This window comes from Euphorbia lathyris, chromosome 7, assembly GCF_963576675.1.
Source record: "Euphorbia lathyris chromosome 7, ddEupLath1.1, whole genome shotgun sequence".
NCBI classification, from domain to species: Eukaryota; Viridiplantae; Streptophyta; class Magnoliopsida; order Malpighiales; family Euphorbiaceae; genus Euphorbia; species Euphorbia lathyris.
The window spans coordinates 359004-424232 of NC_088916.1; the positions used below are offsets into that span (position 1 = coordinate 359004).

The following is a 65229-nucleotide window of genomic DNA, read 5'->3' on the forward strand; positions in this document are numbered from 1 at the left end:
AATCTTGGCACGGATGAAAATCCTAAACTTATACATATTGCTCAAGAATTAACTATTGAAGAGAGGAAAGAATTTGAGAGAATAATTAAAAAATACGAAATAGTGTTTGCTTGGACGTACGAAGACATGCCAGGAATTGATCAATCAATCGTAACTCACCGTATTCCAACATACCCCGATGCTAAGCCCGTGAAGCAGAAACTCCGACGCATGAGACCGGAATGGGCAGATAAGATCAGAGAAGAAGTGAAGAAGCAGTTAGAAGCAGGGTTCATCGAAGTAATCGACTATCCCCCTTGGGTCGCAAATGTAGTGCCCATCGCGAAGAAGGACGGCAAAGTAAGAATGTGCGTCGATTATAGAGATCTTAACAAGGCGTGCCCCAAAAATGAATTCGCGTTGCCTCATATTGACGCGTTGATCGACAGTGCAGCATCAAGTGTCTTACACACGAACGTAGATGGTTTCATGGGCTACATGCAAGTTCAGATGGCCGAGAAGCACAAAGCAAAAACCTCGTTCACAACTGAGTGGGGAACATACTGCTATCGGGTGATGCCGTTCGGTTTGAAAAATGTCGGGGCAACTTACCAGCGAATGGCTACAGCACTGTTTCATGATATGATACACAAGGAGGTAGAAGTTTATGTGGATGACATGATGGTCAAGTCGGAGACGAGAGAGGGGCATTTCGCTGCACTTGAGAAGTTTTTGGCCCGAATTGCAGAATTCAAGCTAAGGTTGAACCCGAAGAAGTGCTTCTTTGGCGTTTCATCGGGGAAAATCTTAGGTTATGTGATCAGTAACAAGGGAATTGAGGTAGACCCCAACAAAGTGAATGCCATATAGGAAATGCCGGCACCAAAGAATGAGAAAGAGGTGAGAGGATTTCTGGGACAGGTTCAGTATATCAGTCGGTTCATAGCACGACTCACGGCGATCTGCGAGCCGATCTTTAAGCTACTATGGAAAGATCAACCCACGATTTGGAATGACAAGTGCCAACAAGCATTAGAGAGTGTTCGGAACTATTTGTCTAATCCGCCAGTTCTGAGACCGCCTAAACTGGGAAAACCGCATCTCCTCTATGTGGTGATCGAGGAGCGATCTATTGGGGCAATGTTAGCCCAAGAAGGAGACACCGGTGTGGAGCACGCGGTGTATTATCTGAGTAAGAAGTTCCTGGAATACGAGCCTAATCATAACATGATCGAAAAGATGTGCGTGGCAGTAGTATGGTTGACAAAGAAACTACGGCACTATTTCCAATCGTATAAAGTGATCATTATTTCCCGGATGGACCCCGTGAAGTATCTGTACCGAACTCCGTCTTTAACTGGGAAGCTGGCCCGATGGTCGTTGCTTTTGTCCGAATTTGATACTGAATATGTAACGAAGAAGGTTATCAAGGGGAGGGCCGTAGCAGAGTTCCTGGCCAACCAACCTCTAAACGTAGAAGAGGAAGAGATAAACTATGACTTTCCCGATGAGCACTTGAACGCAATAGAAATTATACCGTGGAAAATGTTCTTCGATGGAGCGGTTAATTCGAAGGGAGCCAGAGTAGCGGTGCTACTTATCTCACCAGAAGGAGAAAGAATCATGATGGCAAAGAAGCTATCCTTCCCTCTCACTAATAATATGGCTGAATATGAAGCGTGCATCTATGGGTTGGAGTCATTAGCAGCCCTGGGAGCATCACATGTTGAAATCTGGGGTGACTCAAAGCTGATCATCGAACAGGCACAAGGAAACTGGGAAGTGAGGGAAGAAAGGTTGCGTCCATACCTAGACCAGCTAGAAGGGTTGGGACAAAGATTCAAGGAATGTCGTTTTTATCATATCCCTCGAGCACAGAACCAGGCTGCGGACGCTTTGGCCACTTTGGTGTCAGTTTGGGACAACCCTCGGAACCTCGCCTCGAAGCCGTTGGTATTGAAGAGATCTCACAAACCATGCTACGAAGATGTAATGCTGTTAGGGGCAGATGAAAAGCCGTGGTATTTCGATATCATGAACTTTATGAAAAGCGGAACATACCCGGCAGAGTCAGAACTTAGGGATCAAGCTGTGATTAGAAGGTTAGCTCAGCAGTTCGTTATCCACAATGACTTGCTTTACAAAAGGCACCTCGATGGGTTACAACTGAGGTGCTTGGATGCGGGAGAAGCCCGCGAGGCAATGGAATCAGTACACTCGGGAATTTGTGGGGCCCATATAGGAGGAGCGGTGTTAGCAAAGAAAATCATAAGGCAAGGTTTCTACTGGCTCACCATGGAAAGAGATTGTAACGAATATGCGAAGAAATGTCACGATTGTCAAATCCACGGGGATTATAGTCATCTACCAGCCATGGAATTGCATGCGTTGGCACCTATTTGGCCATTTGCGGCTTGGGGCATTGATATCATCGGGGAGGTGAGGCCTAATGCTTCGAATGGGCACAAATTTATTGCGGTCGCCATTGATTACTTCACCAAGTGGGTAGAGGCAGAGTCGTTTGGCAAGTTGGGGTCTAAACAGATGAGGAAGTTCATCGAAAAACACTTAATCACCAGATTCGGAGTACCTCATCACATAATCACAGATAATGGGGTCCAGTTTCAAGGAGAAGTGAGAGGTCTCTTCCGAGAATATGGTATTGAACATCACAGGTCTTCTCCGTATCGTCCATAAGCTAATGGCGCAGTAGAAGCAGCTAATAAGAACCTTAAAAGGATTCTCGTAAAAACAGTAGAATCCCATCGGAATTGGCACGAGCAGCTCCCACTCGCGTTGTGGGCTTATCGCACGACGGTTAGGACGTCAACTGGGGCAACACCGTTCTCCTTAGTATATGGGACAGAAGCAGTCCTGCCGATTGAAATTGAAAAGCGATCGTTGAGAATCGCAGTGGAAGCCGAGATTCCCGAGACGGAATGGGTGAAGAAGCGATGTGAACAGTTAGCGTTAGTAGACGAGAAAAGGATGGAAGCCCTTTACCATGTGCAGTTATATCAAAGAAGGATGGCCCGAGCCTTCAACAAAAAGGTCAAGGCCAGCCCTATCAAAGAAGGGGATATGGTGCTAAAACAGATCCGTGTGACACACACCGACCCGAGGGGCAAGTTTAGGCCAAACTGGGAAGGGCCATTCTTCGTGAAGAAGATACTAAGCAAAGGAGCGGTGAAGTTAACTACTATGGACGGCATGGAGTTCTCCGAACCTACCAATTTGGATAGGCTTAAGAAATACTTTTCGTAAAAAAAAAAAAAAAAAAAAAGAAAGAAAAATTCCCGATAGGTTGAAAACCCGCAAAGGGCGATCTATGCAACAATCAAGGACATCCCAATGGGTGAAAACCCGAAAGGGCACTCATTTGAAAATTCCGGGATAGTAAAAGGAGAGGTGAAAAAATCGCTGGGATCCGAAAACCTAAAGGCGGATCCTGGTAACAATAGTTATATCTTGAGCAATTACAAAACTAATGTATAAGCGGCTAAGTATTTCTGTTGTTTGTAAATAAATAAAGGCATGAATATATTTGAAGAGAATGATTGGAATCGTTATAATCGACTGAATGCATGGTAATACGAATCATGAGTTATACATTTCTTACCTTTCTTTTCACAATAAAAAGCCTACATACTATCCTCCCCACTTCCTATACACAAGCTACACATCGGGGTAATTCTAAGCTACAAAACTATACATGACAAGCCTAATAAGGAGGGAAATTCCAGTGGGCCTCAAAGTCCCTCAGATGCAACGCCCGCTCCGCAGATAGGGTCTCCTCGGCGACTCGAAGTCTCTCCTCGGCAACTCGCGCTCTCTCCTCAGCGGCAAGGCGTCCGGTAGCCTCCTCCCGCACCCTCTCCTCAACAGCGAGACGTCCCGCGGTCTCTATCCGCATCACCCCTGACCAGTAGTCATTCCTCTCCCGGTAGACCTGGCCAACCCTGGCATTGGCCTCCTGCACCGACTCGCTCCGTCTCCGCTCGTGTGTATGAAGATCACTCCGAAAAAAAAAACAAAAAAAGATATAAAAAAAAGAGAAGAAATGCTGGCAAGAATAGAAATCATACATACATATATGCATGCATTCCACTACACTAAAATAAAATGAGGATACTTACCAGGTGGTCAGCACAACGCAGGCTGAGTCGATCTCTGAGGTAACCGGACAGCCCCACATAATCAGTGCAAGTCTCCCTCGAGGTCTGGAGAGCGTCTGAGGGATCAAACGGTATCCTCGACGTAAAGACCGGAGGAGCCATCTCGACGCCGGCGTAAGCCACCCCAGACTCGTCGTAGCAAACAGTCGCAAAATCCCTCCCAAAGTCAGGGATGGGTACGCCTAAGGGGGACCTCTCCGATCGGGCAGCGCTGGATGACTCGTCGACATGATATGGCGGCTCGCTCGTAGATGTCTGAGCTTGGGTACCATCGAAGAAGTCTGACAGGTGAGCACTCCTCCAGGAACCCTCCTGCAATCAGAGACACAATAAATACCACTAACTATCTCGTAAACAAAGGTAAATAGGTCGAACCACTCACCGGAACCTCCTCCCGACCAAAGACTGTAGCGACCGCCTCCTGCGAAAATACATCCGCCACAGGGTCCACCTCCATCGCCGCCACTGGGGCATCCCTCGCACTCAACAATGTCGATAAGTAGAGAGCACGGCCCTCGGCATGAACCCACACATCTCTACTAACAAAGCGGCGGGTCAAATCCTGACGAATGACCGACAAAGGCATGGTCCGCACCGCGAACATAGAAACGGGGATCTCGCCTGGTGTCCAGTGCGAGGCCCTGACCCCAGTGATGGCCCGATCGCCCAAGTACCAAGCCCGCACGCAAGGGCCGGTAAGCACACTCTGCTGCTCTTGGATCAGGGTAACGTACGCATAATCGGGACCGAAGTCCAGGTCGTCCCACCTGAATTTAATCTAAAAACACAAAGAGAAAGTCAGGTCCTATCAAACAATAATCTAGCACGACTAGAAGATATTCACCTGTCCTAAGGTCCGCGAGTCAATCCAATCTAGAAGCTGAGCCACCATCGGCCTCTCCTCGGTACCTAGATCGAACTCCCTCCATCGAGCCATGAGTAGGGGCTTCGGCACCCGTGGCCTACGCCGATGCTCGCTGGGAAGAATCCGCCTCTCGTAGGCCCAAACCTGCTTGTAAAAACGAAGGTTACAAACGGAAAGCGCGAAGAAGATAAGAAGGGCGAGTCAAGGATGCACCACGTACCAGAAGAGCAAAAGTGTAGCCGCCGAAATCCTTGCGCTTCCGGCAAGTCAAATCCAAAAACTTGTATAGGAAAGCTAGACCCGCTCATGCCCAATCGTAGGACGCCACCGCATCCAAATCACTGAAGGCCTGAATAAGTCCAGCATGAATCGTCCCGCTCTTGGTGCGGAAGATCGTCTCGCTCAAAGCATATATCAGGAAGCTACGGACGGCCAGATCGGTGTCGTCGGTCCCGCAAAAGTCCCTACGACTCAAAAGCCCCGATGTGGTGATAAACTTCACCGGGGTAGACTTGGCACCTGGATAAACTCCCGGCCCAATCAAAGCAGCCAGTCTAGCGCGATCAACCCGTGGGCGCATCATGTCAAAGGAGAAGGGAACCAGAGTGCTACTCCCCCGCAGCCCGGTCAGCAAAGAAAAGTCTCGAGGCGAGATGGTCATCTCCCCGAAGGAAAGGTGAAAGGGGTGGGTCGAGTCAACCCATCTCTCGCATAAGGCCCGTAGGCCAAAACGGTCACACACCCCGTTGGCACGGGGCAGCGCCAAAAGGAAGGGCTCAAAACCCAACTCTCGCACGCGGGCTCTCGCCACGACGCCTAGCATAGAGTACCACGTGTGAATATCCGCGGTAGTCCCAGAGATGCCGATAAACTGGAAAGAACGGAACAGGTAAGTTTAAAGGTTATTCCTAGGCTTGCATCGGATGAAAACACATTAACCTAGCTATCCTTTCGATCAAATCTACCCTAGAGACATCTTGTTAAGATAGACCGTCATTTTGTGAAATCTCTCCCTTAGGGTTATCTGTATAGGACTTGATTTATTGATCTATTCGCATGCATTGTTCAAATTTTTACTATTCACGTGCACTATTCACATTTTTACTATTCACGTACGTTAGTCAAGTTTTTACTATTCACGTGCATTAGTCAAGTTTTTATTATTCACGTGCATTAGTCAAGTTTTTATTATTCACGTGCATTAGTCAAGTTTTACTATTCACGTACGTCATTCACGTTTTTACTATTCACGTGCACTATTCATGTTTTTACTATTCACATGCATTGGTCAAGTTTTTACTATTCACGTACATCATTCAAGTTTTTGCTATTCACGTGCACTATTCACGTTTGTTCTTACTGTTGGCATGCATTGTTCATAGTTTTACTATTCACATGCACATAGTTCGCATTCTCACAAAAAGATAAATAAAGTGTTACTTGCAAACAAAGAAATTCATGTTTTCTAACTAAAGTCCTCTAAGGCAATCTAGATGTTAGCATGCAAATCATGTCCAAGTAGGGATATTAAAGCCTAGAATTCTAGTCAAAAGACGAGGAAGTAAGAAAGTACTTACCTGGTTACATTGGGTCCGGCTCAGATGTGTTGCCGGGTTCTGAAAAGGGTCCACTGTGGTAAGGTTCACAAAACCCGCCTCCATCCCCTTCGTGCCATCATTTTGGTCCAAATCCATCCCGAGAACAATCCAAACCAGAAGTTAGAGAGAGGGAGAAGAGAGAGAAGGTGTGGGGTTGAAATGAAGCCCCACCACCTTATATATAAAGGGAGAATGGCATTCCCATAGATATTGAAAAAGGTACGATGTGACATAAAGGTAAAAAGTAAATAATTATTTACCAGACGCACAGACCTCCGATTTGCAGTCCGTTTCAGCCTGCGTTTCTGCCAAACAGTGACCGATAATATCAAGATGGAACTCCAGACGACAGCTGATTTTTATAGAACAGCGGCACCAGTCAAAATACAGACGACAGTCAACAGAAAAATAATTGTTAGTTTGAATCATTCCGGACTAAAAAGATGTTCCTATCGAACCATTCAAACCTCCAAGACACTAGCTCCAGTGAGAAAATACAGACAACGGTGTTTTAAAAGAATTCAGAATTGTTAGAAAGAACCTTTTTGCCCTTGAGCCATCTTACCTACGGTTCACGACCGAGATAGCTTTTTAGCCATCTTACCTACGGTTCACGACCGAGGTAGCTTTTTAGCCATCTTACCTACGGTTCACGACCGAGGTAGCTTTTTAGCCATCTTATCTACGGTCCACGACCGAGGTTGCTTTCGAGCCAATTTTACCCACAGTCAGCTTAGGCTAGGGTCCGTAAGAGGAACATCCACCGACAGTCGATTCAAAGGCAAGGACGGAAAGAATCGAGAATGACGCCCGAACACGCAGTGCAAAGGTCAGGTATTCTTCCTCCTACTCTTTACGTGTCTTTTACTTTTGTATGTTTTACATTGCATGTGTTGCGTTAGCAAAAAACGTTTTCAAAACACACACATCACTGTCAAAATAGAAAAGTAGGGGCAACTGTAGACACCGAGTCGGAGGACCTGTGACGAAAACCTGTAAACAAGACAGTTGAAGCGGTTGATTCCGGAAGTTCTAAAACGCACAAAATATGTAATAAGAAGGGAAGAGTTAATGGAGCTGCGGTCGTCAAGAGGACGGCTCGCGAGTGCTCAACGACGTCGTGCGAGCGCCTAGCGGCAGCCGATGCGTGTTCAACGTCAGTTGGACGCACGTCCGGCAGCGCAAGGCGCACGCTCGAGGGCCGTTGGGCGCGCAAGCCTAGCATCACGGAACACGCGCCAGACGGCGTAGGGCGCACGCCCGATGGCTGCCGGGCGTGCGCGCGCGGCGGCCGCCGGACGAGCGCCCAACAGCGTCGGGCGGACGCCCGACGATCGTTGGGCGCACGCCCAACGACGTTGGGCGGAAGCCCGACGTTCATTGGGCGAACGCCCAACGGTCGTTGGGCGTACGCCCAACGGTCGTTGGGCGTTCGCCCAACAGAAGTTGGGCGCCCAACATGGGTTGGGCGTTCGCCCAACCCCCTTTGGGCGACGCCCAATTTTACTTGGGCGTCGCCCAATTTTACTTGGGCGTCGCCCAAAGTTGACATGATCCTTTGCCTATTTAAGGCACGGATCCCAAGGTGAAAGGAGGAGGATTTTTTTGGAGCCTTTCTCACTCTAGACATTTTTAGAGAGAGAAAAGGATTTTTTTTGAGAAAAATATTTTTTTTCTCAAAAATTCCGAATTTCCCAAAAGTTAAAATTTTTACTAAAAAACACAAAAAACCGGAAAATCACGACTCGTGGAATCGATCGGCTTCGACTGTCAGATACCGAACTTGAGGTATTATCCGAGGACTAGACTCGTTTTTATTTTATTTTATTTATTTCTTTTCCTTCATTTGTTTTTATGTTATAATTTTATTTAGTTACTTATTTAGTTATTTATTTATTTATCACGTTTTATTTAATTCCTCGTATTTATTTAATTCCTGTCTCGTGTTAGATAAACGTTCGGTTTTGTTTTGAAGTAAAAACCTCGTTTTGATATCCCAATATGAACCGTGATCCGATTAAAAGGTAGTTCGGGTATTAAAAACGTTGTAATTATAAGTTTTAAAAAAAAAAGATATTTCCAAATAACGTTTTAAAATAAAAACATCGTTTTAGAAATTTCCGTTATAGACTATGATCCATCTTTGGTAGTTCGGAAATCCAAAACGATTGAATTAGACTTAATTTAAAGCTTTTGAATAAATCTGGAAACAGTTGGAGTAGTTCTGTAATTTTCCGTTTCTGTCACTAATTGCTGTTTACCGACGGATTTTCCGTCGGTAAGTCTGCTGAAATGTAAAAAAATGCTGTTTTGGTCCCTCTTTCTTAACTTTTAAGCTTTTGATCCTTTGTATATGCATGTATATTTATGTAATATATATTTTCAAACTATTTTTAGATATTTGATACATATAGTTATTTAGAATGTTTATAAATTATTTTCCATTAATTTGATCTAATATAAGTATATGTATATATATTTTTTCTTTTTCATTCATTTAAATTATATTGAGTTTTGTTTTAGAATGTTATTTACTTGGGAATTTTGAGGTAATTAATTAGTAGATATTTTGAGGATAAATAGGTATTATTTTGATATTTAATGTATATTGGGGAAGGTTATTTTCTATATATTACAATAGTCAATTTTGGGATATAAAGCTTATTTTCTTATCAACAATGAATTTTGTCTATTATTTTACATTTTTTTAGTAAGGTAAAAGTATATTTAGTATCTTTTATTTTCATTATCATGTGTATATTTAACTATTGAGTGGCATCCTTTATTTGGTTTTCTAAAATCATATGTATATCATTATTTTCAAGTATATGTGTATATATATGTATATGCTTTTCCCTTATTCTTTTTGGCATTTGGGGACATGGTTTTAAATTGAGTTTCGATTGGGTAAAGTTTGGTTTAGTTGGTTTATTATTGGGATTATGATAATGTCAAAAGTTAATTGAGTGAAAAGGAAAAAATGAAACACAAAAAGAGAGTTTAATTTGCTTGATTAAATTTAGAGTTTTCTAAATATTCTTAAAGTGTAAATAATGTTTTCTTGACCTCTTTAAACCATTTCTTAAAATCATCACGTTTTAAAACCTTAATCCGTTCCAACGACGGATTAGGCGAACCTTATAATTAAAATCGTTTTCATTGTGAATAATAGATTTTTGAATTGTTTTCTTAAATGATTTGTACAAAATAAATTGACTTGTATGCCTAACCACGTTTTCGGGTTAAAATTCTATATTCCACGTCTTCAAACGCTCGAGTCGTTCCAACGGCGATTCGAGTAGATGCCATATAAATTAACGGGGTTTTGAAACGTACCTAAATCGTTCCAACGGCGATTAAGGTACGAACCATGTAAATAAACTCGTTTTTGGGAAGTGAGTTTAGCTTAGAGTTAGTGTATAGTCTAAAGCATAAATCACACTGTGAATAAATCGATTCTTTCTTCTTCCCCCCTCTCTCTCCTATATATTTTGAACTGATGTAAATGGGTGATTCTTTACCAAAATGGCTTTCAATAATATATGCTCAAAACGGTTTTCAAAGCGAGAAAGAAAAGGTTTCAAATGAATTTTAAACTTAAAGAAATATGCGATTAGTCCGTTATCGCCTAACATGCTGAGTAGGAGGCCGGTGGTTCATAACCGGGCGATATCGGGGTGCCTAGTAGCCTTTCTCCGGAAATGAGCTAGCCTTCTTGACTCGTACCTAAGTTTCCCGAACCCTCACCGGTCTCCCGCAAGGGATCGGTGTTCATTTTCCCATTCGTGGGTGGCGACTCTTCCATATCTCCGAGCTCCGGTCCTGCCGAGCAGCTTGGTTCCATGATTGGTTGCTTTCGGCGCCAATCACCGCTTACGTCGCCATGAGGTGTCCACCCCCCGGTCCGCCCGGGAGATTAGGCCGCGGCACCTCGTCTAACAACTATATAATTATTTCTAAAAACATAGGGACTAAGTAGTGTATTGGTAAAAACACAGGGGCCTTATAATTATTTACCCTTTATTTTATCCTAAAAACATAACTCAAGTAAAGGTGGAAAAATTTAGTTCATTTGATCGGTTAGTGATTGGGTAATGTGAGTTTGACCATTTTGAACTAAACATTGAGACTCACCATACATTCAATGAACATAAAATTACAATATTTTATGTTAATTTAGTGTATGATGGATCTCAATTCTTAATTTAAAATTGTCAAACTCGTGTTGAATGATCATTGATCAGTTAAATGTATTAAAACATTGAATCAACTTTATTTGAGGTGTATATTTTGGACAAAATGAAATCTAGGTACGAAAGTGTGAATTAGAATAAAGTTCAGGTACCATCATTGTAATTTACTCATCAAACTCGCACTTACCGGCCATTGACCGGTAAAATATACTAAATTGTTCGGTCATCATTACTTCAGGTATATTTTTGGAACAAAATGTAATCTAGGTACCAAAGTATGAACTAAGGTAAAATTCATAGTGTAATTTACTCGTGAATTAGATGGAAAATTGACCAGAAATGATAAACGTTATTTTATAACATTTATTAATGACAACTCTGATTTTACTTTTGTATATTTGATGAAATAAAAGTGAAGTTCTTTAAATGTTTAAATTATTTATCATTGAAATAGAAAATCAATGCAATAGGAAATTAATTGAGAGACTCCATAGTGATAGAGACAAAATATGTTAATAACTTTTATAAATCATATGGATTTATACATGAAACCACTACACCATATTCATAGGAATGAATGGAAAGTCTGAAAGATAGAATAAGACATTAATATAGTCTGTAGTAGTTATAATGCTTAGTTCAGGTACTGCCTGTCACGGGACCTACCGTCGGGGCCCGTGCGGCGCTTATTGTCTCCCCCGAAGTAAGCCAGCCAAGGAAACTAGATCACTCTAGCTGCAAGAATCACACACAAGGGTTAGATAGGAACCACATATAGTGAATATAATAGCATACACACGATACCAACATAAGGGCAACCATCTCAATCATACACACACATGGATAACATATAGGACACTCAAGAAGGAACAATACACGGATGATGTTATTCATAGATAAGCAGCAGTGTTACACTAAGGGTCCCATCTCATAGTAGTAGGGGGGCAACTACTAGAGATGGTAGACTACCGACAACCGAGTGACTGTCCAGTATGACAGGTCACTCCCCCTATAGTGTTTCTTATACAAAATCCAGTCCTACCGGCAATGGCTATTACAAAGCTCCCCATCACACAATAGAGTAAGTCTCTCCTTATTATTACATAGTCTGATTACAAAGATAATCCCCCCTTACACTGCCCCCCATTGGTAGGGAGAAATTCTATTAACTGTTTGCTATGTGCTTAATAAAGTCCTTAAGTCAAAAAGTAAAATCTCTTCTTATAAAATTTTGAAAAATAGAACGTCAAAATTGATATATTTTAGAACTTGTCATGTTAGTGAACTTAGAGTCTAAATTTCTATTTTTTTTACATGTTAGACCTCTTTAAATTTAAATTATTAAATTTTTTTACATGTTAGACCTCTTTAAATTTAAATTATTAAATTTTTTTTTTGGTTTAGTAGGCTCTCTCAATTCAATTTTTTTTTTTTTACTTTTTCGGTCCTCCCCAGATCTAAATTTTTTTTACATGTTAGAACTCTTAAACGAAATCTAGCTTAATTTTGAGAAATGGTACATTAATACTTAAAAAATGGTTCTTGACCATTCAAACTATAACACGACGTATATAAAAAAAATTGAGAAAGTTCGATTTAGCAAATTTTGTTTTTTTTTTTTTTTTTACGAACGCATGTGTAAAATCGCTCCTCCAACTGAGTAATTATGTATTCGCCACTGAATTAGACTTGAGTTGACTCTTTTTAACACAAATTTGAAATGACACGACACAAACGCGATATATTCAATATTTCATATAAAGCCTAATAAATAAATAACCCTCCTGAACTTGTCCAAATGTTGCAACTGTCGCCTCCAACTTTCGATTGTAACAATTTACCATTTAAACTGGTCTAATTGTAAAACATAACCTCAAATTGAGAATTATTTTATCCCGTACTTGAAGCAACCGTAAAAACGTTTCCCCGGATTCGTATCACGCCAAAGATCTGATTATCACACTCCACGAGCGTTGCAGCTTTTACATTTCACGTGTTTTTTCAACTGCAGCCCATGTCAGCAATTTAAGGTTATGTTTTAAAATTGGACAAATTTGAAAGGTTATGTTTTATAATTGGACAAGTTTAAGAGATAGGTTGTTACAATTGAAAGTTCGGGAGCCCGTTGCAACATTTGTACAAGTTAAGAGGATTATTTATGTATTAGACCTTCGTATAATTATATTTTAATTTAATGTCTAGAACTTTAAAAAGAGAGAAATAAAGGCGGCTCATTTTTTCTCGGACAACCAGGAAAGTTCTCGACGAGGCCAGAGAAGAAAAAGATAACCTACCATCTCAATTTCTTCTTCATTATTGATTTTTCTAGTAATCATAGATCCATTTTCCGGTGATTTTTTGTATCCAAATCCGAGATCTAGCAACGGAAGAGGCAGAGAGAATGGAGGAGAACGGAATAACAATGTCGGAGGAGGAGGAGAAGAGGAAACAGCAACCTGAAGGATCATCTTACACTTATTGGGTTAGGGAAGTAACTACAGATGCGGCGCCTCTTCCTCTTCCAAAGAAATTAGATCCTAATGATGTTCTTTCAACCCAATCTCAGCCCCCCGCACTTGGCTCTGTCTGGAATCGGGTATCTCTCGAAGATTTTTACATTTGATGCTTATAAGTTGTATATGATTTGTTCATTCATTGTGATTTCGTATGCAGGCTGGAACTTGGGAGGAGAAGAACCTTAATAAATGGGCAAGTGATAGGATTAAGGTCTGTACCTCCATATACCTGTAAGCCATTTTTCCTTTTCTTGTCAAGTATCATTCACAATTAGGGTTAAATGCATCCTTCTTCACTGAACTTTTATGACTGAACTTTTAATTGTTGTCACTCAATTTCAATTTGTCTCGATAAAATCTTTGACACCGGAAAAGAGACACCGGAGACTAAATGACATTGAGCTTCCACCTAGCTGACTTAGCTGGTTTTGGTCAGCTGATGGAAGCCGGGTGTCTCGGAAACTAAATGACATTCAGCTGCCACCTAGCTGACATGTGTGGTTTCGGTCAGCTGATGGAAGCCGTGTACCATCTGGGTGCATAAAGACACCTGAAATATGACACGGCTTTCACTTAGTCAAATTTTACAGCTGACCGAAACAAGTGGCTGCCACCTAGCTTACATGTGTTGTTTTGGTGAGCTAGATGGTAGCACCTTGCCATCTAGGTGGTAGACACCAGTCGTTTCGATCAGGGGTGAAAGTTGGCTGCCACCTAACTTACATCTGTTGTTTCGGTCAGCTAGATGTTAGCCGGATGCCATCTAGGTGGTAGCCACCTGTTGTTTAGATAGGGGTGAAAGTTGGCTGATGTGGCAGTTGCCGGAGTGACTCATATTGTGACAATGTTCAAAGTTAATTATTTTATTGAGATAAAATTGAAGTTGAGTGATAATTTTAAGACAGCCGTAAAAGTTCATTGAACAACAGTGAATTTAGCCCCATTCACAACTAGGTAACTTGTTTTTGTGCCATAGCTAATGTTTGTTTTTCAATGTTTAATTTGAGTTATTCTATTTCTTTGTAACAGGAGCTTCTTGTATCAGTAGGCTCCTTGGAGTTCTCTTGTGGTAAAGCAGAAATAACAGATGTGTCAAAATGTTCTGGTGATGTGAGTTCTTGTACATTATTCCTTTTGCTTATGATCTACACTATGTTTTTCGTTCTTAATTTTCTATATCCGGTTTGCGCCTATTTTTATGTTTCAATTATCACTTTTCTTGTGCATTTTGCGCAAAAAAAGTCTGTTTATTTGCCTACATGAACGTTATTGTGATGCTTGTAGTAACTTTTTTCCATATGGTCTAAAGGGGAGAATAACTTGGGACCATTTGTGAATCGTGACCCGTGAATCAAAGATTCGGTTCAAACTCTAAATATTTATAAAAGAAACCAAAATGTTTACCATGTTTGAACTTAAAATGTTATCAAACATTAGTCTAGAAGATGAGAAGAGTCAGTCTTCAATTCACGTAGTTTAGAACGAGAAGAGTCAGTATTCAATTCACGGAGTTTCGGATGATTAAATACCATGAAATCATGAACAGCTATTTTTGGTTTTGAAATTTTGAGGAAAGTTATGTGACGATGGAAAGAAAAGAAGAAAGTTTGGATGGTGGTATGGAATTAATCTGTTGATTTATTCTACAAAGGGTCGTTGTATGTAATTTGGGAAGTCACAACTCACAAGTTTTATTGTAATCTGTCTCGATTCTTTTATTGATTTTTTATTTTTGTAGCTTAAAGTCCAAAAAAACCGTTTGTGCTTTCACTCTTTTTGATTTTTCCAGACGAGGGCTGTGATTTTCAAGTATCAGTTTGACAAAAAGTGAAAGCACATAAGTTTTGTTTAGACTTTACCCCTGTATTCCTTTAGTTTAATTTTATGGGACAATTACAAAACTAGCTCTATTTTAAAACTCATTTACGTTTTTAGCCTAGTTCTCCAACTTTTTACAAATCTAGGCAGTTTCATTGTATTTGGACAAAAATACCCTTGTCTTTCTTATTCCCCCTTCTTCCTCATCAAACACATTCACCATTACTCATTCATCATACTTGCTCCACACTTTCCTTCTTTTCTTCTTTTTTTCTTTCCATTTTTTACAACACTTCATACAACAATCAAGTGAACAATCCAAGAGCTAAAACTTTGTTTATTCATGTATGTATGGTGTTGGGTTTGACCTAGATTTCAATTTTAATCTCAATACAATATCATATGTGTTTAATATGATGTATATAAGATATATATGTCAAATTTAAACAAAAATAGTCTAGGGTTATGCATTTCGGATCCATTCAACCCATTGAAACTCTGTATTTTTTTCAGATTTGTCGTCAACGTTTTTCTGAGATTTTCGACTTTGTCGTATCTGTCGCACCACGAAATAGTGCGACAATGGCCTGGCGGTTTAATGCTGTCACATTTGTCGTATTTTTTCACGGTGCGACAGAATCCAGAAATATGAGTTTGTCGTACATTTTTAAGGTACAACACTCTCTCTTTAGTATAACAGGGAATGGCAAAGACAAGGGCAAATTTGTCCAAATACACTAAAACTGCTTAAATTTGTAAAAGGTTGGAGAACTAGGCTAAAAACGTAAATGGGTTTTAAAATAGGGCTAGTTTTATAATTGTCCCTTAATTTTATTGGTTGTTTGCACACAAAAAGTCATTCCTTCCTTTAATTGAACTCTACAGACTTCAAGATAATCAAAATTCTTTATTGCTGCAGCTTTTTCCCCCCTTAATTGATGAATGAGTGAAATCGGAGGACTCGGCCAATTCTGCTGATTCACCACCGAGTCGTCTGATTCTTAATGATTTTCAAATCTGCCTATAGAGTCAGCTCGAAATAGAGCCTACTCGACTCGAATTGTACAACTCTAACAACAGTTCTCGGGTGAAACACACTTATAGCCACAAAAACAAGACAAAAGCAAATAAAAACATAATATTAAGTACTTAGGTTAAGTATATGTCTCTAATGCTAATAAACTAATAAGCATTCATTGTTGTCATGAAACCAATTGAACTAAAGCCTTAACTGATAGTTAAAGGCACAATTCATATTAATATCTGTTGCACGCAAATGCCAATTGGACTTGAAGCGTGCACAACACAGGCTCAAGATTCGAACCCTTGACCACTTGGTCAAAGAGGCTCTGATACCTGTAATGTAACCAATTGAACTAAAAGTTTAAACTTATAGTTAAAGGTCCAATTCATATTAATATCTGACAATTGTCAATCAAAAAGAACTCCAAAAAACTAATAATCATCATCAAGATCTCCCTCAAAAGTAATAGCGTCCTCTTCATTGTCTCCACTATATTTTCATCTCCAATTTCCTCTTCATATTCTTGTTTTGTTTTGTTCGAGTCTTAGGAGCGGCCTCTTGCTAAAAGAAAAAAATTGGCATGGCGCGCGCCATAGCGAGACTAGGCGCATTTAAAAAAATAAAAAATATAAAAATATAAAACTAACATAAAACTAAATCATGAAAATATCTTAAGCATAAATAAATTTTAAAATTCAAAATAAACTCCATATTAGAAAACTTTAAAGTTGAATACTAATTCCTAAGTTCTACTCCTAATCAAAACTCTCCAAATCCATCACTCCTCATCATCACTATCACACTCCTCATCTAAGGCATCATCAAACTATTGATCATCAAACTGTTGAAGTTGAATTCCCTTTGGCTTCTTTGTTTCTGTTGTTTGAATCCGTTTGATGTGTTTTCTTTCTACTAAACTTCTTCCTCTTTTAGTGACTCTGTCTCTTACTCTTCAAATGACTCTGTCTCTTCCTCTTCAAAGAGTCTCTTCGTCTTCTACTTAGTTTAAAACCTATAATCTCTCTCCTTTTTAATACTTTTTGTTAATACAACATGTGTTCCATTCCAGATATATAAAGTAACTACCAAAAAGCTGCCCATAACTGCCAAGGCGCAAAATGGTGCACCAGGCGCGCGCCATGGCGATTGCGCCTCGCCATGGGGCTGCCATGGCGCTAAGGCCTGCGCCATAGGCGCGCCTTTAATAACTATGGTTTATGCTATTGGAATATATATTCAGCTTGAGCGCTTATTGATGGGTATTTTCTGAAAGCAGGCGTATTTGGTGACCGTGAGGAACAAGAAACGTGTTGGTTATACTTATGAGTTAACATTGAAAATTAAAGGTAATTTGGTGCATTCTAACTTTTATTCTCTTTTATTAATAATCTATTTATTTAAGTGAAAAGTACAAAAATAATCTTGTAGTTTGGCCGATTTGCAAAGACAGTCATGTGGTTTGAAAGTTTGCAAACAGGGATTTTATGCTTTGTGAAATTTGTAAAGTCAGACCTTGTATTTTGAGTAATTTGCGAAGTCAGCCTTTTTATTGGGTCAAATACATGAATATCATAGTTAAGTACAAAATTACAACAAAGTCATTTCACCAAACTTAATTCTTAATATGTCATTATTCTCTATATATTATGATTTTACACCATAGTTTAAAAAATTTAGACTCCAATTCATAAATCATAAACCCTAAAAAATATATTCTAGACTTCTAATTTATAAATTCTAATCCTTAAAATATATTAAAAGTACTGATTTTACTAATTTGACATAATCCAAAATTATGACTTGACATAGTTGTAAATAATTGTTAAAAAATGATTTTGTGTAATTTCCCCCTTTTTTTATTGCTCCAAATTGGCCCATTTTGTGGTAAATAGTCATGACAATAATTTTTGATAGAATGACCGAGTTTGTAAACTGCACAAAACACATAACCCCTGTTTGCAAACTTTTAAGCCAGGAGTATTGTCTTTACAAATCGGTCAAACCACAAAATTTATTTTTGTAATTTTCCCTTTATTTAATGTACACTTATTGCATTTGGATCTCCTGGAAATAGGTGAATGGATTATCAAAGAGGAGAGCAAGAACGTGAAGGCCCATATAGATATACCAGAGTTTTCCTTTGGGGAGCTAGATGACTTGCAGGTGCGTTCTCGATTACCATTTAATTCTCGATTAGGAAGAATTAACATCTATATGGGGCTACATGAATCCATTTCTCTAGTAGGAGGTTAACCAACTCCTATAAGCATGTCTAACATTAAATCAGACTTTCAGTTAAAATTTAATCTTGTTAGGTTATATCCCACTTTCAAGCTACATCTATGTTGCCCGGACACGGACACAGGAGACGTCATTTCTATAAAACATAGGACACGGAAACGTGTAAATATTAAAAATGTTGGGGCACATTTATAAAAATTAAATATATAATTTTTATTTGAATTTTTGAAATATAACCCTTTACCTATATACCTATAAAAGAAATAAAAAGCGCAGAGAAAGAGATTAGAAGTAATTATTTATCTCTAGTGAACGATTAACACAGAGAAAGGATTTGAGTTTGCAAAAGACACTTTTTTAGAGAAAGAGATTTTAGTTTGTGATTCGTGAAAGAGAAGTACTGGAGATTACAGCATATTTATAGAGATTGAAGAGTTTTAGAGTCAAGTTCCTATTAGGAGTCGCATCGCATTCTTTCGTCTCTCTGCAACTGCTCTCTGTCCTTTCGTCTCTCTGCAACTGCTCTCTGTTTTTGTCTCGGTAAAGCGTTTCCCAGGCAAAATCGCATATCCAAGTTCCCAATATTACAGGAACGGCCAGAAACATATAGCACCCGCTATTGCTATTTCCGTATCAGAAACGTTTCAACATGAAACGCCTGTAAGTTCATGTCCGTGCTTCGTAGAGCTACATTAATAACTAGAAAGGAGTGAGATAAAGTCATAAGAATAAAAGAAAACTACATAATTTGGAGAGGCTTATCTAATAGAAAGCTGAACAAGTTTCATTTCATAAACCAAAAAGAAATAGCTGAAAGTGTCGAGCATTAAACCCTTGGTCTAGTTTAATATCCTAAAGTCGATTGTTAATTGAGCAAAATGCATTTTTCGGTTACTTAAGGTCTCTCTCTCTCTTTCTTCTTGTTTGATTGTTGGGCCTAATACATTCCCAGCCCCCCAAGTTGTCCAATGACTGCAACTGACCCCTGAACACCACAACGTTAATTGGAACAAATAACCCGTCAAATAGGGGTTAATTTTGAGAGGGTGATTTGTAACATTTTGAAGTTTTAAGGGTTTAGTTGCAGTTTTTGCAATTTGGGGAGCTGGGATGTATGTATTAGGCCTTGATTGTTGTGAATCAAACTCCTGAATTTATTTTTTGCTAAACAAAACTCTCTAACTATTATAAATTGTTGTCGAGCACCTTATGCTCTATTGTGTTAAATTTGGCTCTCTTAACTATTTTGAATGCTTACATTGAGCATTTGTTTATAAGTGCTCAGTATAAAAAAAATGCCAAGTTTGAGTGGCAAAATACATTACAGTTTAGAAGTTCAATATTAATATTTATAATATTTTGAGAATTTAGTGGCTACGAAACTTCTTAAAGGCGTAGCTTTAAATTAAAAGGATCCATATGGTTGATCTGGGTTGAGTTGTTTAGATGCTCAGTGACGGATGTAGGATTCACTGAGTCCTGTTAACAGTTTTCATAGAATTTTCGGCATTTTCCGGTGACCAGTAAGTGCTATCTTGTCTTCAATTGTGCAGCTGGAGTTTGTCGTCATGGATACTGTGTCTTTGATTGCTATTGTAATGTTAAAAAAGGCATTGGACCAAGCACAACTGCACATATGTTGTAGTTGGGGTTAAATGCACCATTGGTCACTGAACTTACATGGTTCAAAATGGTCACTGAACTTTAATTTTTCTCATTAAAATCACTCCGTTTTTTAGTTGTTTCAATTAGGTCACTCTGGTGATTTCAGTGATTAAAAGTCATCGGAATGATGACATGGTATACATGTCAAGCATGAGTTGACCGAAATGACATGCGGCAGTCACGTGTTGGTTATTTTAATAAAAAACAACAAAATTTTGCCCTTTTTGTTAATGTATCGACATATATTTTGGACATCTTCTATTTTTGCGGGTTAGTTGTAATGATTTGAAGTTAACTTGGGGGGTGGGAATGTATTAGGACAATATACAAATTTGGAGGAGATTTCACCAAAGTGATGACATGACATGTTTCATATTTCATTAACATGTCATCTATGTTGCACGGAAACTCGTCAATAGTGTTTCCACATTCTTTGAAATGAAAAAAAGAATAGTAAACACAGAAAAATAGCACCTAACGAGCAGGTCCTCTGTGCTATCACCTAGCGAGGGAGGTATGATCCGAGGTAGCCCAATTCTTGTGAGGGAAATGGGAACAGAGAGAACTCCTTAGGTCGGACAGTGCTTTCACACTTACGGGAGATGATAGAGTCTCCCTCTAGCCAATATGCGCCTTTAAAAAAGTATTTCTATATATAGTTAAAAGTGTCATTTACTGCAGTGTCTTTATCTTCTTTGATTTTCGTCCGTCCTTCATCACTAGTCAAATTAGCCCCCTCCCCCATAAGTCCTGCCTCCGCCACTGGAAGGCCCATTTAATTAACCCTCTTTTTTTGTTTTTCCTTTAAAGTTGGGTAATTTTATTGAGACAAATTGAAGTGAGTGACCATCAGTGACCAATGGTGAATTAACTCGTTGTAGTTGATTTTGTATTTTGGACACACTAACTTTGGTTTCGAATTGCGTTTTACAACAAAAACATTGGTTTCTAAGAACTAACAGCAACCTCTTGAACTATGCAAAGTAGGGATTAAGAATATCTCATGCTGTTAGTGTAGAAATCTAGCAATTGAGTTCATTCTTGAGTGATCTGTTTGCAAGTAATCGAAGATGCATGTCCGAATGTCTTTCTGCGGTTAACCATACAGACAGTCACTAAACTTTGAAAGATGTTTCACTTACAGTTATTCATGCCCAAAAAAAAAAAAAAATTGCAGTACCGAAGAAAGTCAAATATACAATTTTGGAGGAGGTTTCACCAAAATGATGACATGACATGTTTCATATTTCGTTAACATGTCATCATCTATGTTGCACGGAAACTCTTTGTCAATAGCGTTTCCACATTCTTTGAAATAAAAAAAGAATAATAAACGCAGAAAAGTAGCACCTAACGAGCAGGTCCTCTGTGCTATCACCTTGCGAGGGAAATAGGAACAGAGGGAACTCGTTAGGTCGGACAGTGCTTTCACACTTACGAGATGAGAGAGTCTCCCTCTAGCCAATATGCGCCTTTAAAAAAGCATTTCTTAACATTCTTCAATAAAATTTAAAGGCAAAAACATAATTAAGCCCCTGAACTTGTTTTGAGGATCGAGCCTTTGATCAATTATTTTTCCACATTGAGCCTTTGATCATTTATTCTGTTAGATTCGACCCTTATTTAACTTTTTCGTCGAGTTTGGGTGACACGCATCGTTTGGGCGATTCGACTTATTGACTTGGACAAATAAAACTAAGAGTTTGTTGACTAGGATAAATAGAGACTAAAAAGCAACAAGAAATTACATAAATTAATTTTTAGTAGATTCATCCAAACTCGATCTTTTCTCTCCAATTTTGTGATTTTCAGCATTAGAATCGCCAAATCGATCTTCTCCTCTCTCAAACTCGACGGAAGAGTTAAACAAGGGCCAAATCCATAACAAAATCAATGAACAAGGGCTCAATGTAGAAAAATAATTGATCAGAGTCTTGATCCTTAAAACAGGTAAAGTTCAGAGGCCTAATTATGCTTTTTGCCAAATTTAAATTTTACATTGCTTCATTTTTATACATGCATGACCTCTCTCTCTCTCTCTATATTGTTAAAAGTGTCGTTTACTGTATTGACGTTATCTTCTTCCATTTTCGTCCATCCTTCATCACTAGTCAAATTAGCCCCCTCCCCCCGTAAGTCCTGCCTCCCTCTTTTTTGGTTTTTCCTTTACGTTCAAAATACGCAATCAATTTCCGGATGTAATTCGTAGAACAAACATCTTTACTCTTTGCTATATAAATCACATTCACCTCCACAAAAGGAAGGTTATTGACAAACAAAGAAGTAGGATGAACTTCATCTGAGTTCCTTACAACCGAAGTCGGATGAAGTTCATCCTACTTCCACCTGGGGTAGTGTAACTCAAGTTTAAAAGCTTGAGTTACACATTTTGTAAAGAAGTCGGACAAACTTCATCAGAATACTTTACATTTTTGAAGTCGGACAAACTTCAGCCGACTTTGCTCTAGATAACCGAGCATTAGGCTTAGGGCTGCAAATGAGCCGAGCCGCTAGCGGCTCGGTGGTCGGCTCGATTTGTAAACGAGCCGCTCATGAGCACGATTTATTGGCTCGGTTCGTAAACAAGCTGAGCTTGAGCAGGCCGAAGCTCGGCTCGAAAGCTGGCGAGCAGGCTTTAGAACATTTATGAACAAATTTTAGTTTCGTAGAAAACTACATAGTTTTATGTCCGTTCACAAATATCTAAACTTAATATTATTTTATTTGTTATTAGATGAGTTCGTTTACAAACATAATAAATGAGTAATAGACGAAGAATTTATAATAATCTTGTTTATTTATTCACGAACTTTGCTTGTAAGCTTGTTTATGTACATAATTAAAGAGCTATTTGCTTGCAAACTTCATAAATATAATTAAGGCTTAATACATCATTTGCTCCCTGAACTTGTCCAAAAAGCTTGATTGTCCCCCTGAACTTTCAAAGTATCCTGATAACCCCCTTAATTTGCATAAAATGTTCAGTTAGCCCCCCTGAACTTGCGTAAAATGTAATCAATTGATCACTCGGTCGCAAAAAAGTAAGTTAAATGTGGAAGATGTATTCCACGAGTCTTAAAAAGGGTAAAACGATCAAAATCGGAGTATACAGTTCTAATATTAGAGAAGACAAGTTGTATAGTTGAGCAATCAATAACTTCATTTTTAATCTATTTTTCAATTATGTACTAACATTCTAAGATGTGTGGAATACATCTTCCGTATTTTAACTTACTTTTTTTTGCGACCGAGTGATCAATTGATTACATTTTACGCAAGTTCAGGGGGCTAACTGAACATTTTATGCAAGTTCAGGGGGCTATCGGGACACTTTGAAAGTTCAGGGGACCAATCAAGCTTTTTGGACAAGTTCAGGGGCAAATGATGTATTAAGCCTATAATTAACGATTTACTCACAAACTATTCATGGTAGACAATTTTCTTAATGAACCAAGTTCATAGAAGATTTTAGGCTCGAGCTCGTTTATTTTTTGATGAGCTGAGCTTGAGCAAGTCAAAGCTCGGCTCGAGCTCGTTAATTTTATAGCGAGCTGAGCTTGAGCAGGCTAAAGCTTGGCTCAAGCTTGGCTCGGCTCGATTATAGCCCTAATTAGGCTGGGACAATAATGTTTAACTAGGCCACCATGGAGGAATAATGCTCATATCCGCCAGTTTCCCCCAAAATATAGGTAGTAGGACAATTTTATTTTCTCTCTCCACAAGTGTGTTTTAATTTACGTCCTCAAAGACACCACATCATCATTCTCGTGCAATCTTGCTCGTACGATACATATTTTCGACTTTCTTGTCACGCAATTCAAGTACTATGATTTTTCTCTTACACGAACTCAGTGTTGTAAAAATCGGTCAAGCCGGCGACTAATCTGTCGATATATCGGTGATTTTTACAACACCGACCGATTTTATATAACTGGTCGGCTTAATTCGGGAGCCCAATTTTCTTCCGCGTAGGCGTTTCAAATCGGGTCAAGTCAGGTTAGGCGGGAAAAATCGGCTGAAATGGGTTAAAATCAGCCCAATTTATAAATTACAATTAGTAAAAAATAATACAAGTAATTAGTATTAACTAATAACTATTTTATTATTTATTTAAAATAAATATTTATATTTTTCTATTATATAATATTTATTATTATTATTTTTAGATAGTTTAATTTATATTTTAAATGTGTTTATATAATATTTGTTTAATATAAATCTAAAAAATAGAAAAATACAAATCCGATTAATCCTTGATTAATCTTTGGAGGTCTTGTTCGTCCGATTAGCGCCTAACGACTTTTACAACACTGCACGAACTACATGTTTTCAATTATACCCGTACTGATCCTCGGTGCTTTAAGCCGCCTTTTGAGGTGAAGAGTAGTGTGTAATTTTGCTCTTGATGATGTTATTGCAGATGGAGATTCAGTTGAGCAGTGGCGAGAAGGATCTTCTGCAGCAAGATAAGCTGCGAATCAAGCAGGATCTAAAGCTGTTTCTGCAGCCCGTCCGTGAAAAACTTCTCCGCTTCGAGCAGGAACTTAAAGATCGGTAAGGAAGAACGAGTCGAATTTCGGATATGATCGTTGGACTGTAACTGTTAATCTTGATTTTCCTAGATTTATTATTTTTCGGATACGTATTAGCGGACGTAATTAAGATGAAGAAGGCAAAATGCTTAGAATGTAGAAGAGATCTGATAACACTTGGAACCTTAATTAGGAATAAACATTTGGGGAACTTAATGTAACTTAATCTGTACTTTATGGGTACTTGATTATTTGGTTTGGACGGTGGTTTTCATCTGATGGTCAGTCACCATTAGATCCATGCTTATTAAATTTAAGCCTTACGATAATTTTAATCTCCATTTTAATGAACCTAGTTCTAACAATGATTAATCAAATTCATTTGGTCAGTCGTGAAAATTAATGTGGTTTGGATGTCGATCTTTTTAGGCTTAATACATCATTTGCCTCCTGAACTTGTCCAAAAAGCTTGATTGTTCTGCTGAATTTTCAAAGTGTCCCGATAGCCCTCTTAACTTGTATAAAATGTTGAATTAGCCACCTGAACTTGCGTATGAATTTGCATAAAACGTTCGTAATCAATTGATCACTCGATCGTAAAAATGTAAGTTAAATACAGAAAATGTGTTTCATGCATCTTAGAATGTTATTACATAATTCCGAAAATAGATTAAAAAGAAAGTTATTACTTGCTTAACTATAAAACTCGACTGCATATCTGGATTTTGGTCGTTTTACTTTTTTTTTTTTTCAAGATTCATGCAATACATCTTTTGCCTTTAACTTACTTTTTTTTTTTTTGCAATTGAGTGATCAATTGATTATATTTTGCGTAAGTTCAGGAGGCTAACTGAACATTTTATGTAAATTGATGGGGGCTATTTGGACACTTTCAAAGTTCAGGAGATATCAAGTTTTTTGGACAAGTTCGGGAGACAAATGATGTATTAAGCCATCATTTTATTTTAGAGTAAATAATTTATTAGTCCTCGTTTAGTTTCCTATTTTAAAATATGGCCTTACATCTGTAGTTTCTCCAAGTTGTTCAAAAACTGTAACCGATTCTTGAACTTCAAAATGTTACAACTAATCCCGTCAATTTGCTTATGTGGAACAAATAACTCCTTAAATGCCATGTGAGGTTTTGAAGTTTCAATCATGCGTTGACATATAGTATTTGATCTAAAAAAGCAAGTTGAAAGGGTTAGTTGTAACATTTTGAAGTTTCAGGGTTAGTTGGAGTTTTGTATAACTTAGGGGGGCCTGAGGATGTATTATGCCTTAAAAAATATATCATAAGGGCTCTATCGTTTGTTACCCGTCTATTCTTTGCTTTGGTTCTTTTGTCTATTTTTTTTTAGATTTTAAACCGAACATATCTTAGCTTTCAAAATAGCGATAGAAAATGATAATTTTATTCTGTTGTTTTTCTCCTGCTTATTTGTGTTGAATATAACGGTTCAAAAGAAAAAAACAAAAAGACCAAAAGATAACAGTGACAATGGATAGATATCTTATAGATGTTTTTCAAAATAGAGGGATTAAATAGTTTGTTATGTAAAATGGAAAAGATCTATAAATTATAAGGTCAAATTTGATCTTAATATTTTCGGAGAAGTACATATATAACACTCTAAGTAGGGTAAATTTCATCAATGGTGTATAACTTTTGTACCATTTCACACTTTGGTGTACAACATTCATTTTGTCTCACTAATATGTACGACCTTATAGGTGACCTCCTAATATGGTGTACAGTAGGTAAAAATGACCGGTCAACGCGCCACATCAGCAGTTTGACCGGTCAAAAGTAAAAAATTTTAACACACCACATTTACAATTACAAAAATACCCTCATTTGGGTTTTCTTTCTAAAATTACCCTTCTCTCTCTTAAACCCTTCTCTAGAACCAGTTCTCGCCCCTCTCTCTCTAACAATCTGCAGGTTCATGTGTTGAGTTCAACAGCTTACTAGTCATTAAGTAATAGCTTCTCTGCTTTTCTAACCACATTCAAAATATGAGGTTTTCTATCCTGTTATATTTGCAGCAAATCCATTAAAGCACAAATAAATAAAAAGAATGATTGATTAGAGGGAGCCTGAGAATTAAACTATACATTATGCTAAACTGCGAATTTAATGGGGATTTTGGTAGCACAATTACCCAATTGCTGAATTCAAATGACTGTTACCCACATCTTCTCGGTAAACACCATTCCCAAATTCAGCTTAACTGGGCTAGGGTCTTCGCGGTAAGCAACCATAATTTGTTTACATAACAGTACAAATTATCAAAAAGTGTTAAAATCATAGATATTTATAGAGATGTAAGCATGGTGGAAGAAGAACAATTGCTTTTGCAGTATATCTTCTGAACACTCAAAATTCAAAAAGGTCCCATTAAGAGCAAAAAGCCATAGAATTCGACTAGGAGAACCAGAGAAAGACTGATTAAAGAGAAATCAGAGAGAAAGGAATCGAGAACTCATGTCTTCGGGGTTCAAAGCTCGCGTCATTAACAAAATTCCCAACAGCAGTAGTAGACCTTGATACAAGGAAATTAGTTGAAACAACCAAGAAATCTCTTGAGGCTTATGCAGCGATTTGGTTTCATCCCACTATATCCAGTTTTGCAAGTGTAATTTGGAGAGAGATTGGAAGTTTTTCAGAGAGAGGAGTGAGAGAGAGGACATAGAGAGAGAAAGGGGAAGATACGGAGAGGGGTTGCAAAGAAGGGACAAGGATATTTCAGTAATTTCATAAGGTAGGAGGGTATTTTAGTAATTGTAAAAGAAGTGGGTCCCACTTTTTTAAATGGATAGATGAAAATGCTGAGGTGGCGCGTTGACCAGTTGTTGACCGGTCATTTTTACCTGCTATACACAAAAGTGGGAGGTCATCTATAAATTCATATATATTAGTGAGACAAATTGAAGGTTGTACACCAAAGTGTGAAATGGGGCAAAGGTCGTACACCATTGATGAAATTTACCCCTCTAAGTATGAATTTCTAACATTTTCAAACGTTTTCAAGTAAAACAATTTTGAGATTGTTTTGATACTTTATTTCTATTTCCTAACGATGGTCTTTATTATATGTAGATATACAATTCTAATTATAAATTAGAGATAAGGTATCAAAATTATTTTACGTATTAAATAGCATCAATGTAGGTTTAGCGTGTATAAAATAGTATCAATTTAGGTTTCGGCTATTGAACATGGCATATTTATATCATTTAAGTTTACAAATGTCACCTATTTATAATTGTTGTTTCAAGTTTTGAAAAATTAACCCTAATTGCATAAATGATGTTTTGTTATCGAAACTTAAATTGGTATTATTTTGTAAATGTAAAGAATACTATTTGGTATGTGGAATTTAAATAAATACTCTCAAAAAAAATTAGGTCTATTTTGGTACCTTATCTCTATAATTTATAATGGGATAACAGTAAAATTTGATATTAATATGATTTAACTCAAACATGCGAATGGTATAAATTTAATTTTACTTTACGTTTCTAAATAAGATGAGTTCTATTCGTAAGTTATCGAAATTTTGAAAATGGTAGTTTGATTGTTATTTATCTATTATATCAATTATATACGGATATTATCGAGCCTAGTCAAGCTTTCATCTGTTTATGTTTGGTTCATTAGAAATTTGAGGAGCTGAAACTCAGTATTTTGTTTGTAGTGGAGTTCATGTGTTGCTTGATTATTTGTTCACGAGCTTTGCTCGCGAGTATTTCGTTGCTTTTATTCATGAATTTTGCTCGCGAATAAATCGTTTAAAATTTTTTGACACAAAACTATAAAATTTTAAAAATAGTTCCACACTTAGGCTTTGTTTGATAAAGCACTTAATTGCTTAAATTAAAATGTTAAGCACTTATTTAATTTAAGTGCGTTTGATAACAGTTGTTTTTTCACCACTTAAATTAGTTAATTAAGTTAAAAACCACTTATTTTGATAAGTCAAAATATTTAACTTATCATTTTAAGTTAAACATTATCAACTCATACTTTTTTAAAAATTAAATCATTCAATATTTTCAGCACTTATAATATTCAGCACTTAAAATTCAGTACTTATTTTTTCAGCACTTAATTTTCAGTTTTATCAAACAGCACCTTAGTTTTTTAAAAAAAATTGACACAAAATTATATAATTTTAAAATTTATAGTTCCATAGTTTACATTTTTCCGTTTGTGGAAATATTAGTATAGAAAAATACCGAATAAGAGTTGCTTACAAGCTAACCACAGCGTTGTGGTAGAATGGTAAAGGCTCCTCCTCCCTTAACCAAAGGTCTAGGGTTCGATCCTCGCCTTTAGGAATGGAAAGAATTTCCGTGGCCAGCAGTCCCACCCATAGAGGTGCAAACCATATAACCACCGCTGTCGGCGGTGGATACACTTACGAACCAAGAAAAAAAAAAGTTTCTTACAAGCTTATTCATGAACAACATTATAATTGAACTTATTCATGAACCTATTGAGTTGAAGGCTCAACTCATTTACAATTCTATAATTATATTTAAGATATTTAGTATTACTGTTTTTACAAAAAAAAAATGTAAAATGTTACTCTCTCAATTCTCTTATATAAATCATTATAGAGTATTTCATACAAATTAAGAAATATATTGATTAACTAAAAAAATTCTCTCTCATATCACTATTGGAAAATAAGTATTTAAATATTAAAAAACATATGTACCAATACAAAAAAATTTAATATTTAGACCAAAAAACTAAACTAAAATTTTTTGAAATCCTAGAATGATTTATATTTAGGAAAAAATTAATTTACTAGAATGACCTATATAAGAAAATGGAGAAAGTAATAATCAAATGTGCCACATAAATTAAATCACAAAAAGAAAATGTCAAAGTGACTAAAATGTTTAATACGTAACTAATATGGTTACAAATAGTCAAAATATGTGAAACTGATTGGTCCGTTTCCAATCGAAATTCAAGGACCCAAATTTCTGAATAACTTGCGTCGAACACTGGAGCGACATCATCAAAACGAAATAGATAATACCAAAAAAGCACACTCATCGAATATAACAAAAATTGAACCATCTTGATTAGACCTGGCAATTATCGTGTTCGAGTCGTGTTCGTGTCGTGTCATTTCGGGTTCGTGTCAAAAATGAGTAAACCCAAACCCAACCCAAAAACTTTCGTGTCAAAGTCGTGTTAACCTGTTCGTGTCGTGTTTTCGGGTTACATGTAATTTTGTTATGCATATATATTAATAATAACTCTTAAAAATATAAGAAGATATGGTACTGTTTTTAAACATTTTATATCATTTTTAGATTAGTATGTTAACAATAATTATCGAAAAGTTCGATAATATCATGTTAGAGGATCATGTAATGTGTTTATAAAAATTTAGGAAATTCAAATCAATATTTGCAATTAATAATTATAATTTTATTATCTTTATTAATAAAGTGACATAAAAACACAAGAGAATATAACAATAATTTTCAATATCCATGTCATTTCGTGTCGTTTTCAGGTTCACATATCAACACTAACTCAACTAAAAAATTAGCGTGTCAGTTTTGTGTCAACCCAAAAATAACTCATTACTTATTAAGCTCAACACTAACACGACCTGACCTGCTCAACACGACCCGATCTGTCATTTCAAATATTTTGAACTTTACTTCAAATTCATAATTTGAAACATTAAAACCTAATAAGTTAAGATAATAAGATAAGATAGGTTTTTTTTATACTCTTTATATTTATACTTTAATAAATAAGAAAAGTCATGTCTATTTTTAACTTAGTTTATCATAATTTTTAATTTTTTTTAATTTTTTTAATTAAATTTCGGGTCAGTTTCGTGTTTTCGGGTTGACACGAAAATGACACGAAAATTAACGTGTCATGTCAACTTTCGTATTGTGTCATAAAGCCCTAAACACTAAGCCCTAAACACTAAACACTAAAAAAGGAGTCGTGTTCGTGTGTCGCTTTGCCGTGTCTTAATCTTGATGGTATACAACAATTGTGCAAATAGGAGCTCGAACCTAGGTCCTTATAATCCCAAACAAACTTCTTAACTACTAGGATAGTAGACAACTTAGGATATTTATCAAGAATTAATAAATAAATTATAATATTTATAACTTAAATATTTGAAATTAATAAAGTTTCTAAACTTCATATAAAAATAAAATTTAAAAGTACAGTAAAATAACTATTTAGTTTAAGAAATGTACATACAAATAATATTATTAATAATAACTATCTTATTATATTTACATGCAAATAATATTAACAATAATAACTATTTAAAAGAAATATATATTTTATATTTTTAAATTATATGTATATTGAATTAGATTATATTTTAATTTATAAATTAAATATTCTTAAAAATTATTAATTGGTATTAAAGGAATACTTTTATTAGCATACTTTTTATAATAATAATGTTTTATAATAATGTTAATGTTTTACTACTAGATTAAGGACCTTTTTGGGATGTATGAATCCATGTCAGGCCAAGCAGTCAATTGGGATAAATCACAGGCTATTTTTGGGAACTTCATCCCCTCTTCATGTAAAATTCGGCTTGCAGACACTCTGGGCATCATAATTGCGTCCTTTCCCATCATCTATCTCGGAGTTCCGCTGTTCCAAGGAGCACCCAAAGCCCGTCACTTACAACCGCTAATGGATAAATTTCTTAGCAAGTTCAGTATCTGGAGAGGCCAATCTCTTTCAGTTGCAGGAAGGCTCACTCTCGTCAAATCCTCGTTAACAGGTGTCCTAGTGCACTCGTTCATGGTCTACAAGTGGCCCAGTGGCTTAATTAAGAGAATCAGCAAAGCCATTCGCAACTTCCTATGGACTAGAGATCGAGACAAACGGAAGCTCATCATTGTTCCCTGGCAGGTATGTTGCTTACCTACTGGACACGGGGGGTTGGGCATAAAAGATCTCAAGCGGTTCAATTTGGCCCTAATTGCTAAATTTTGCTGGGCAATTCTGCAAGGTCATGGGTTCACTCTTTCATTGCTTAGAAGCAGGTTCTTGGATAGCCCTGGCTTAGCCAAAGGTCTCATTAACAGCTCAACCATCTGGTGCTCCCTGAAATATATGTATGAAAATGTCAGGAATAATTCAATTTGGTGGTTTGGGGAGGGATCCAACCTGAACTTCTGGACAGCGAGATGGATTGTTCCCTCTGTAGCGGATCAAATGAATATCCCAAGGAAGTCGCAGACGAATCTCTATAAACCATTGCATCAATGCAGGGATAATGGAAACTGGATTGATCTCAATACCTTTCCAATGCATATTCAAAATAATATCAAGAGGGTTGATAGCTTTGGTGTCAATGACCGCTGTATCTGGCAGCCGGCTGATTCTGGGAACCTATCTGTCAAAGAAGTGTATATTGATATGCAGCACGGAGAGCCGGTTAACTGGAGCAAATTGATCTGGAACTCGTTCATCCCCCCCGCGAAGAGCTTTCACTTGCTGGTTACTAATCCACGACAAACTAGCGGTCCAGAGCAAACTTCAAGCCCGAGGACTCTCAAATGGCTCAGCGCTGCGTGCTTTGCAAAGAAAACGAAGAAAGCACAGAACATCTTTTCTTCAATTGCAGGATTTCTGCAAGCCTATAGAGGCTCATTTGCTGCGATAACCTGGTAAGGTGCCCGCTTTTTACCTTGAATGAATTCTGCAATCAGATCAGATGCGCTCAAACCAGCAAGAGTCGCAGACAGCGCTGGCTCATCTCGGCTGTCACTTGCGTTTGGTTTATCTGGTTTGTTAGAAACAAAGCAATCTTCGATGAGGAGCTCCCTTCAATCCAAATTCTTCATTACAAGCCGCAAATGATTGCGCTGCAAATACAGTTGCACGATCACGGCCTCCTCCTGCACCAAATTTCAAAATTGTCCGCTGGCTGCCCCCACCGGCTAATTGGTGCACAATTAATACGGATGGTGCCTCGAGCCACAATGGGAGTGCGGGTATTGGAGGCATCTTCAGAAACAGTAGAGGCTTAGTTATTGGTTGTTTTGCATCCCCCTTACAGAATTGCTCCGCGCATATCGCTGAACTACACGCCATCATCAGGGGTGTCGATGAGGCCTGGAATAGAAATTGGAGAAGCCTGTGTATTGAATCGGACTCCACATATGCAGTTAACCTCATCAACAATATGTCCACTGATGTCCCCTGGCGAATCAGGAAAATATGGCATCTCTGTCTTCAAAAGCTCTCCATAATGAATTAGAGGGCATCCCATATTTTTCGTGAAGGAAATCAAGCGGCGGATCGACTTACAAGCATCGGACAATCTGCTGATTCCGCATTATGGTGGTCTTCTGCTCCGCCTCCCTATCAAGAGTTTGCCTTTGATGATTTATGTAACGTAGCTCACGTTAGATTTCTGTAACCTTCTGCTTTTACTTTCTGTTTTTCATTCTTTCTCCTCCCTCTGTATTCTTCTTTCTTTTTTATTAATAATATCAGGGTTGCAGGCTGAGCCGGGGGTGCCAACATAGTTGGGATGTCCGGACTGCCTGTGCGTCCCAACTTTCAGTTAAAAAAAAATGTTAATGTTTTACTATTTTCTTAAAAAATAAATTTTTTTACTATATAATAAAGTTGAATGTGAATAAAAATATTATATTTTATAAAATTTTATGAATTTCGATTAAACTCCGATTGAACCTTTAACTTTTGACACTTTGTCTTTTCTGGTTTTATGACTGGTCTAGTTTTGACAACCATGGTTAATATTAAAAATGGTAATAATTATAAGGTCCTTACGTTTTTACTTAATACACTAGTAAGTCCATTATGTTATTATAAGGTCCTTAAGTTTTATTGTAATCAATTCTTTAGTCTTTCCATCTGTTTTTGTAAATGAAAGTCAAAATTTGCCCTTAGTTATATACATTAAAAAATTAATCTTTTAGTTTCAAATTTAATCTAATTAGTTTTAATGAAGTTTTTAAACTATATATACACCAAAATTAATATACTTAAAAAAATATATTATTAATTTTCTTAAATTGTAATTATTTTTTTTTGGTATACATATCTTTAAACTAACATTAAATATTTTTATAATTTTTTAAAAATCATATTTTTTTTCTTCATTCGTAAAATTTATTAGAATTGTAAAACCTTTTTACAATCATAGTCTTACTTCTATTTTAATAATTTTTAAAATATTTTTCATTTATTTTTTAAGTTCTATAATTTTATAAAATTTAATAAATCAATTACTTTATATTGGAGTTTATAATATAAAGATTGTGATTATATAGGAAAAAAGAAAAAAATATAAAATAGGAAAAATAGATATTTTATTATTAAAATATAAAGTAAAGGGTAATTTTGGTATTTTAAAATTTATTTAGTATAGTTTGACCATTGACCCAAGCATAAGGACTAAGGAGTTAACAAAAACAAAAACTAAAGGACTATATAATTATTTCTAAAAACATAGGGACTAAGTAGTGTATTAGGTAAAAACATAGGGACCTTATAATTATTTACCCTATTAAAAAGAATAAGAAGTGTTTTTCAAAAGTAAGCTGCTATATACCGCAACTTTTTTTTCATCCACCGCACCATTTTAACATTTATGCCCTTCTCATTTTATTTTTTTCAAAAACTCAAAAATTTTTCTCTTTCTCTCCCAAACCTAAAAACCCAAATTTGACGAAAATGGATCCGAGTATTCTCGAAGACCATGATTTTGAACACGAAGTAATCTTACGATATAAATTTAAATTAAAAATTCATTTTTTAAATTTTGAATTTTTTTTTTTTTAAGGAATAAGCCTAAACGGATGCGCCACCCTTTCCACCATCAGGTGGAACGAGCACGGAACCCAGTTCCACCTTACGGTGGAACGGGTGCGCCACTCGTTGCACCTGATGGTGGAACGGGTGCGCCCGGTGGAAAGTATGGCCGACAACGTTGCCACCACGGGCGGAACGACGCCCGTGGTGGCAACGGCGTCGGAGTTCCGTTTAGGCAAAAAAAAAAACGGGTTCCGCCTCCAATTTCGAAGGCCCGTGATTTCGAACATATTTTTTTTAAAAAAAAAAACTTATCGGAAGATTCATTAAGCCTTTTCCCCTTCCTTCCTTTAGCGGCATGTCGTTTTAGGTCGGGTTTTATGAAAAGCTTCAAAAGCTAGAGAGGATTTGAGAGTTTTTAGTTATTGGTTTGAAATTGTGAGGAGGGCATAAATGTCAAAAGGATGCGGTGGAAAGTATAACCTTTACGGTATATAGCAATACCCTTTTCAAAATAAGGAACTAATCGTTGTATTACATATGGGCACTAATAAATTATTTACTCTAAATAAAAAGTAGCTCATACAAATATCTTACCAACTTCGCAAGCAAACAAATGAAAAATAAACGTCCTTTCTCCCATTTTGAATCAATCAACCTATTGCACTTGCACGGACAATCCAGAAAACGTTTTTTCTAAAAATATAGCCTTCATAAAACATCCTTCAAACAAAAAATAGACACGGACACGAGAAAAGCTACTAGAGACTAGAGAGGAGTGTATGTGCAACAAAGGAATCAACGCAACCAAAACTTTTTGTCGACTAACCCGAGTCTTCGCAAATACGACAAAATGACATTTCAAAAACATGCCGAACAACAGGAAACTGCAAGCACATATGTCATCCAATATCATCCTAGTTGTGTGGTCTCCATACCTGCAATGAACCCTAATATTTTCAACAAGGCAAGTGAAAAATGTTCTTTTTATCTCATTAAAACAAAATCAAACATATATATCCCAAGGCGTTTCTCAACATTGTTGGTTTTCAATACTTGTTTTTTTCTAAACCGTGCCATTAAAAAGTAATTTTACTTGTGTATAGGCTCGTTATAAAATTGACAAGCTCGAGTTTGAGCTCAACAACCTGTTTGTAAGCTGCTCACGAGCTTTTCTCACAATAAACTCGTTAATCATGTTCATGAACATCGCTCGCGAGCAGCTAATTAAGTATGTTCATTAATTATGTTTTTTTGAAATTTCTTTAGCACAAAACTATATAGTTTTAAAACCTACAAAATTACGTTGTTTTACATTTATCCATTTATCATTAAAAAGAAAATCGAACCAAGCTTGCTCGCGAGCGTGTTCATAAACATTATAATCGAGCTTGTTCATGAACATCGAGTTTGTCATGAGCTTTTGAGCCAAGTTTCTTCTTGCTCAAGCTCGACTTGTTTATAAATCGAGCCGAATGGGTCGAGCTTTTATTGAGCCAAACGTCGAGCCGCTCATGAACGGCTTGGCTCATTTATAGCCCTACTTGCGCCTAACAATGAGAAAAAACATCACATAATTTAAATGAGAAAATATCACGGTTTACAAACGAGGAGGAAACAACAAAATCAAAGATCATTTGCTATTTAATTATCGAAATGTCAAGCATTTCCATCGACTATGACCATTGCTTCTACAGCTTCTCAGAATTCGTGTCATTTCAAGTCTATTTAAGAGTAGAAACAAAGCAAGAGTCTAGAAGATTTGGTAGATGATTGTAAGCAAACGAATTAAGGGTCAATTTAGCCTCTGATGTTGGCAGACAAGTTCAGTTTTGCCCAAATCAAAGTTTAGGTATCAACTCAATCCTGAAGTTGACAATATTTGATAAATTAGTCCAAATTTGATATTTTTAAGTAATAAAATTGATTGTATTAAATATTGTCAACTTCAGGAGTGAGTTGATACCTAAACTTCGATTTGGACTAAACTAAACTTGTCCGCCAACATTAGAGACCCAATTGACCCTTAATTCGTAAGAAAACACTAGAGAGTTCTGATACCAAATGTTGAACTCCATAAATGTCACTTCAAAAAATTGTAACAAATGTATTGTAAATCGTTTAACTCTACCTGCATTGCTATTTTCGAGTGACATGCCTAAGGGAAAAGGTCCAGAAAATTCAACTGCCCTCCTATACTTGAAAAACGTCTTATTTACCTCTGATCTTGATGAAAGTGATCTGTTGACCCCCTAAATACACGTGGCAGAGCAAAAGGAGATTTTGGACAAGTTGATATGTTCTACACTTTAATAAGCAAGTTTAGGGAGCAAATAGGTCACTTAAGAAAGTTGAGAGATTTAACAGGTCAATCATTTTCGCCTCAATAAATAAGGGCTTGGGTTTTGGGAAAACAGGATTTCGCTCAGGATTGCCAAGGCAAAAATACTTAACGCCTTAGCTACAGCACTGCATGGGTCGATATGCACAGCGCCCAGTATCCATCGTTTACGTTAAGCAAGTTCAGGGGTAAATAGAACATTTTTAAAGTATAGTGAGACAGTTGACTTTTTTAGACAAGTACAAGAGGCTAAAGATGTATTAAGCCAACGGTTTTTTGAAGCTAGAAGAGAATCTAAAGGCCAGGGAGGTCTATTTGTGTCAAACACAAGCTTGAAATATTATAAAAAGAAATAAATCCCTAACCATGTATAGGCAAGCGAAATTGACAGCCTAAAAACTATCAAGAGATATTACAAACTTACCAGTAAAAATTACTTTGTAGTAACTTTCAGACAGGATTACTTTGAGTTCTTGGATATAACCTACAAAAGGAAAGATAAAATCATCTAAAACACATTTGATAAAAATGAGAAACAAGAACATGTTTCTGCAAAAGAGAGGCGACAGAAAAAACTAAGTGTCAAAAGATGAGGAGGAAAAAGTCTGAAGTGAAAAAATATAAAGACTAGAGGGGCTGTTTGTTTGCCCGAAAATATTGTAGAAAAATATTTTCTTGATTTTTCGGTGTTTGTTTGCTTAGGATAATAAGTCCAGTTAGTCAACAGAAAAATATACGAAGAAAGTGAGGAAAATGTTTTGAAAAGAGAAACATATTATGAGCTTTTTGAAACCCTACTAAATTTCTTCTAATCCTTTTGAAAACAATAGTCACCCACCACTTCTTCCCGTATTTTGGTGTCGTAGTCAAACACTAGAAAATATTTATTTTCCAACAAAAAAATCTCTCTAACTCAATATTTTCTGACAAACAAACGGAAGCCTAGATAGGCTTATAACTTGGGGGCAAACCTAAGCCTAAACACAAATCTAATTTGAAGATTGAAGACCAAACTCACTTGGTCACAATTTCATAAAACTGTAACGTTACATAAAGGACTAATACATTTGTTGCCCCTGTGCTTGGCCCATAACTTCAAATGTCCCCCTGAACTTTCAAAAGTTCCAAATGACCCCCTATTCTTGTCCAATTGCATTCAATAACCCATTATGTTATAATAGAATTTGTTGGATGCTGAAAATGGCAGACACGCTCCGCCACGTGTCAAGAATATAGTGGGTCATTGACTCATCGAATGAAAATTGGACAAGAATAGAGGTTATTAGATGCAATTGAACAAACATAGAGGGTTATTGAATGCAATTGGACAAGAATAGGGGTCATTTGAAACTTTTGAAAGTTCACGGGAGCAATTGAAGTTTTGAGCCAAGTATAGGGGCAACACATGTATTAACAAATGTATTAAGCCTTATGTAAATGTACATGATAAGGCATTCAATTAAGAAAACAGCATCTAGCATCATCCCATTGACTGATTTTGGATTAGAATTAAAATCAAGTAGCTCACCTTGATGGAATAAATATTATATGGCTCAATACATCTTTAACCCTTGTACTTGTTTAAAAAAAGTCAACTTCCAGTGCTTTGAAAAAGTTCTATTTAACCCTAAACTTGCTTAAATTGACCAATTGACTCTCTAAAAGACACCTATTAGAACCTTGCACTTTCTTAAAGTGATCTATTAGCCCCTAAACTCGTTCAAAGTGTACGCGTTTCAACTTTTCCAACATCCCTCCTTACTCCGCCACATGGATTTTAGGGGTTCATAGGTCACGTTAAATAAGTTCAGAGGGTAAATTGAACATTTTAAAAATATAAGGGACAATTGACTTTTTTGGACAAGTACATGGGGATAGGGCTGTACTAAGCCTAAAAACTAAGTAGCTCACCTTGATGGACTAAATAATATATATATATATATAGAACACGGTGTTAACACCGTGTTCTATATATATACCGTGTTCTATATATATACCGTGTTCTATATTAACACCGTGTTCTATATATATATATATATATATATATATATATATATATATATAGAGAGAGAGAGAGAGAGAGAGAGAGAGGGAGGGAGAAGTAATCTTGCCTCTAGTATTAACGGCTTTGCATGTTCTTCCCATTCTGTAGCCCACCTTGAGGAACTCATTTCCACTGCACCGTTTCTTAGCAACTTCAAAGCATTACATTCATTCGGAAAACCCTTAAACAGCCTCTGTCCATGCAAAATGATGAGATTTTTTATCATTTCATGAAGTAAATTGATCACATAATCATTCTAAATAATAGTAAGACAAAGAGATAGAGATACATGATTAATTAAACCCATATTATCACTCCTACTCAGTGAAAATACCACTAATTATAGCCTTCAAGTGACCGAAAACACAGTTTGGTTCATGGAATGGAATAGAATGTAATATGTATTACTAAGGAATAGAATAGAGCAGAAGAGGATAGAATAGGCATTCTTTAAAAATAATTATTCCTATGTTTCGTTGATGGAATGGGAATGGGATAAGATGCAATAGTTAGTTGTGGTTCAAAAGACAACATTACCCTCAAGTGTAATTTCTTATTTATTTTAAAATTTTGATTATTACCATCAATTACTCAAATACTTGCAAAAGAAACGCGAAAACTGAAAAAATGCAAAAAACGATAAAAACACGAAAAATGGAAAAGCGCAAAGAACGGGAAAAAAACGCGAAAACCCAAGAAAAAAACACGATTTTAAGGAATAGCTGTTACATGGAAAAACAGTGAACCAAATGGTGGAATAGGGATTCTCTAGGAATAGCTATTCTATTCCTAGTCTATTCCATGCACCAAACATCACCTAAAAAGCATTGGCATCAATGTGAAAGAGTCCAATTTTACTTTGGTGTAACGGGTAAATGAGATTGTGAGTAATTGTGTCCATGAGCTGTTTATTTTGCTAAGAAAAAATTAGACACCTCAATAATGTGACAAACGTGCTATAAATATAGAAAAAAAATCTTGGTATAAAAGACATGAAATTTGACAATCTAAACATGTTACCAGAAGTTCATCGGCTAGTTCTGAAGATGATGAAAAGAGAAGACCATTTTTGTCAACTTTCACCAACTCCTCGATGCTTCAAATCAAATAGAGTAAATTGGTCAATTCGAAAAAATAATTGAATTACATGGTGGGAAAGAAGCAAACAACGAGAACTTACCAAGAGTAGGCAACAGCACAAACAGGTAATCCACACCCAAACATGTCCACAACCTGATGCCAAAGATATTTTGTAGAATATAAGTTCCTGTGAAATGAGATACTTTGGTTTCAAGCATGGACACAAATATACACCTGGTCTCTTTGACCTACTAAAAAAGCCTAATACATCTGTTGCCCCCTATACTTGGCCCAAAACTTCAACTGCCTCCTGAACTTTCAGAAGTTCCAAATGACCTCCTATTCTTGTCCAATTGCAATCGATAACCCCCTATTTCTCAACAGAATTTGTTGATGCAGAAAACATGAGACACACTCCGCTACGTGTCAAAGTGCTCACCACGTGTCAAAAAGAAAATGCCAAATAGACAAATAATTAGAAACATTTGGAAGTTCATGGGGCAGTTGAAGTTTTGAGCCAAGTATAGGGGGCACCAGATGCATTAATAAGCCTTCTAAAAATTAGTTTATTGAAAACATAAAATAATTGGACCTTCATGGGAAGGTCCAGCCCAGATGATGAAGTATGCAAGCACACACCAAGGTCTGCCGATCCTGTAAACATAAATGAGATATAGGAATTCAATATCCGCTGGCAAAAAAAATATTAAACAGAAAAAATCAGTTAACTAGATTACTACCTAGAAGCAATGGATAATCCTCAGCCGACAACCACATGGTACGAAATGCCACACGTTTGAGGTGTAACCGCCTTATTTTTTCTTCATACTTTTCTTTTTCAGGCCCCTTACCTTCACAAGTGGTGTAAGACTGGTTAAGAGGGTGTAGCATAGAGTTTATTCCGAAAGAAGACTGAATGTAAGCAAATCGACATTACCAGTTATCACAAATAACAATCTAGGATATAAGTACTCTTTCCTGTCACTTATTTCCTTCCAAATAACCTCATCGAGAGCAGAGTCATTTTCATTTAAAATTGCAGCAACACGTCTATCATACATTACTGCAGCTTCCAGGAGAATGCCAAAATCCTCATCTGGTGTCCTGAAAACATCATTCTCCCAATATTAATCTCTTTTAACAAGCTAACAGTTTCAAATGGATGCTTCAGATAGGTTCTAACACTAACACAAAAAACACTCCCCTTTGTCATTAATAAGTCAACAAAGCATATCCCAATTTCCAATGAGTTATTTACATCACCCTATTTTGGCCAAATTCCTTCGTCCGGGCTTCGAAAATGCGATTTAGTAATTTTCGCGCGGTTTTGACCTAATTTTTCATGAGTTATTCTTTTTTATTTTCATGACCTAATTAATTTTACTCCTTGACCTAATTAATTTAATTAATTAAACGTTGACATGCAATAATTAATAAGCTCGCTTTTAGAGCATGCGAATCGCTTGATATACCGAGAAGAAACGTTCGAAAATGGCCAAAATCCTTCAAATTAGGGTTAGGATTTCAAAGACGCACATCTTTAGATGTGGGCCCCACCCTATTTTGGCCTAATTCCTTCGTCTAGGGCTTCGAAAATGCGATTTAGTGATTTTCTCTCGGTTTTGACCTAATTTTCGATAAATTATTCTTTTTTATTTTCATGACCTAATTAATTTTACTCCATCATCTAATTAATTTAATTAATTAAACGTTAACATGCAATAATTAATAAGAACCACACATACAAACCCAAATTTAATGATTGCATTTGACACTAGGAGAAAGAAAGAGGTAGTTAGCTACTCAATATTAACTGGATGATTAGGAGAAAAAAAATTCTCACCAGCTAGTGCTGCTAACAACAAGTGCTGGCCGGTTTGGTTTTGGAAGAATATCACCATCAACAATGCTGGTAAACAGTGTCTCATCTACATTTCGCTTCCCCATTCCTAAGGATAATAACATAAATGCTGTGTTACATGGAAACTGAAATGGACAACGAGAAACAATATTTGTAAAAATATAGGAAACAGAAACGTGTAATATATATATATATACACATACATTATATATATATACAAGTCATATAATAGGGGAGAAGAGATTTTTTCATTTTGAAAGCTTATAGAAGATAATCTAGAAATGTTAGGGATTTACTGAACACCCCATTAGCATTGATCTACTTGTGAAAACACATTACATCCTAGGAAACAAGTTTCCAATTTTCTTAGGTTACAGAAACATGACCAAACAAGAGTTCGGTTTCCGAAAAGTTTCGGAAACATGAAACGCTTTAAAATCAAAGTTTCCATGTACTATAGCATAAATATATAATTCGCACAAGAAGTCTTGATTTAACCATCCTCAAGACGAGCAAGAAAATAATATTACCATAGCTAGCGCAGTCATGAATACCATGAGGTTGACTAAAGAATTTATCTAATCTGCAAAATAACTAAAAACAATTCACTATTTATTAAAAATTCACAGCTCTAAATTTTCAGAATAACTTCAGCAGTATGGCTTTTCACCTTATGCTTTTCTTCAAATGAAGCAGGATGAAAAAACTCAGGAGACTGGTCATATAGAACTGAGGCTCTATCAACGTAGCATGCAAAAGATTGTAACTTCCTCTGGATTAAAATATTTTCACATTTTAATAATATTAAGATGACAGTCTTACGTAATTCCCCAGTTTTGAGCCAATTCATGTTGCATTGCCCTTGTTACACACAGGGAACCATCAGCCATTCTCCCATAGTGTCTCTCAAACCTGAGGTTAGAAACTTAGACAAAAGGTTCACATCAAATCATAACTTCCAGTAATAGGAGTACAAAAGTTTACAGGGCCTCCAAGTAGTACCAACGATATACTGCTACAAAACGACTGTTTCTTCCAATGGAGAGTGCCAGCAAGGTATACCCAAAATTATGCCAATCAACAATAAATGCAGAATTCCTCAGCCAGCTTGCCCACTTCACAGCCGCCAAGGTTGGAACTGATGGTGGATTCTATGGAAGAAAGAGAATTAAAAAATGAAAGTAAGCCCTGTCCGATCAAACCAATATGCAAAGAGATGTGCATATACATGTGTGCATGCATATGCCAAACGTTCCCATGCCAATATACATATACTTTTCAGATTTCTAAGGAAAACGAAGATAATTACAAAATGAACAATAAAGTAAGCTGTTATTGTGGTTTCAACTGCTGTTGAGAAACTACGGAGTTTAGGAATTGGGGTGGCAAGACATGTTATTTGGTTTGCAAAGGACATTTAAAAGGTTGAGCATGTCATACTGCCTATTACGGACTCCAAATCTGAATAGCTAGGAATACGAATTAAAAATTCATGCAGTGGTCTCTTTTATGCATGTAGTCACCTACCATCTCGTTTAAAGGTTTTCATCTTCGCCTTGGAGAATTGAGACTTAGAAGCCAATGCAAATGCTTTCAGCAAAAATTACTTGCTCAACTTTACACAATTACATTTAAATGCAATTACTCACCTGAACAAGAGAAAGGAAATATGACATCCTTAGGCAAACCATATATTGTAAGTTTAAATTTAGGATAAAGTACGAAAAAAATGCTCGTGGTTTGCCTTGTTTGCAAATAGAGGTCCGTGGTTTAAAAGTTTGCAAATAGAGGTATGTGGTATACTTTTTTTACAAAACAAAGTATTTAAAATTAAACTTTTAAGTAATTGATAACAATAAGAATATTTTTTTATTTTTTTTCAATTACATCTATATATTGACAAAATACATATCACAAAATCAAATTGCAACCGTGTAAAATGAACTTAAATATCAATTTAGTTCATAAACTGTCAGATTAGTAAAAAACGTAAAATTTCACCATATTATTTATTGTTTTGATTTAGAAAGTTGTTTTTTTCGGGGGTTGTGTTTTGCTGATATGTAAAAATAATTTTTTACGTCTTTGGTTGTAATCAGGACTTAAATGTGTAATTGTAATACTTTGTTTTGTAAATAAAACATACTACAGACCTTTATTTGTAAACTTTTAAACCACATGCCTCTGTTTGCAAATTAGGCAAACCACATGCATTTTTTTCGTACTTTTCTCTTAAATTTAATCTGAGTTCTTACAACAGATTCAAGATGCTAGATATGATTATATGAATGCAAATGAATCGTAATATAAATGCAGCTCCTTTTCAATTTTGGTTGACTTGACTGCATAATAAATCCAAAGGCATAAGTGATTCAAGAAAAGCAAATAGCCACTAGCTCTATTCCCCTCAAGACCAGGATCGAAAAGTTGATTCATCATTTTAATTACACTATTAATAAATAATATTCTATATCTGTTCATTTAAGTTTAAATCACCACAAATGTGAATCAGCATATGTACAGATAGATCCTACCACTTTCAAAGTATATTCTTATCAATTGAATCTGAAGGAAAAACCTACACTAATAAACTAAGTTATAAGGTCTGAAAACTAGTATACTACAAAAGAATTTTAAGAGTCCAAAAGATTCAGGCACGTTTTCCTTAAGGGGGTAATCAGCAAAAAATTATAAGAAATTTTATAGAAGCAAAATGATTCAGTTCACTAGCTTACCTAATCGTATATGTTTCATACTGAGAATGAAACTGCAAATAGCGCATGACAAAATGCAAACACTAATAGTTTAACTTTTCAAAGATCGGAAGCATGCGGTCTTCATCTTGCACTTCCAGGGGACTGTTTTCACTATTTAAATCAATCATCTAAAGGTGTATGGAGCAATCTTTCTTAAGGATCGCCTTCAAAAGGGTGCCTAGGACATTCACCGAAATAGGCATAAAAAGGAAGACAAAGCATTTGAAAGAGATCAGGCAACCAAAAGAAAAGCTAATATAGAAAGTGTTTGGAGATTCATTAAATGAAAGATAGTCGAAGGGCAGAATAGAATAGCTATGAGTCCCAAGAAAATTCAAATGAATCAAATACGGTTAGATTTACAGATAAATCCAGTAATTAACATGCAAGCACAGAAATTCTATTAAACACGACTTCTAGGCCAAAATACTACAAATTACATGTGCAAATCATGAAGATTTCATAGTCATAGATGCACACACACACAAGCTATCCTATAAATAAATAGCAAAGGTCGTGTACAATACAATACCATGGACTGCATATGAATTACTCATATTTGAGACAACAGTCAAACTTACTACAGTGCCTATTGCTATCCCCTTGGCAACGGCAGAATTCAGGAAAAAATACTTGAGTTATTTTATACTATCCTTAGTTGCATGAATCTTGCATAACCAGTTAAGTTGTACAAAACCATTTCAAAGACTGGTATCATACACAAACTTCACAATAGTGAAGCTGTAAAAGTAACTGATTATGAAATTTCCTTCTAAAAATAGCATGTTCACCAAAAAGACAAATAATGCCAATAGAGATGGGAAAGACAAGTAAAGCAATAATAACCATAGTTTCTCCCACATGAAATGCATTCTCACCTGCACAATGAAAACATCAGGTGCTTTTATTTTGACGCAGAGATACCAAAGCAGGATTAATAACTGGAACAATGGCTTGAGCAAAAGAATCAAGGGATAAATCATCTTAGGTAGAGCCTGAGGAGATATTGGCCACTGTTTCTGTGATGTAAAGATACAGAAAATTGGTAAATAATTTTTTCTTTTTCAACCCAATAAATTCTAATGGAATGAGATAAGAGAGCTTAATGAAACATATACCATTTTGTGGATATGAATAGACTGATTCTGCAGTATAGCCATATGAGGTTCAGAACCTTACCAAAAGAAAAATCAAGTTTAAATGAATGTTACAAGCAATGATTCTCACCAGGTAATAACGAAACTCATGAAATAAGCTATGACTTTACATCTGCCCAATTTGAATAGTTTTCTAGCCAAAGTAATAAAAATTGCACGGCCTCATGATATGTACCTGAGACTGTGTTTGTTTCGAGGGAAGTATAGAAGGAAAGGAAGGAAATATGGATGTATCTATACACGTGTCTATAGACATCCATATTTCCTTCAAAACAAACACAAACTAAAAGAACAAGTTGATAACTTCTTGTACACAAGCTCATGGTAAAACACTTTATGCCAGTAGGCAGACAGCATTTTAAGAATTTTATGGTGATTGATTATAAATATATTAATCCAAAGGTGTCTGAGTAATAACATTTATATTTTGTAAATAATAAGAAATTTTCCCTAGGTAGATTGTTATATGCTATACATCACAAACATGAAGGGCAGAAAATACTAATACAAAAATACACTTTCCCTTTCCCTGTTCTCATATAATTATATTTTACATTGTAGCATACCGACGTATTAAGCCCCATGATGCTGTAAGAGGATACTCTATTGCAACACACTAAAATTGCAATAAAACCATTATGGGGAACTGGTTAATGTCCTAACCACCATTTTAACTTTGAGTCCCAGTTTTATCTATTTCTATTGTTTTCTTTCTTTCTACGTTTAGTTGGAAAAGATTTCAATAAACAATTGTCTAATGGAACTTATAGTTTCTAATCTAAGGCGTTGTTTGATAAAACTAAAAATTAAGTGCTGAAAAAATAAGTACTGAATTTTAAGTGCTGAATATTATAAGTGTTGAAAGTCTTGAATGATATAAATTTTATAAAAATATTAGTTGATAATGTTTAACTTAAAATATTAAGTTAAATATTTTGACTTATCAAAATAAGTGATTTTTAACTTAATTAACTAATTTAAGTGGTGGAGAAACAACCGTTATCAAACGCACTTAAATTAAATAAGTGCTTAATATTTTAATTTAAGCAATTAAGTACTTTATCAAACAAGGCCTAAGTAACCAATCAATTATATGAATTCCGAAAACATTATTAATTTAAAAAAAGCAGTTTGTCAAATACAGTTGAATAATAATAGTAATAATATAAACAAACTCGTTTCTCAGAAGAAGAAGAAAAAAAAAAAAAAAAAAAAAACAAGTTTTAGTTAATAATTACTCTGGCATATGATATATCTGAAAATTGGAAGATGCATGCCGAACCGAGACCGAACAGGAGCAAGCTCGGCTCGGCTCGAGAAGTGCTGAGATCGAGCTCGGCTCGAGCTCGATATGGGTTCGGGCGGCTCGTTTTGATTTTTTTTATAAAAATTTTTTTTGAATATACTTAATTAACCGGCCAACTCGAAACCAGTGGTTCACGTAAACAGTGTGACCCTAGTTTGAATTAAAAAAAATTCAAAGCAAGCAGTTACTGCTCGCCTTACTTTCCTAACCTGTTAAAGGCAATATTTTTTTTTATTGATGTTTAAGCTTTATTTATAGTATCTTGTTTAGATTGGTTTGGCTCAGTTTTTCGATGTGGGATAAATAGGATTTGAGAAACACCAAATATCACAACAGCCAAAACACATGTGGGACCAATCATATTTATATATTTTTTTTTTGGTTAACTGTCTGCATATATTATTAGCTTGCGTCATTATGGTGGTATAGACTATTATTATACCTATATAAGTATGTTATTATTATATTTTTTAAGTAATATTATTATTATATTAAATAACACAAAATCTTTAAAATGGTTAAAACATAATTAGATTTAATCTTATATCATTATATTATACCTATATAAGTATATTATACTTATATTTTCTTTTAAATATACTTGTATACTTATTATACCAACCATGTTAATTATTGGATTATATATATAATTTATAAATTAAATATTAATATATATATATATAGTAATTAAAAAATCAATCGAGCCCGCTCACGAGCTTTCGAGTCGAACCTAAGAAAGCTCGGCTTGACTCATAAATGTCTCGAACCGAACCCGAACTCGAACCGAACTCTCTCGAGTCGAGCTTTGACCGAGCCGAGCTCGGACAGTTTGCGAACCACCCTGACTCGCTTGCACCCCTATGCATAAAGCTTCGAACCACAAAAGGAGACACTCAATTGAAATCCATGTTTGCAAGAGGCAGCAGGCCTTCTATTCATCCAGTGGGTTCAAATATTTAAGAACAAAAAGCTCCATCTCATGGCAATTTAAACAATAGAAACTCCAAGAAAACCAAATTGTTTCAGAAAAATGATTACAGAAATTCAAACTAAAGCATTCATCATGAGTAAAATATACCTCCATATGCAACAATATCCACTTGGAGAGATGCCTACAACAGCAAAACAAAAATTGGGAAGAAATTTAGAGATGAAGAAGGGAAATTAAGGAGAATAAATAACAGAAATGGAAGCAGTACCTGAGACGCAAGAGAAAGTGCGTGATACTGCATACGAGGACTCCGACCAATATCTCCCAAAACGACAATGCATGCTCTTCCTCTCGTCTTCCCCATTTTCCTCGAGCAGAGAAGAGCTGATGTGAGTAGTGAGAAACAAAATTGAAGTTAAAACTAGTGAGACAGACAGAGTTCAATTTTAGTTTCAAGTACAAACCCCATTATTGTTAAGTTAGAAACAAATGACACAATAAACAATGAAATCCTTCGCATGTAAAAAAATTGTTTCAGAGTTTCCTCCATATGCTTCAAATATAAACAATGAAATCCTTGACAATGAAAAAATGCTTCAGAGTTTCCTCGTAAACAATTAAATATTTTCCTTCCATATGTTTCCTCTATATAAAAACTGTAGTAGAACATCATTAGAGATACTTACCAAGATTGCACCAGAGTTCAAAGAACCATTGGCAAATGTGCAATTGATCATATCCAGTAAATTAAAGCAAAAAATTGAAGAGATAATCAATACAAACAAAGCAAAAATGTATCAGAAGTTCCATAAATTTTCAAAGATAGCCGCAGTTTCTAAGGAAGTGCAGACATTTGACAGCTAACCCAGAGGCAAAGTAGAAGCATTAAAGCTCATTTATAGCCAGAGTAGAAGCCATTTACCTGATTGAATAGGAATTTCGATTTGAGATGAACAGGAAATTGAGAATTTGAGCTGAACAGTAATCAGAGAACTGCAAGGCAAGGAATCGGATCCAGAACCACAATGTATCTCAGTTAACAAAATAAAAAAATACAAATCATTAACCTCTAAATAATGAAATCAGAACCCAACTTACCAAGTAATGATGGCGAACTGCAGAGATTAGAATTCAACCCAATAATTTCAGAGATTAATGGAAAATTAGGGATTTCAGTCTTCAAAGTCTGAAAACAGAAGAGAACCGCAAGGATAGAATGACGGAGAGGAGAAACGGCGGATGCTTCACACAGTGAATGGCGGACGGCGATTTCAGAGAAGGGAAGGACGAAAGAAAATCGGCTGTGAATGGAACCAGTGAAGAATGCGGTTGAGAGATGAAGAAGATTCTAGGAAATTATCAAATTTTAATTTTAAGCAGGGTGGTATTTCATAAAACTAAAAAATTAAGTGCGGAATTTGATAAAACTAGAAATTAATTACGGAATTGGTATTAAAAAACTAAAATCAGTAAATACAGAGAGAAAATACTAATAAATTAAATTGGATAATTTACTCTTTTATACTATATTTTTGGGTAAAGTACAAAAAAAAAAACCATGTGGTTTCCGACTTTTGCAAACAAGGTCCCGTGTTTTAAAAGCGTACAAACGGGGGTCTGTGGTACCAGCCGTTAACAAAGAAGGTATTTTTTATGGATGCCGTTAAGTTGGGCTGAACTGTCACTTTGACTGAAAATTGCACCAAGGGCAATTATCAAGCTTGGAAAATTTTACTTGACAAATTTAGTTCAGTGCACAGAAAATTGAGAAAGAACTTTTCCAAGCATCAATAGCAATCCAACAAAGTCTGCCAACTCAATACTTAGAACCATTATAAATACTTAAAGACATACCACAATGAACTGCAATCCTGAAAATTTTGAACCAGAGGCTGTATGGACCAAAAAAGAAGAGGAAAAACGAATTTGGGGGATGGAATTTCTCAAGCCTTTTATACCACAATTGGGATGCGAAAGGATGAAATTGCCCTTGGTGCAATTTTCAGTCAAAGTACCAGGTCAACCCAACTTAACGGCATCCATAAAAAATCTCTTCTTTGTTAATGGCTGGTACCACAGACCCCCGTTTGTACGCTTTTAAAACACGGGACTTTGTTTGCAAAAGTCGGAAACCACGGGGTTTTTTTTTGTACTTTACCCTATATTTTTTTATTAATTTTTAATTTAACTAATGTAAAAAATGGATATTATAAATTTAATAAATATTTTATAAATTCTCAAAATGAAACTAAAGGTTGTGAGCATACGGGTTGATTAGAATCAGGTCGCGAAGGGATAGTAAAGCTCGAGCAACTTATAATTCACGGAGGTAAGTAGTTGTTAGGTAAATCGAGATTATAGATGGCAACGTATTGTTTCTCCAAATGTAATTATTATGGTGATTCTAAATGTTCCAAAGGATCATACATGCCTTCGCAATGGTGGGACTACAAGGCAGCTCCATGAGGTTCTCAAACCAGTCAAGAAATGAGTCCATCGGAGGAAAGAGATAAGAGATGACATCTGTTATCCAACATGTTTGGGCATAGCTATAGTCAATAAAGAGGTGCAGAGCATGCTCTCCGTATTAGCCACACACCGGCTCTCCGTATTAGCCACACACCGGACATTCGTTCTGAATTTGAGCCTTTAAGGTAGAGGCGCTCACGCAGCGACAGAACCAAGGCACACAATTTCCACAAGAAGCACTTAACTCGCGAAGGGATGTTGAGATACTAGAATTTTGACCAAGCTCTCGGTCGATAAGTGGGGCAGTCTCTGTGAGTAGCACACTAGACACTAACATGTATCCCGATTTGGCAATGTAAAGACCATTTTTTTTATCAAAGTGACAGCATCTGAAGTCTTCTCCTTCATGTGGTCCTTCGGTAATTTTAAAACGGTGGTTACATTTGTCAGGGGGTAAGAGCTGGTTAAGCTGATTGAGGTCCCAATTCTTCGTAGTGTCTAACTATAGATAGTAGACTATCATTTCCTCGCAACCTAGTGGTGCATTTCCTGGTGTGAAGAAGGTCGGGTAAATTTCATCAATGATGTACAACACATATGCCTCATTTCACACTTTGGTGTATAACATTCAATTTGTCTCACTAATATGTACGAACTTATAGGTGACCTCCTACTTTGGTGTACAACAGGTAAAAATGACCTGTTTGACCGGTCAACTCGAAGTCAACACGCCACATCATCATTTTTCATCGTATTAATTAATAAAATAGGGACTCACAAATTATAAAAAAATAATTTTTTCTATTTCTCTTTTTTACCCTTTACAACAACTCTTCATTTTCTTCCTTCATCTTCTTCCCTCTATTTCTATCTCTCTCTCTCTAAATATGTGACGACTCTCTAACTCCTCTCTCTCTAAATCTGTGACGAGCCTATTTAATGACTATTTGATAAGGTTACTCGTGAGCTCTTTGATGAAATTGCAACAAAAGGTTCTAATGCCAGTAAAATCCAAAGAGTCTACGAATGAAGATACAAATGAAAAATCCAGTTCTCGTGTCCCTGAAAATGTGTTTGGGCTTTGCTAACTATGCATCTCATCTCATGATGATGATGATGAAGAAATCAAGAGTTCAACCAACTCAAATTCTAAGGAAAAAAATGTAATTCAACAACCTAGCATTGCAAAACTTCAGAAGGTTTATTTGATGCAACTGAAAATGGCAGATCACCTGTAGATACTGGAAAAAAACATTAGGTTTGGAGACTAAACAAGTCAAAACCAGCAATAAAAAAATCCAGAAGACAAATCAACACTACTAATAGTGAGTTTAGTGACATAAATATTTGTCCACTATGGTGTTTGGAACCATGGATGTTAAAACTATTGTCGACCGGAGAAAAATATCACACACTTCTAATGGGTCTGGTTCAAAAGCTACATTTGACGAAAATGCCATAGATTATTATCAAGTTAGGGAGACAAAGACGAAACTATATGAAGATCAACAACATGAATAAAGACGAAATTACTCTATAAAAGAAAAAGATATTAAAGAGGTTGAGCGCATGAGTCGGACAGATGAAAAAGGAGATGAAATCATAAGAAACAGGATGAAAAGCATCCGAGGAAAAGTTGAATTCCCACATCTTAATTCACACAAAAAAATGAATCAAAAAGAAGCTTTTTGCAGAACATGAATGATAGAGAGATAGGAGTTAGAGAGAGAATGGGAAAGATATTGAGAGGGGTGAGGTTGGTTGTAGAGAGAGAAAGTTAGAGTTGGAAATAAGAAAAGGGGAAAGGAAGAATAAGGGTATAAAAGTAATGCTATATTAGATGGCTCAATTTTTACTTTTTGACCGGTCAAACAGGTCATTTTTACATGATGTATACCAAAGTGGGAGGTCACCTATAAGTTCGTATATATTAGTGAGACAAATTGAAGGTTGTACACTAAAGCGTGAAATGGGGCAAATGTTGTACATCATTAATGAAATTTAGCCGAAGAAGGCCTCTTTGGGAAGCCACGGGTCCCTCCATACCTAAATCATTGTTCCATCATCGATACACCATCGATAACCTTGCTTGAGGTAGGAAGTCGCACACCAAATGTCTCTCTAGATTTGGCTCGGGTTGGAACATAGGTGAGCATCAACTAAATCCCCTGTAGGGCAGGATTCTGCTTTGAGAAGTTTACTGACTAGGGTATTTAGGTTATGAATGAGGTTCCACACATGTTTATATAAGAGAGCAAGGTTGAAGGAGTGTAAATGGTGAAACCCAAGTCCTATAGATTCTTTCCGCAGGCAAAGACGATCCCAAGAGAGCCAATGGATACGTCGCCCATTCATGTTTGAGCCCTACCAAAAAGAGTTCATGATCTTATGCATCTTGCCACAAAGGGACTTTAGGAAAAGGAAAGCACTCATACAATAGGTAGGAATAACCTGAATCATATATTTAATTAGCACATATTTACCTGCCTGAGAAAGTAGTTTGCATTGCCATCCATTTATGCTGCCAGACTATGTCCCTAAGAAAGCCCAATATACTTCTTTTATTACGTCCGATCAGGGACGAGAGCCCCAAGTATCTCCCAGTGTTTGTTGGACCCTTATAACGTGACAAGTTAGTTCCAAGGGGGGGATATGAACTATTTAAAACTTTTGTCCGTTAAGGCTGACTTCTTTTCTATGAAAAGGTTTACACAGCGTCACTAAGTAGATTCAAAACATAAGCTTAGTCAACTTGTGACTAAGTCTGCTTCTTTACTTGAGTCAGAAAATAGCACTTAGAGTCTATTCCTGAACTCAGCTTCTTAGTAAACTTAACTCAGCGTGAGTTCTTTACTTAGTCAGTTTTATAGCAAGCAATGTATATTAAAGGAGTTTAAGGGTTAGAAAGATATTACTCAGCAGACTTATTCTGGTTCGGCCTCTCCGCCTACGTCTAGTCCCCAGAACTCGTTCCGAGCTTTTTGAATTCTCTACTGAGCTCTTTAAAGGTAGAGCACGAAACCTTTTACAAATAGAAGCTGAGTATAACAAGAGTACCTTCCTCTATACCTCTACTCACTCCTATATCTAAACTGAGTACTATAACCGAGTACTCAGCCTCTCCTTTATATTCTTCTAGAAATGATAAAGTGTTTGTCCTAAACAACAATTGCTAAGACACTTTAGATGATTGAAAATCACTCTAGACTTTTACACAATAATATGGAAATTGGTGTAAGGTATTTGCTTTGCTTTTTTCACAGAATCTTCGAGTACGAATTTGGTCAACGTTTTGACAACTTGAAGTTCTATGTTGATTGAAGCAAATGGATGGCCTTTATATAGTGACACTTGAGGCACCTGGTCATTTCGAATTTCGAAATAACCGTTGGAGGGAAACGGGCGTCGTTGGCCAATAGGATTCTTGCATCTTCTGTCTTCGTCAGTCTTCAGCAGAATGTTTCGCCATTTAAGGAAAAGTCCACGAGACAGCTTTCTGCGCCTTCTGAACTTTTCCCATAGTAGAAATACTTTGTCAAGAAGTTGAACATTTCCTGCCGCTGTCCAGACTGCTTTGTCGTCCAACTCGGCAGCTTCTCCTTGAAGCTTTTGCCACGAAGGCTTCTCGATCATTCTCTTGCTGAGTCGTCGTTTTAGTTGATACGGCTCCATTTTGAACTCTTAAGCCGAATGGTGTTGATGTGTTGACTTGTTCTTGACTTCCACTTTATGGGCCTTTGGGCTTTTTAATCTCAATGTCTTATACACAATTAAACTCAACATTGAACAAACACATTAGTGTAAATAAATCAAAGCATTTTAAATTTAATGTGTTAGAATATTTTTATCATTACATAAATAATTTTGTCAAATCAAAATCATGTGGAAAGGTGTTTCAACAAACTCCCCCATTTTGATGTTGGCAAAAATATTCAGTCGAAGAACTCAGTGTTGAGCTCCCCCATGATAGTTGACCTTATTTTATCAAATAACTCCCCCGTAAGGGTTGAGCTACTGACTTAGTTTTACTCTAAACATTTCAAGGTTTAATTGAGTAAGTCTAAGGTCAGTTTTCAGAGATAGGTCAGCTCATGGAACATATTCTTTTTAACTCAGTTTTACGCGGAAGATTTAAACATCAGAGAGCGCTGAGTATGCTTTGTTCAATGAGTTTTAGTTAAGTGGACATATAAGAAGTGGTCAACATGCATGATCAACAAATTATATCAATCACTTAAGTAAGCATCGCACAAGAGTAGTCAATATGAAAGAGATAGAGATGCATATAATTTGTTTTAAAGTCAGCACAACAAGGTTCACAAAAAGAACACAGATATCAGGGTTCAAATACAAAAGTTATCCTAGACAATACAAGTTAAGCTACTTGTGTTTGCACTTGCCCTTGTGTTGCTGCTGACTAACTGAGGCTTGCTGAGTTCTTGGGGCTTGTTCTTTCTCCCCCGTTTTGCCATCATCAGGTTTTGGAATGAAGGTGGCTTCAATTGCAGCTTGAGTTAGGCGTTGAGAGAATGCCTTTAGCTTTTTCGTGCTTTCATTCATTCCATCGAAGATAGGAACACCATCATCCATAATGGATCGAGGAATTCCAATAGATGCAGCACTCATCATACTCAAAACAGCGGCTTGAGACTTGCCAATCCAGTGCATGGTTTCAGTGAGCATGGCAAAGGCTTGATGAAACATCTTGAGCAATAAGGAGTCATAATACTCACGCTGATCGTAGATTTTGCGCACATTACTGAAAGTTGCTCGAGAATACTTGAGAATCTCGTTAGTCTTAAGCTTGTCAGTTGCCATCTCTTGTCTGTTTAAGTTCAGCAGACGCATAGCTCCGCTGATTTGCTCGATGGAGCATTGAGAGGAGTTGGAAAGCTGGTGATTGGTTTTCTCTTGCTCGGTTAGAAGCTGGCTGAAGAGATTATGTACTTCGACGGAAGTGGCATATGCTGAGTTCGCAGCTGACAGTTGATGAAACTCCCTTTGTAGTGAGTTTATATGGTTAACCATGGTCAGCTGGAGTTCGGCCAGCTTCAGTATAGAGTCCTGCCTGGGCTGTTGAGATTGTAGTGTAGTCATGACACTCAGAAGATCCTTCATACCTTTGATCTCGGTGAGAAGCTGAGTGACAGACGAAAATGGAGTTGTCTCAACAGTGTTGGATTCAGCGGCATTGGTACTTGATTGATGGAGGTCCTAGATGAGAGCTTGAGCTGAGTCAACAATTCTTCGACCAGACTCAGAGGTAATAAGGTAGCTAAAGGATCCATCTTGTGTTGGTCCAGATGCCGGAGGTGGAGTAGAACCGGATAAGGGCAGTGTTTGGTTCTGCTCGTTATTGGAAGGCCCAGCATTGTCAGCGGCTGGCCTGGTATTAGTATTGTCAGTGGAAACTGACTGAATTTGAGTCTGCTCATTTAGATGGGGAAGTGGAAGATCAGCAGAAAGAGTAGCTTGCTCAGTGTCAGGCTGAAGCTGACTATGTGATGGAAGGTTAGGAAGTTCAGTGTCCACCTGAGCAGGAAATTCCTTAGTTTGCTCAACAGTTTGAGGAGCGGAATCTTCGAGCACTTGCTCGGCATTGCTTTGGTCGGCATGTTCCTTCCGAGAAATAGAGGCTTGATTTTCTTTAGACTCTGGTTGAGACACATGTGTGTTAGAGAAGTATTTGAGTTGGACATCTGTAAGATCGGGAATCTCATCCCTCAGTGGTGAGTCACCCATGATGTCAATGAAGGGTGGTTTGAAGGCTTTCTTCTTTCTCATTCTCCTAAGCTTCGGAGGAGTACGGTCATACGGAATGGACTCAATGGAGTCAGTGGGTGAGGCATCCCTTTGAACAGTAGGAGCATTTTCTTGGTGCTCAGTTTCTTCTTCATCATCAACCAACTCAGTGTTGATTGGTTCAATATGCTCATCATCTGCTGGTTCCTCAGTGTCATCCTGACCACTTTCTTCTTCTTCAAACTCATCATCCATTTCTTCTTCTTCTAACTGGTCATCCAACTCTTCCTCATCAAACTGACCACCCAACTAGTCTTGGTATTGTTCTTCCTCATCCTGTTGCTCAGCGTCAATCCCTTGACTCTGTGCATAGTGTGAGTTAGGAGGAACGACGATATCTGTCGGCATGGCCTCAATAGGTCTTAACTCAAAGTTGAGCTTCTTCTTCTTCTTCTTTAATGGTTGGTCATCAACCTCTCTTTCTTCTATTTCAAGCTCAGCTTGCCTAGGTCTTTTCGAAGCTGACCTAGATCCACCCGGACTTTGCTGAGTTTGCTTTGTTCCTTTACATACAACTTTGATCCTCTTTGGGGTAGAGGCAGCTCCTTTAGACGTGCTTTGCACAACTTTCCTCTTCCTTTGTGTTCTGCCCTTTCTAGTCACAGCCCCCTCAGCATTTTCCCCCTCAGCGTTCTGGACAGCTTCTCCTTTTCCTTCCTTCACCATAATTGGTAGGTCATGTGCCAAACCAAATAGGGCAGCAGCTGTAATTTCGGTTCCCTAAACTCGAATTTCCGAAACTGTGTCCACTTTGTGATCCTGGAGGATGCGAGTGATGAAGGAGCCCAGCCTAAGGGTTCCGGTACTTCGTAGAAACCCACCGATGATGAAGATAAGCATATTGATCGGCGTGTAGGTCAGCATGTGCCATATGAAACACTGCTCGAAGTTGGTTGCTGAGTTGGTGTAGTTGATTTTGGGGTAGAGGAAATTTGTCAGTATGTAATGGGCCATCTTTTGATGCTGGCCCATGGAAGTGCTTGAAATTTCACCTACATGACCCTCAGGTTTGTAGAAGGTCTTAACGTAGTTGGTTTTGTCATGGTCACCTGACTTACGAAGTATAGCTCCTTCATTTTTTAATTTGAACAATGAGGCAAGGTACGCTGGGTTGATGGAGATGTTCTTTCCTCGAACATTAGTTGCTAGGTAGTTCCTGTTGTCATTGGCGACTCTCAGGTTAGCGTAGAATTCTCGTACCAACTCAGGGTAAGTGGGGTCCTGAACTGAGAACAGCTCGGTCCATCCATTGTTCTTGATCCACTCACAAAAGGGTTGCTCGGCCTCCACAAATCCTTTTGAGAACCACCACGAGTGGTCAATCTTCCATCCCCTCACACTCTCGAAGACCTGAGTGTAGGTGCGTTCAACTACTTTCTTACCCTTGTCCTTTTGCTGCTGTTTTCCCTTGGAGGAGACAGCCTGAGCTTTCTTGCTCGGCGTAGTAGCTCCAGTGAGATTGCGCTGAGTAGGAGAAGTGGGATTGTCATCGGAGCGGTTATGGGAAAGACCGGCACCAGAGATGTTTAGAGAAACTCTTGTCATATTCTCAGAGAAGTTTTCGGAATTTTGAGAATTTTTGAGAGAGAGAGTATAAATGCCAAAGATTTCTAAGCGTAAAGAAATAAAAGTGGGAATTCATCCACTATTTATAGCGATGTTGAGTTAATCCAAGGCGTTGAGTAGTCCGTTTTGTCTCGAGATTCTCAATCGATAAAGATTCTGGCATTTATGACACATACGACACGTGTGTTTTCTAATTATAGCCTATACGTCATCCTAGGTGGCTATTTAATTCACGTGCTTTGCATTTAAGGTTTGCAACGGCTCTTTACTCAGTGTTAAGAATTTCAAGCGTTTAAAATTCTGAGTAGTCAGTGTTATGCAAAGGAATAGATATAATGCGTAGAAGCTCAGCTTAAGGTAAATACTCAGCATATATATTTATCTACTCAGCATGCAATATCACAAATCATTCATCATGGAAATTCACTCAGCATGCATACTATACTTGGAATTTATTGAAGAGGATTAAACATACCAATGGCTTCTCTAAGTATGTTGAATTGCTCACGAGCCAGTGGCTTTGTGAAGATATCAGCAAGCTGCTCATCCGTTGGGACATAGGTCAGCTTGATCTCACCTTTGAGTACATGGTCTTTAATGAAGTGATGTCTGATGCTGACATGCTTCATCCTGCTGTGCTGGATTGGGTTCTTTGATAGATCAATTGCACTTTTGTTATCACATTTGACTTCAATTGTTTTAGTCTGAACACCATAATCTTCAAGTTGTTGCTTAATCCATAGGACTTGAGCAACACAGCTTCCAGCAGCAATGTACTCAGCTTCAGTGGTTGACAGGGCTACCGACGCATGCTTCTTGCTGAACCAGGACACAAGACAGCTCCTAAGGAAGTGGCATCCTCCTGAGGTGCTTTTTCGTTCAAGCTTGTCTCGTCCGTAGTCAGCGTCAGTGTATCCAAGAAGTGTGAAATCTGAAGTATTGGGATACCATAAACCTGCATTCACTGAGCCTTGCAAATATCTAAGGATTCTTTTTACAGCTATGTAATGAGATTCCTTAGGGTTAGATTGATATCTAGCACAATAACATACTGAGAACTGAATGTCCGGTCTACTCGCTGTTAAGTAAAGTAGAGAGCCTATCATACCTCGATACAATCTGTTGTCTACTGACTTACCATTCTCATCAGCGCAGAGGACAGTGTCAGTGCCCATTAGAGTAGATATTGGCTTACAATTTTAAAGTTCATATTTCTTCAATATCTCCTTAGCGTACTTAGTTTGACTTATGAAGATGTCATTTTTCCCTTGTTTGATTTGAAGTCCAAGGAAGAAGTTAAGTTCTCCCATCATTGACATTTCAAACTCAATTTGCATCTGCTTGCTAAATTCCTTGCACATTGACTCGTTAGTGGCACCAAAAATAATGTCATCAACATATATCTGAGCCAGCAGGGTATCTTTACCCTTCCTCTTAATGAATAGGGTTGTATCAGCTTTACCTCTGACGTAATTTCTAGTCAGCAGGAAACTGGTCAGCCTCTCATACCAAGCACGTGGTGCTTGCTTGAGGCCATACAGAGCCTTTTTGAGCTTATAAACGTGGTTTGGGAATTTAGGATCCTCAAACCCTGGAGGCTGATTAACATAAACTTCCTCGTTTATAACTCCATTAAGGAATGCACTCTTAACATCCATTTGAAACAATTTAAAGTTCATATAGCTTGCATATGCACATAACATTCTAATAGCCTCTAGCCTTGCCACTGGGGCAAAGGTCTCACCGTAGTCAATACCTTCTTGCTGACTGTAGCCCTGAGCTACAAGTCTTGCTTTGTTTCTGACCACGTTCCCTTGTTCATCCAGCTTGTTGCGGAAGACCCATCTTGTTCCTATGGTCTTCTGGCTTCTTGGCTTTGGCACTAGATCCCATACTTCATTTCGTCTGAACTGATCAAGTTCTTATTGCATTGCATTCATCCAGAATTCGTCATACTCAGCTTTAGCAAAATTCTTTGGTTCTCTACGTTGCTGAGGTATCTCCTGAGTTGATTTCTCGTCATCAGGGTATTCTCAGCGACATCAAGAATGGCACTCTCTGAGTGACCTCTTGGTATTCTAATCTCCTTTGCTAGATTGATGTCTTGCGTTGGTTGTGTTTCAACAATCTCTGCAGGTGTAGGTTGGTCAGTGAAAGTAATTTGAGTTTCACTTTTACCTTTGGTCAGCCCTTGAGGAAATGACTCAGCAGCTGTTTCTTGGTCAGCGGGTGCTGAGTGTGGATCATCCTCGGTCAGTGGCTGGTATCTTCCTGCAGGGTTAGTTTCATCGAACTCAACATGTACTGACTCTTCTAAGACTTGAGTTCGTTTATTGAAAACTCTGTATGTTTTGCTGTTTGTTGAGTAGCCTAAAAAGATAGCTTCATCAGCTTTTGAGTCAAACTTAGCTAGGCTATCTTTGGTATTTAAGATAAAACATTTACAGCCAAAGACACGAAAGTATCCAATGTTGGGCTTTCGTCCTTTCCAAAGTTCGTAGGGGGTTTTCTTTAGTATAGGCCTAACAAGAGCCCTATTAAGAATATAGCACGTTGTGTTGACAGCTTCTCCCCAAAAGTACTTTGGAAGCCTATGCTCACTCAGCATTGTCCTGGCTATTTCAACCAAGGTTCTGTTTTTCCTTTCAACAACCCCATTTTGTTGAGGCATTCTAGGAGCAGAGAAATTATGGTCAATGTCGTTGGTTTCACAGAATTCAACAAACTGTTGGTTCTTGAATTCTCCACCATTATCACTTCGGATGTGAGCTAACTTAAGGTCTTTATCATTTTCAAGTTTTCTTACCAATTTTGAAAATGTCTCAAAGGTTTCATCCTTGCTACTCAGCAAGATGATCCAAGTGTACCGAGAAAAGTCATCTACAATGACCAAGGAAAATCTTCTTCCACCCAAGCTCAGCGGCTGGACTGGACCGAAGAGATCCAAGTGTAGTAACTCTAATGGACGCTTAGTTGAGACAATGTTTTTACTATGAAAAGATTGTTTGGTTTGTTTTCCAGCTTGGCAAGCGTGGCATAGTTGATCTTTTTCAAATTTAAGTTCTGGCAGACCCTCAACCAATTGCTTTCTTGCTAATTTGGCCAGGAGGTCCATGCTTACATGACCAAGTCTCATGTGCCATAGCCAGGAATTTTCTTCCTTTGACACTAAGCATACAGTTTTTGAAAACTTCTTTTCCAAGTTCAGCATAAAGACATTATCAATACGAGGGGCAATTAAAATTAACTCATTTGTTTTTCCCTCGAATATTTTACATCCAGTGTCATCAAATATAACTTTTCTCCCATTGTCACATAGCTGAGCTACGCTGAGTAAGTTATATTTAAGTCCGCTGACTAGGGAGACTGACTCAATAGTAGGATTGCCACCAATGGCTCCTGACCCTACTATCTTACCCTTCTTGTTGTCTCTAAAACTTACACTTCCTCCTCTTTTATGCACAAACGTGATGAACTGAGTTTCATCACCAGTCATGTGCCTCGAGCATGTGCTGTCAATGTACCACATCTTTGACTTCTCAGCACACCTCAGGCTTACCTGCAATATAGCTAGTTGCTTTTAGGTACCCAATTCTTTTTGGGTCCTTGCTTGTTAGGTTCAACAGGTAAAGCATCATATTTCATTTTATGATGACACACTTGGACAGTGTGTCCATTCTTTCCACAGAAGTCACAGCTGACCTTCCGTTTAGGATACCTCACTGACTGGTCAGCACCCCAGTGCTGAGCGTGCCAGCACACCTTTGTGGTGTGTCCTTTCTTCCCACAGAAGTCACACTGGACATTCTGCTGAGGATTCCATCTCTGCTGACTAGTACTTCGGTACTCAGTGTTCAGAGGATTATTTCTTTTATTCGGAACCTTAAGTTGGTTCTGAATTGATGTGACGTCCTTCCTCAGTTTCTTAGAATCTGATTGGACCTCAGTGACAAACTTTTGCATGATTTCTACATTACTATGCAAAATCGAAGTGTCCTGGAGAATATATCGAAGGTCACTCAGTTTGACCTCCTCAACCTCGTCACATCGCCTGCTGAGTGCTCTAACCTTTTTATTACACTTTTTGACAAGTGTATAAAGGTCACCCAGGGCATTAACCATTTCATTTCTGAGCAAGGGTAGTGATATTACCTCAGTTGAGTGTTCCTCATCGTCAGATGCAATGGAGGGGTCAGCATTAGGGGTGCACATGGTCGGTTAACCAGTCCATTAAGCTTAATTCGGTCGGTTAACCATTTGATCGGTTTTTTAAAATCACTAACCATACACTAGTCCACTTAATTCGGTTAACCATGAATCGGTTAACTAATTATTTCGGTCGGTTAACCTTTTATTTCGGTTTCTAACCATTAGTAACTAAAAATAAAAATAATTAAATAATTCTAATTTTTATTGTGAGTGGGATAGTGGATCAATAGCGAGTTGGAGATTAATGGCGAAAAGAGAGATATGCGTGCATTGTGTATATGTGAACTATGCACTAGAGAGTGAATGAGGTGGAGAAATGGTAGTAGAAACTAAAAAATATCAACCAAATAAAAATAAAAATAGGATTCAATTTTAATTCAGAAACTTATTTTTATTTTCATCCTATTTTTATTTTTATTTGGTTCATATTTTTTTGATAATCTCGTGCATTGTGTATGTTGTTTATGTTGGTTAAGTTTCTGCTGCAAAATTGGATGAGATAAACGGTAGAATTGGATAAGTTTCTATTTCTATTTTGATAATCTCGGGCATTGTGTATGTTGTTTATTATATGATTTAAGTATCTTATTGTTTTATCTTTATTTTTTTGTTACGAGATTATCTTTATTTTGAAAGTTCATTTTTCGTATGTTCTTTCCTTTTTCTTCAACAAACATCACTAAGTATATAGTTAATTAGATAAGTATAATTAATTATTTAACTAATTAATAATTAATATAGTTGGATAATATATAATTATATAAATATAAATAAATATATTCTTATTTTTTAATATTTAATTGAGATTCGGTCGGTTTCGGTTAACCACGGTTTTTGGAATAAGAAAACCGTAACCGTAACCATTAACCATTATTTTTAAAATTAAAAACCGTACACTAGTCCATCGGTTTCGGTTAACCTTATTTTCGGTTTGGTTTCGGTTTGGTTTTTTGGTTTTTCGGATTTTTGTGTGCACCCCTAGTCAGCATGCTCAGAGACACAAGGCTCAGCAAGCTCATCTGCCATGAAGCAGATCTTTGCTGACTCAGTGGCATCAGCTTCAGATGATGATGAATCATCACTATCACTCCAGGTTGCCACCATTGACTTCTTGCCGTTCTTCCTTTCTTTCCTCAGCGAGGGACAGCTTGACTAGATATGGCCAGTTTGATGACATTCAAAGCATGTAATAGGCTTTGAGCTGTCCTTCTTGTACTTGCTGTCACTGGAGTCAGCTTTGTACTTATCAAACTTCTTGTAAGGCTTCTTAGAATATTTGTCATTCTTTTTGAACAACCTTTTCATCTTTCTAGTGAACATAGCCATTTCTTCATCGTCTGTTGAGCTCCCATCAGTGGAGTCAGCAGACTTATCCTGGTTCGGTCTCTCCGCCTACGTCCAGTCCCCGGAACTCGTTCCGAGCTTTTTGAATTCTCTACTGAGCTCTTTAAAGGTAGAGCACGAAACCTTTTACAAATAGAAGCTGAGTATAACAAGAGTACCTTCCTCTATACCTTTACTCACTCCTATATCTATGCTGAGTACTATAACCGAGTACTCAGCCTCTCCTTTCTATTCTTCTAGAAATGATAAAATGTTTGTCCTAAACAATAATTGCTAAGACACTTTAGATGATTGAAAATCACTCTAGACTTTTACACAATAATATGGAAATTGGTGTAAGGTATTTGCTTTGCTTTTCTCACAGAATCTTCGAGTATGAATTTGGTCAGCGTTTCGACAACTTGAAGTTCTATGTTGATTGAAGCAAATTGACGGCCTTTATATAGTGACACTTGAGGCACCTGGTCATTTCGAATTTCGGAATAACCGTTGGAGGGAAACGACTTCCTGTCGTTGTCACTCTGGGCGTGCTCAGCGTCGTTGGTCAATAGGATTCTTGCATCTTCTGTCTTCGTCGGTCTTCGGCAGAATGTTTCGCCATTTAAAGAAAAGTCCACGAGACAGCTTTCTACGCCTTCTGAACTTTTCCCAAAGTAGAAATACTTTGTCAAGAAGTTGAACATTTCCTGCCGCTGTCCAGACTGCTTTGTCGTCCAACTCAGCAGCTTCTCCTTGAAGCTTTTGCCACGAAGGCTTCTCGATCCTTCTCTTGTTGAGTCGTCGTTTTAGTTGATACGGCTTCGTTTTGAACTCTTAAGCCGAATGGTGTTGATGTGTTGACTTGGGCTTGACTTCCACTTTATGGGCCTTTGGGCTTTTTAATCTCAATGTCTTATACACAATTAAACTCAACATTGAACAAACACATTAGTGTAAATAAATCAAAGCATTTTAAATTTAATGTGTTAGAATATTTTTATCATTACATAAATAATTTTGTCAAATCAAAATAATGTGGAAAGGTGTTTAAACAGTGTTGAGTGGCTGGTGAATCTAAATATGAGATCTTATTTCACCTTGTTAATGGCTTTGGAGCTAAAGAACAAGCCCGATTTTCTGTAGATTGACACTAAGGCCCGAGGCGGTAGCAAAATTATCCAATATCTCTTGTACGACACGACATTCAGATAAGGACGCTCTGAAAAAGAGGATGATGTCATCTACAAAAAGAAGATGTGAGATAATAAGGGCCCATGTGCAATTTTTTTACGGCATGTAGCAGTCCTTTGTTGGTTGCCTGATTAATAAGACATAAGAGGCCTCCACAGCATAAGATGAAGAGATAAAGAGCGAGGGAGAAACCTTGTCTCAATCACCGTTTGAGGATAACGGGTCTGTCGCTTTGTTATTCATCAGGATATTGTACTTTACTGTCGAGACATATTGCATTGCCCATCGAATCTAAAGGGTAGGGGATCCCATTTTGGTTAGAACTGCGCGGAGGTACGACTATCAAACCATGTCAAAAAGCCTGAAAATATCAAGTTTTAATGCTACATGACTGATTTTACCTCAAGTGCGTCTTTTCATATAATGAATTGTTTCAAAAGCAAGTAGGACGTTGTCAGAAATGGATCGACCGGAGAGAAAGGCATATATTTTTTAATTTTTTTTTGTCTAATTCGTACAAAAAGACAATATATTTTTTATTTATTTTTTTCACATCCCAACATATGTTTGTGATTTGTTACTGATAAAATGACGCACGTGTAAAATTTAGATGACAAAATTCATGATCGAGACAGTTTGATGAATTATTTCTCAAATTGACCAAATTTATCAACGTTAGGGGCAAACTTGTTCTTGCTTTCCAACATTAGGGGTAAAATGGCACTATTTTAAACGTTAAGGGTAAAATTACTCTTGACCCAAAACGTTAGGGATAT

General features: G+C 37.0%; 2 protein-coding genes across 5 annotated transcripts; one reads left to right on the forward strand and one right to left on the reverse strand.

Moving 5' to 3' along the window:
* The first annotated feature begins 13034 nt into the window (after window positions 1–13034).
* Window positions 13035–24880, forward strand: LOC136200684 (uncharacterized). The gene is made up of 6 exons (XM_065991106.1): window positions 13035–13406; window positions 13484–13537; window positions 14356–14436; window positions 17445–17514; window positions 18243–18331; window positions 24495–24880. The coding sequence occupies exons 1-6, from the start codon at window positions 13212–13214 to the stop codon at window positions 24630–24632; spliced, it is 627 nt and encodes a 208-aa protein (XP_065847178.1). The 5' UTR covers window positions 13035–13211; the 3' UTR covers window positions 24633–24880.
* A 10148-nt stretch (window positions 24881–35028) lies between these two features.
* LOC136235613 (UDP-glycosyltransferase TURAN-like) lies at window positions 35029–49270 on the reverse strand. Of its 4 annotated transcripts, XM_066025418.1 has the most exons (19): window positions 48992–49267; window positions 48816–48886; window positions 48162–48277; window positions 48041–48074; window positions 45618–45673; window positions 45378–45518; window positions 42746–42894; window positions 42566–42655; window positions 42414–42480; window positions 42274–42337; window positions 41726–41831; window positions 40820–40986; window positions 40623–40733; window positions 40475–40536; window positions 39983–40035; window positions 39823–39898; window positions 38870–38995; window positions 37183–37242; window positions 35029–35355 (listed from the first exon to the last, which is right to left on the reverse strand). In XM_066025418.1, the coding sequence occupies exons 3-18, from the start codon at window positions 48255–48257 to the stop codon at window positions 37219–37221; spliced, it is 1422 nt and encodes a 473-aa protein (XP_065881490.1). In that variant the 5' UTR covers window positions 48258–48277; window positions 48816–48886; window positions 48992–49267; the 3' UTR covers window positions 35029–35355; window positions 37183–37218. The 4 variants fall into 4 exon arrangements, 3 of the variants coding, with proteins under 3 accessions (XP_065881490.1, XP_065881491.1, XP_065881492.1); XM_066025419.1 differs by lacking the exon at window positions 37183–37242 and having other exon boundaries at window positions 48992–49268; XR_010691827.1 differs by lacking the exons at window positions 35029–35355; window positions 37183–37242 and having other exon boundaries at window positions 39983–40069; window positions 48992–49270.
* Between the last annotated feature and the right edge of the window lie 15959 nt (window positions 49271–65229).

Excerpts from the sequence above, each read along its gene's own strand:
- LOC136235613 (XM_066025418.1), bottom strand. The coding sequence starts at position 48,257 with ATGGGGAAGACGAGAGGAAGAGCATGCATTGTCGTTTTGGGAGATATT. Across the intron at positions 45,519-45,617 it reads CTATTCATATCCACAAAATG|AAACAGTGGCCAATATCTCC; the intron begins GTATATGTTTCA and ends TTTACATCACAG. Across the intron at positions 42,481-42,565 it reads GCTCAAAACTGGGGAATTAC|AGCCTCAGTTCTATATGACC; the intron begins GTAAGACTGTCA and ends CTACGTTGATAG.
- LOC136200684 (XM_065991106.1), top strand. The coding sequence starts at position 13,212 with ATGGAGGAGAACGGAATAACAATGTCGGAGGAGGAGGAGAAGAGGAAA. Across the intron at positions 17,515-18,242 it reads GTTAACATTGAAAATTAAAG|GTGAATGGATTATCAAAGAG; the intron begins GTAATTTGGTGC and ends TCCTGGAAATAG. Across the intron at positions 18,332-24,494 it reads GGGAGCTAGATGACTTGCAG|ATGGAGATTCAGTTGAGCAG; the intron begins GTGCGTTCTCGA and ends ATGTTATTGCAG.